The sequence below is a fragment of the Amphibalanus amphitrite genome, unplaced genomic scaffold (assembly GCF_019059575.1).
Source record: "Amphibalanus amphitrite isolate SeventyFive unplaced genomic scaffold, NRLGWU_Aamphi_draft 000838F_arrow, whole genome shotgun sequence".
In the NCBI taxonomy this organism is placed as follows: Eukaryota; Metazoa; Arthropoda; class Thecostraca; order Balanomorpha; family Balanidae; genus Amphibalanus; species Amphibalanus amphitrite.
This window is the reverse complement of record NW_024882332.1, coordinates 222,005-294,093: the sequence shown is the minus strand read 5'-3', so window position 1 is coordinate 294,093 and position 72,089 is coordinate 222,005. Positions and strand designations below refer to the sequence as shown.

General features: G+C 49.4%; 1 protein-coding gene and 2 long non-coding RNA genes across 3 annotated transcripts in view; all 3 read right to left on the bottom strand.

The window, feature by feature from the left end:
* LOC122366913 (GTP-binding protein REM 1-like) overlaps positions 1–2,608 on the bottom strand; it is a 5,441-nt gene extending 2,833 nt beyond the window's left edge. Inside the window, exon 1 of the mRNA XM_043339571.1 lies at positions 2,182–2,608. Coding sequence (XP_043195506.1) covers positions 2,182–2,477 — 296 coding nt within the window. The 5' untranslated portion in view covers positions 2,478–2,608. The remainder of the gene's footprint in view (positions 1–2,181) is intronic.
* Positions 2,609–46,338: 43,730 nt separating this feature from the next.
* On the bottom strand, positions 46,339–48,973 carry LOC122366911. The gene is made up of 2 exons (XR_006253968.1): positions 48,935–48,973; positions 46,339–46,696 (listed from the first exon to the last, which is right to left on the bottom strand). It is a non-coding gene; the product is annotated as an uncharacterized LOC122366911 (long non-coding RNA).
* A 1,459-nt stretch (positions 48,974–50,432) lies between these two features.
* LOC122366909 lies at positions 50,433–53,563 on the bottom strand. The gene is made up of 2 exons (XR_006253967.1): positions 53,512–53,563; positions 50,433–51,273 (listed from the first exon to the last, which is right to left on the bottom strand). It is a non-coding gene; the product is annotated as an uncharacterized LOC122366909 (long non-coding RNA).
* Between the last annotated feature and the right edge of the window lie 18,526 nt (positions 53,564–72,089).

Below are 72,089 nucleotides of genomic sequence, written 5' to 3'. Positions count from 1 at the left end.
GTCCGGCCGTCGGTGGCGCCGCCCAGAATAGACCGGTGGTCGAGCGGCGCGGCTAAAATCGGCCCTTATTACGGCCGTAAATCGAGCTGCCGTCGCGGCGGCGCGCGCCACGCTGCGAGCGACAGGATGACGGTGCCGACGGGGGAGGAGGAAGGACGCGCCAGGTGTCGCCTGTCGCTGCCGACCACGGGGGCTCGGAAGAACAGCCCGCCCGGAGCGCCTGCCCCCGTCGAAAGGTCACCGCGAAATGCGCAGTAGACCGGCTGCTGAGACTGAGCGATATGGCGGCGCCGCGTCGTCAATTCTCACTGGAGTGTTACGTAAACAGGCGGCGCCACGCTTCCTGGTTTCACGATTTCACACTTCCTGTGTCTACCCGCGTTGCCAACAAGCTGATGTGTAGAGATCACGCAGCCTGGCGCCATTTCAATCTCTCCGATTTGCCGCCAGCTGGTGGAGGCGTTTGGCTTCCTCCCCGCCCGGACTGTCAGACCGTGTCTGGCAGCCTCACAGCCGCAGGTGTGACCTGTCGAGCATACAGACCCCCGGCAGTGTCGGCTGACACCTGTCTGCTAACGTCTCCGGGTTTAACGTCACCCTCAGCTGCTCGGCCCAACTGCAGCCTTCTCAGCTGCATGCCCCGCAGGATGCCGACATGGAGACACCTCAGCAGATCGGCCCGCCGGATTGGCGCCGGTCGATGAAGGGGGCCGTGCCGGTCGTGCTGGCCATACTGACCGAGCCCGATGCCCCCGGTCACCGCTGACCTTTAGCTGCGGCCGGATATGACTGGCGGTCCGAGCGCTGGCCGGAACCGCACCCCGCCGGGGGGGGGGGGGGGCGCCTCCAGCCCACCGTCACCTCCGCGGAACGCCCCACTGACGCCGGGGGTTCCCGTTCACGGAGCTGTTATCTAGAGTGGCATGTCCGAGCCGCACCGAGTGGCGTGTCGGGGCCTCGCTGAGCCCCTCTGCACGGCAGCCGACAGGTCCGCCCTAGTGACGCCACGACTGCTGCCAGGCAGACGTCGCTGCGGTACTGATGACGTACAGACCCGTCAGATGTGGGAGGAGATTTGTACACCGATGACTTTTATGGCTGCATGCTACGCCGGTTGTCCGGTAAAGGTCAGCTGTCGCTGAGCCCTTTATTGAATCTCCGGTTCTCAGGCAGCTCTCTAAGCCGGGTCTCTGATGCGGTATGACGTCTGTCACCGACCATCAAAGGCCCCGTCCAGCACTGGGCAGTGAGTCCGGTCCCGTGCTGGGCGGCGGGTTCCGTCCCGTGATGGCCAGCGGCCAGGGGCCGGTCAGGGCGGCCAAGTGGCGACGTCAAACCCCCGGGCTGTCCGTTACGCACGCACAGCCGCCTTCGCAGACCTCTTGACCTAGTTGGGATCGCGGTATGCACGCAGTCGCAGCGCCGTGCATGGTGGGTGTGCCGTGCAAAGTGCAAGGATGGCACCGGCCGACCTCGGGAGCCGCAGACAGGACGGCTGTGTCGCGGACAGGCCCATCGGTACGGGCCTTGTCGACACGGCGTAAGTTATGTGCATTGTGCGCCCTGCAGCATATCCGTCCCCGCAGCTGCGAGCGCTGCTAGCTGCTGAGATTCATCACTGGTGTTCCAGATTATCTACTTTCGCTGTAGCGAAAAAAGCGATGATTAATGCGCATTCCCGTCAGCTCAGAGTTCACGCTATCTCCAGTTGCCAAAATAGTGTGTTAGTGCGAAACGTTCAGAGCTGTTGGTGGTGAACGAGTGGCTTCAAAGCTCTCTAGCAGACAGCTGCGGCTCACACTGACAGCTTTCGCAAGCCCCTTCATTGGAAGTGCGTGACGCACGTAAATTTTGCAACAGTGAAGTGAACTTGGGTTTTGCAATAGCCAGCTGGCATCTAAGTCAGCTTTTGACATGTCATCGCATACGAAATACATCGGGCTTCAAGCGTAACCGTAACCGATCACAATCAGTACCAAGGACTTCCAGCATACCTATCTGGACTCCAGATTGAAACGGGAACACCTGTCTCTTATCTACCAAACAGTTTTATCAGCCTTATCAGCAGCGGTCACCAATGCATGTCCTTGTTTATCCCCCCCGCACACACACACACACACTCATGTCGAACGAAGCGGCCCCCTGCCCCTCCCACAAGGCGAGCCACCCGGGACTACTCACCTCTGCTCGGCAGCGATAGCGTTCACCAGCTCCTCCTTCTTGAGACTGGACTTGCGGCGCTCTCGGCGGAAGCTGTCGCCGCGGTTGACAATCCTTCCCCGCTTGGTGGACACAAAGTTTCTCAGACGCTCGGCGGGCTCGTCAAACTGGAGGCAGTCGCGGTCCACCTCAGTCTGCGGTACCGGACTGAAGTGCACCAGAGAGATCTTCCTCCGGCTGGCGATCGAGGAGGCCGGGCTGCGGCACGACTGTGACCGCTTCACCTCCTGGCAGCTGGAGCTCTCGCCGCAGGTCATGGCTGACGCTGCTGTCTGCTAGATGTCTGCTAGATGTCACTGGTCTATCCCACCGACACTGCTCGGCACACGGCGGCGCTGGTAGCGACTCACGCGGGACGGCCTGTTGCGGGCGGTCTGGTGGTTCTACTGGCGACTGGCGCCCGCACCGACCTATATAGCCTTCAGCGGCCGCCTACTATGCCCCTCCCCATGCGACGCGCGCCAACTGGTGTGACGTCACCGGCCGCCAGACGAAGCCGTCGTTGGCGGCGCGGCGGCGGCGGTGGGGCGGCGGTGGAGCGGTGGTCGACGATAGAGAGGAGGGGTGCCAGGCAGAGCAGACTCCACAACGATCGTGTGCGGATCACCGCACCTCCTATCACAATAATCCGACGAGGCCTTATTACCGATAATTGCTCCGTCGACTGAGAGCAGCGGCAGCGATTGGCCCATTGTCGCCCTCGGCAGGAGCCGGCCGCGGATTCGGTCGAGCGGTCTCTAACGAGCTCCATCGCCGCTGCTGTGAACGGCCCGCTGCAGTCTCCGACAGCGCGACCTCCGGGTCACTGGGCCGTCCAGTGAGCATCCGCCCGTCTCACTGCTTTTTTTTTTTTTGTCCTCCCGGCAAGCCAAGTGGCTATAGCCGGGGGAAGGGGAAAGTTACTAGCTGGCAATTGGCCAGGTCTTTCGTTTACGTTACGTTAATGCCGGCTATTTGATTCCGGCCCAAGAACTAAGAGAAAGGCAAAAGACTACGTTAAACCGGCTCATGTGGCGTCCGGTGGGTTGCAAGGCAAAGGGAAGGCCGAAAGGTGCCTGATGGGCGAGACAATAAATTTGGTTACTTACATAGAACTTGCTGCTGTGACTTGCTGCTGATTTGTGTGCTGTTGTTTGGTGTGTGTTGTTGTGGGGTGAACTTTACCAGGAAAAGTCCTAACTAGAAAAAACCTGGTGCCTAACCAAGAGGGCAAAAACCTGTGCTTTCAGCCAAAGTACACAGTAAAAAAGCCCTTTCTTTAATTACGTTATATTACGTTACGTTATATCGCTAATGTGTATGTGTGTTTGTGGCTGTGTCTCGAGTGGGCCTCAACCTTTAAGAGGGATCCCTGTCGAGAACAGCGAGCTTACACACATATATGTATACACTTGGAAAAGGCGGCGAGAACGAAAGCGAATGGAAGCAAAACGAAGCGGATGGAGACGACGATGGAAGATCATAAGGACATCTATATACTGTGTGCTGGGTTGCGATCATATGCTATTGATGAGATTCGAATCACTGAGGAAGGTAAAGAGAAGTTCAATTAGATCTGGATGATCATCACCCAGGAGTGTTGGGAGGTCCAGGCTGAGGTTGTGTGTGTTTGTGTAGTGAATGATGGGTTGACGGTATTGGTCGTAGTGTGGGCAGTTGAGAAGGAGGTGGGCAATGTTGAGTCGTGTTAGTGGTGTGCAATGTGGGCATGTGGGTGGGGGTTCGTGCTGGTAGATGTATCGGTGAGTGGTACTGGTGTGTCCAATTCTCAGCCTGGCCAATACCGTTTCTCTAAGACGATTACTTTGATTGGAAGAAGCAAATGATTTGATTTTTGGGTGAATCGGGTGTAGATGTTGATTTGGAAAACTATTCCAGTCGAATTGGCGAAGGTCGAGAAGAGCATTTTGGATATGATTAGCAATATCTTTGTGCGGACAACGAAGTGTGTTTCTTTCCGGTTTGTCTAGGCTATTTTTCGCTAGGAGATCCGCCCTTGTGTTACCGGGAATCCCCGCGTGTCCTGGTATCCACAACAGGCGGAATTCAAATCTTTTTTTCTGAATTGTAATTATATGTTTCTTGATAATGTATATTATATGATTGTCTTCTTTTTTCCTGCTTGAGATGGCACTGACTGCCGAAGCTGAGTCAGTGCAAATTACGCTTTTTTGGATGTGTTGTTTCTTGATATAGATAATAGCTAGCAGAATCGCTGATAGTTCAGCTGAAAAGACCGTGAAAAGATTATGTAGGCGAATGGAGTTTTCGTAGACTTTTGATGTAACACCAGCGCCTGTTCTGCCATTTGATAGTGATCCGTCAGTATAAAAGAAGGTATGATCGTTGTATTGATTTACATATTGTATGAAGAGTTGAGAGATTTCTTGTGAGGAGATATGCTTCTTATTTTCTGAGAAAAGATGATCTACGTTCTGGATGGGTGCCAACCAGAAAGAGGTTATAGGGGGGATAGGCAAAATGGACGGGAAAGAAATGTTGAAATGATTAAGAGCCTTCTCTACGCGATAACTGATCACTGGGAATCTCCTTTCAGGGTCACTTGGAGGAGACGAAGAATATCGATTTGTAAGTATTTGATTAGAGGGATTCGAGGGGTTCGCGCAGCAACGAAGATAAAAGCGGAGAAGAAGATATTTGCGGCGTCGATCAAGTGTAGGAATATTGACATCAATGTGAAGATTGTCAATATTGGAAGTTTTCATTGCACCGGTGATTATACGAAGAGCGGTGTTCTGAATCACTTGGAGAGAATCAATTTTTTTAGTGGCTATATCATCGTATAAGAAACCGTTGTAATCCAGGATAGGACGAATTAGGGAGGTGTATAGGCGGAGGAGGGTTCTCCGATCGGCTCCCCACTCCCTGCCGGCTATACATCTCATAATCGAAAGTCGTCTGGCGCATCTTTGTTGAATGTCTTCGAAGTGTTTACTAAAATTAAGCAAGGAATCAAGTGTGATACCTAGATATTTAAAGTGTGAAACGAATTGAAGGTTACGATTGTTGATTCTAAGGTTACGATGATTGGTTTTGGGGAGTCGTCTTGAAAAAATGACCGATTTTGATTTGTCTGATGAGAGGACGAGTCCCCATTGATTACACCATGTTTCTATTTTTTCAAGAACGAGTTGCATGATTGCTATGCCTTGATCAAGATCACGATGAGAAACCCAAAAGGCTACATCATCGGCGTAAAGAGAGTGTTGTATATTGCTAGGTGTGTTGTTGAAAAGGTCATTGATCATGATCAAAAAGAGAGTAGGAGAAATTACACTGCCCTGTGGGAGGCCATGATCTAGTGTAAAGAGTGGAGAATAGGTGTGGCCACAACGGACTCTGAATGTTCGATTAGCAAGGAAGTTCTGTATAAAGTTCGCCATGTGACCGCGAATACCGGTTCGATGAAGTTTAATCAGAAGAGCGGATTTATTGACTTTGTCGAAGGCGTTTTTAAAATCAAGGAAGACGGCGATCGTGTATTCCCTTCTTTGAAATCCTCTTTGAATTGTGTCAATTATGTGAATAACACTATCAGCAGTTGACCGACCAGGTCGGAATCCGTTTTGGTAAGTAGTAAGAAGATTGTTTGATTCAAGATACGCCCTAATTCGTCCGTTAACCATTCTTTCTGTTAGTTTAGAGGCACAACTGGTGAGAGATATAGGTCGATAGTTAGAAGGGTTTGAGGGAAGTTTAGAAGGTTTAAGGATAGGGATAATGGTGCTTTCGCTCCAGGAAGCAGGATACGAATTGTTTTCCCAAAGGCGATTTAGAGTTTCCAGGAGGGTTTGCTGTCCAGATTCAGGGAGATTTTTGAGAAAAGCGTAGGCAACCTGGTCTGGACCAACTGATGTGTTGCCACATCTGTTGAGTGCTGATTGTAGTTCATGTGCTGTGAAAGGTGCATTGTACATTTCTGTGTTGTTGGAGTGAAATGAAAGGGAAGCAAGTTGGGAATCGAGTGTTGTGGTTAGTTGTGGAGTATACTGTTGTACTGATGAAATGTTAGCATAATGTATGGCGAATTGTGTGGCTACTTCTAGTGGTGTGAGATAGTGGGTGTTGTTAATGTGTAGGTGTGGGATTTTATAATTTCGGGGTTGTTTGTTGGAGAAACATTTTATGAGAGACCATATTTGCGATAGGGGGGTAAAACGATTAAAGTTGTTCGAGAAAAGTTGCCAGCTCGATTGTTTTGCACTAAGAATAATTTTGCGGGAATGAGAACGAGCCTTACGCGCTTCCTCCTCATGTGCTGGGCATAGGCAGCGCCTAAAGGCGCGTAGTGCCCGCCTCCGGAGGGCGACCGCTCTCTGGCATTCACTGTTCCACCATGGAGCATTGTTATTGGGGCGGGGAGGGCCTGAAAGTGGGACTGATTTACGGGCGGCGTTAAGTATTATATCTAGAAAAGTGTTAATATCTCTAGGGGGAGTTTGGATGTTTACGTTAATATGGTTTTGATATTCAGCCCAATCGGCTTTGCGAAAGTTCCATCTGGGAAGAAAATTAAAGTTGGATTGTCCTGAAGGGACGTCAAGGGAATAATGAAGTGGGTAGTGATCGCTAAAGAGTGGGTCGTCCGCAGTATACTGTGTGAAGAGCAGTGCGGTGTTAGTGTCAGTGATGGCGAAGTCAATGACGGTGTGTGATGCGACGCCATTGTTGATGCGTGTACACGTGGGGACGCGATTTGTCAGTGGAATCAAATCAAGTGAGTCAATTACGTTAAACAGTTGTGTTCCGCGCGTGTCATTACATGCACAACCCCACGACTGGTGGTAGGCGTTGAAATCTCCCATCACAATGAATGGAGGGGAGATTTGGGAAAGCAATTCTGACATTTGAGAAGGATTGAAAGGAAAGGAACGGGAAAGGTAAATAGAGAGGATAGTCAGGTCACGTTGTGCAATTTTGACTTTGACTCCGACAACGTTAAGCGCTGTGCGGAGTGAGATTTGGTGATGCAAAAGATTATTGGAAATATAAAGCGCCGAGCCGCCTTGGCGCGGGTGAGCGTTTACGTTATTGGTATATAGAGAGTAGTTCCGGATATTGTAATTATAGTTTATAGAGTCTGAATCCAAAAATCTGGTTTCCTGGATTGCGGCTACCAACGGTTTGTTATGCAAGATATAGTTTTTGAATTCAGCCCAGTGGTGTATTAGCGAGCAAGTGTTCCATTGAAGGAAGAATTCAGGACGGTTGTGACTCATGTTTAAAGATTAAGGCTGCGCACCGCCGAGCGAGTCAGACGGCGGTCTGTCGAAGACGATCGCGACTGGGAGCGATTGTGAGACGCAGGACTCGTTTTCCACCATTCCGGCGCAGACTCTGGCCACTCGTCAGTGTCGCTTGTACCTGAAGCCGCTGACGGGTGCGGCGCGCCTGACTGGGGCCTGGGGAGCGGCGGTCCCACTGGGTGCCTAATGTTAGGGCTGGCCGGGCTTGAGGTCGCGGTCGAGAGGTCTGACTCGCTGTAGTGCTCAGTCTCTGGGGTGGAGGGAACGATTGTCCGGTCAAGCACCGGGGAGGCTTCCGTTGAGGCCTCGGAAAGGGAGTCGTTCTCCTCGCGATCCGGGGTCTCACCCGCTTTAGCAACCCGGGGCGCTGGGGTCGGTGGGAGTCCTGTGTGCGCGCTGGGGTCGGCCGCGGGGGACAGGGGCGTCTCGCTGGCTGTGGGCGCGCTGAGGGCCGACGCGGGCGTCTCGCAGTCGCTCGGGACCGCCGCAGGGGACGCAGGCGAGTCGGTAGTCAGTGGCGCGCTGAGGGCCGCCGCGAGGGGCGCTGGCGTCTCGCTGACCCAGCTCGGGAGGGCGAGCTCCATGCCCGGTCGCGCTCCGGTTCCGTTGTCTCGTTCGGGTGTGCGTGGATCGCGCTTCGCTGTCGAGCGGGACTCTGCTGCCCTGGGAAGGGCTTCAGAGGGGAGTGGCCACTCGGCGGGGTTCAACGGCCATTGAACGGGAGGGGCTTGGCGACTCGCGGCGCGGTGGGCATCACGACGCTCTTTTTGAACGGCCCGGTGCCAGTCCCTAGCATCGACACGTACTGGACAGTTAGAGTCCCACGCCGGATGGGCCTGTCGGCAGGAGGGGCAGGAGGGGGTCTCTGCCTGACAGTCGCCCGCCACATGGTTCGACCGGCCACAGCGGCCACACTTAGGTGAGCGGCGACGACATGAGCGCGCGGTGTGAGAGCCGACCTCCCAGCAATGGCTGCAAAGGGTCGGCGCTGGGATCCACGGGTTGACTGGGACCCTCAGGTAGCCGCAGGTGATGTGGTAAGGGAGAGCATCCCCGTAAAACCCCAGCTTTACGGTAGGGTTGGGGCCCCACTCCGCCGCGTTCCGGGAGCGCAGGCGTTCGACACGGCAGACCCCTTGGGACTGCAGCTCCTGGAGGAGTTCCTCGTTGGTCAGTGATGTAAGTGCGTCGCTGCGGACACAGCCCATGGTGATCCGCATGCGGCTGGCGAGAGATACTGTGATCGGGAGGCCACCCAGAGTTTTGGAGCGGAGGATGTTCATTGATTGGGTTTTGTCGGTGGTTTCGACGAGTAGAGTGCCTGTGTTGGTGGTTTTGGCTGAGTTGAGAGGGCCGCAGAGTGCATCGAGAGCCCGTTTTAGAGCGAATGGATTTGACTTTGAAAAATCGCCGTTGTCCTTTTTTATAAGGAGAAAGCAGGGGCCGTCGGGCGGCTCCTTGGGGGTGGGGAGCGCAGCTGGTGGCTCCCGCTCGCCGGGGTCGGTGGTCGGAGCCATGAGAACGTGAACGTGAGAAAAAGCGAAACTTGGTGCGGAGATGTGATAAGTAACAATTAAAAACCAGTAGCGGGCAGAACCGCAGAAAGCAAAATTAGTCCGATCCGGATAAAAAAATTGGGCAGGAGGGCCGGCGCTGCCGGTGACCTCGGAGGCCCCCAAACAACAACGAAAGATCAGAGAAAGAGGTGGGGGGTGTGGGACAGGATGTCCCTAGAAGAGAGGGAATGAAAGAAAATGAAAAAGATCCTAAATTACCTGCCTATTACGAGCACTTCTAGGCGGGGCTTTAGCGCCGCCGGTGTGTCACCCGTCTTAATAAAGACGGGTGCACACAGCCGGGGACCTAAAAGCTGAAAGCAACCGCTGAAATGTCGTAACCTATCACCTAATTGCCGCTGTGGCACGCCTGTCGTCTCACTGCTTCCTCTGATCTTATAAACGCCTCACTTGCTGCCACGGCGCAGAGCGAGCCGCATCAAGCAAGGCAGAGGACACGTGAAATATAGGTCCGCGTCCGCATGTCGACCTTTCAGTTCATGAGGCAGAAGATGTCTTTATGTGTGTTATAAAGTTTAACAACGCAACTTTCCAGCCCTTGAACTTTGGATTTATCATTGTTCTAAAATACGTTTAATTTCGTTTTCTAAAAGACCAAAAGTTTTTCATATAATAATGCTGAAATGGGATCGAAAGGGGGTATATAACTAGCCAGCTTGGCTTCGAACCTTGTGAATCACTCTTCACCAACCGATCAGAAGTTTCTTGGAAGCCACATCTGAGACTATCTAATAAAGTTTTAGATGGACGACCCGAACGGCCGGACACGGTCTCATCTCACGTCGGTCAGTTCACCCGCAGGTTAGGAGACGTCGTTGCTGTTGACTTTCCACCGCAACCTGGGGCTATCAGTGGTCGCTCAAGCGAGTCGGAGTTGAAACTACGGTACAAGGCGGGACGGCTCAGCTGCTCACCTGTAGTACGAAGGGTTGCTAAGGCGATCCGGAGAGATGGGATAGGAGAGCTTTCCCGAGAACATTCGTTATTGGTGTCTGCATCGTGATGGGTATGATGCTGCATTTTACAAACCCCATGAAACATCATGCAAATAATGTGACCATGTATCTCATCCCCTGTTCCGCTTTGTCAGTGACACTTGGCAACCACAGTGTTCGTACCAGGATCTTCGAGTGGACGCGAGTTGTCTGCCAGGGATTCAGCCGAGCACGGGCTATTAATCTCAAACTGCTGTGACAACAGTGCGAACTTCCCTTGGCTCTGACTCGGAACTGACCGCGAGTCACAGCCGGACACGTCATTTTGTTTCACGCAGCGTCACACCAACGTCACGCCGAGTCACACAGCATCACACGGGCGTTACAAGATGGCACGGCTTTCATCGCCTCAGTTACATGAACGACTAGAGCTCTGACTCAAAATGTTCTGTTCCTAGCATTTCCTGTCGTCGGGTGCTTGACACTGACCGTCTTGGCGACTAACAAAATGGCTGTCAGTTTTTCAGTTCTAATGTAATTATGTCCCATCCGCATTTTCCCGATGATCCTGACCTACACAGTGGAAACCTTACATGAACCGTGGACACTGGACATGTTGCAGTACCTAGGTCTCTCAGCGAGACAACCGCCGATCCAACATACACTTGAACTAACTTCACTTGAGGTGGAAGTGATAGAAAGAGTGAACTCGGTATGGGTTCCAACTGACCTCCTTTACGAAAGGGAAAAACAGCACAACCTGACCCCTTCACAGAAAATTCGCCTTGACTGGGCCAACAGCCCAACACCTTCGCAGAGGAGCTGACAGCCGACGACCGATGACATGTTTATCTCTAAGGAAAGCGGTTGCCGCCCGCCGGGTGACTGATTCTTCTCGTCTTAGTGTTCCTTGGAGTCGCCCATTGTGCGGAGTTCTGGGAGCACCTCGGCCACACCCTGGGCCATATCTCTCGACAGCACCCGCGGCTCTACGAGAGGGGAGGGAGGGGACGACACGGTGACACCAGACCACCGCGAGGAAAGCCCAGTTCCTGTGCCAGAACCGACCGAGCCCTGTCGGCGCCGCTAGGCGGTCTCTTGGCCGGCGGCCGACCCCGTCCCTCCCCTCCCTCCGAACAGGCCCCTCCCCAGTTCGGAGGAGGGTGGTGACCGACCCGAGACCGCACCTGTGGGTTCACCGACCGCCAATATTGCCCGGAAGGAGACCCAGCGGGAGGCTAATTCAGGTCCAACGCACACGCATACAAACGGACGCACCGGTAAAACATCAACGGTCATGGGTGCCTCAGCTAATGGCTGAGCCAGTTTTATGTAAGCTTAGAACACCAAACACAACGATGCTCTAATTCGCAGAGTTGGCGTAGGAGATAAATCTCAGATGCCAGACCACCAGAGCAGTGCAGTGACAGTCGTGGCTGATAACACCGGCATGATATCATGTAGAATGCGATGTTACATCCTTGCACGCAAAAAATGCAGCATACCGGTAAAAGGAATTTTGTAGTGGCTTCACCACTTTCGCCTCTACTAGTGAACCCAGTGCTGATGCAATTAGTTACCAAGTGGCCGAATATTCCTTCAACGCAATATCCGGTGAATGCTTCGCTTGCTCAAACTCTTTTTTTTTTTATTGAATATCTTTTATAACTTACTTCAGCTGCAATTCGGTGAACGTTTTGATATATGTTTCGGGGCATTTGCAGCCGGAAAACTTCTTCCCACATGAAGAACGTGAACTGAGTGACTGAGTGAGCGTTTTCCCACTCCCAGTACATACATGGTTCTGTCTAGGACGAACGCTGTTCCCAGAAGCTTCCCCTACTGCGCGCTCGGTAGCCGTAGGGCATTTGCTAAATAGCCGCGAACTCTCAGTACCCTGCAGCTGTGAATACCAGTCAGAAGCTATTCGGGACGCAGTGTTCCGAGTAACACCGGCGCTGAACAGCCACAGACACAGCTGCTCTGGGCCGTTCTCGACCGAACGGTTGTGTGATCGAACAAACAAACATGGGCCAAAAACGGCTCCCTGTAGCAGCCGGCGCGCAGGCCGGCATGGACTGCGCTCACAAATGATGCAATCTAGAACAGACAACGGCTCGTTGATGGGACCGAAAGAACACCATGGCTGTGCTGTGGCTCACAGAGACGGTCATAGAGTCGGGCTAACGGAACGCGGCTTCAACCAGGACAGGCGGGTAGCGGCGGCCCTAGGCGCTCGTTGCATCAGCCAGCGTCGCGCTGTGTGCACCGTGACGTCACCCAATGTGCGCGGCACGGCCTCGACCCTGTCTGGGCGGGTGCCCGCAGCCGCCGGGTGTACGCACCCGCGCACAGCCCACCGGTTTGTTACCAGGCAGACAGGTCTGGCGGCCGGTCACCCTCACACACAGGGAGCAGCAGACCGGGCTGCTGGCGGGCCGTGCAGCGACCATTTCCGTCCGTGGAGTGACTGACCGACAATGAACCCGCCGGAACCCCCGGCAGGGCGGACGATGGGCTGCGGGCCACTGCCGGACGGCCCCGCTGACACGGGCGCCGGCTGGGGTCGGTCTTTGTGGTGACGCAGCGGGCGGTGCGACTCGTGGCGGAGACTTCTTTATGCGCCGTCTTATAGGGATCAAAATAGGTGACCTAGACACTGCACCGCAGGGTGTGGTTAAATGGCCAGCCATTGAACCGTCGCCTCATTTTCAACCTTTGATGAATGTTTATTCGAACTTTAGAGACGGCCGAATACGGAATAGTGCAGCCTAACTGCCTTTAGCGGCAAAAATCAAATTGTGTCGTATGTTAGGAGCCATTTTAACCACATTGAGACCAACAAATGTGTCAGTGGATGCATCGTCTTCAATCCTTATCTAATTATGTTGATATATTTTGAAAATCATGCTGAATCGGCACTTATCCCTTCTGTCCGTCATGCCCATCCCATCCCTTCGCCGAGTTACTTTCTCACCCGTTTAAAAGTGTCCCGTCGCGTGACCGGCAGGGGTCCATTCACATCGTCAATTACCTTACCTACTCGGACCGTCCCTCTGCACTAATGACGGCTAAATATCGCCTATCGACTTCGAGGTGTGGTCTGGCGGAGTGCCGGCTGGCCAGCGGCGGCGGTCGGGTGCCCTCCTGTCAGTACGTGCTCCAGACCAGCCCGGTCTCCGCCCCTGTCGGGTCACTGACTTTACCGTCTCTGTTTGCCCGGACTGTGCAGAGAGACAGCCGGGGGTCCCGTCTGGAGGCCAGAGAAGCCCCGGGAGGATTCACTCTCTGTGATTAAACCCCTGCGCTCATAAAGCAGCGCTGAAAGGGAGCGCAGAAGGACGATGACCCGATGTGGGCGTCACGGGGTCCTGCACTTCTGTATATCTCACAATTCACCCCCGCGGCGGCTGACGGGCGGCCACCGCAGCAGCCGCGCTGCTCCGTCACTGTGACAGGTGTAAATGAGCTGTCACGATGACAGGTGTGACTGCTGAGTAGGCGGATGTGCCGGACGGTGACAGGTGCTCAACTGTATAGGTCAAGAGATGTGGGAGTTACCAAGGCAATATTGCGGCACTTGTGCTGCACTTTAGTGGCCCTAATTGGTTTCTGCCACTCAGATGGGGCGCTCCCCTGCTCTTCGGACAGTGCGGGGATATCCGAACGGCCACTCACGATATCGCATATCATGGAGGCATCTTTCGGCTTTTATTTTTCAGAATTATCTAACTTTTCGATGAATGAGTAGGCGATGTCTCTTGGTCGTTTTTATGAACTCGTCCCTCGTTACTTTACATGTGTTTCAGAAAATACGAAACACGTGCGAAACTTTGACTATATTGACAACTAATGGCTATATGACTATATGCAGGTGAACTGCGCTCAAACATGACTGGCTGATAAATGGCTAGGTTATTGACAATCGACGTAATTTGTCAATCGGAAAACTCATTTAAACCGTATAAGCTCCTGCATCACTGCAACAAAGTCTCAACGCATTTTTATCACAAAGCTGCTCAAACATTTTTCTATCAATATCAAATTGAACACACTTACGACCAAACCGCGTTAGGAATTAGAATTCAACCACGTTGGGTTTGGTTCATTTCTTAATAAATGCTAAGGGTGTATATGGAAAATAAGCCGTGCTTATTACGCTTGACGACAACGGCTAGTGGTTTGAAATAAGTGATTTGATTTTAAATGAATAAAATGATTTGAAAAAGTGCAGGTGACCTAAGCCGTCCAAGAAGTCATTTATCGTTCTGATCTTATAAAAGATCTGTGGCATATATGTAATGTAAAATCAACAGCACCACTCACAGCTGCAATTCAATTTGTCAATAAAATATCATTTCCGCTGCAATTTGAGAAAAATGAGTGGGCAAGAAATGATGAAGGTTTGCGTAGAAATTGATTCACTAGCGACTTTTGCTTGGTTGCAAAACGAGATAAGCGCTTCTGAACTATGTAGTGCATCATCCCTTTTAGTGGTTTCGTCCTTGAAACTGAAAAAACCTTGATTCAATGTTTCACTTATGTGGTGATAAATTGCGGTCAAACATATCAATACCACTCAGCACTCTCAGTCAGTGGTGATTAAAATGGTTCGTCCAAGGATGCTCCTCTGAAATAAGCCGGATCTCCGTTCACGAGGTCAATTGAGTGCCGTCGAGGCTACCTCTCAGTCAATATATCTCTATCTGTCGCTGAATCTGAACAGCTATATGAGCTGATTGTCGTTGCAGCGGCGGTAGCGCAGTTTTACCAGACCCTTCTATGTGTGCAGGACATGAGTACCGACACGGGAATGTGCGCCCCATACCGCTACCCCGGCCTTGGTGTCTGCAGCTTCAGACGTGATGCAACGCCTAGAACACCATCGTTAATAATAGACCCAGTGTAGCAGGCCGGTCGAAGGAGACTCACCAGCGGTAGTTGAAAACTTCAAACAGCATCCTGCAACTCATGAGTCCACAAAACTGAATGCCCTCCAGACTGGACCGTCTGGCGCGGGTTAACCTCCGACGCCAGACGGCTGTCGTGCAGACTATTTCCTGGACATGTTCTGCCGTGTCAGCGATGAATGGGGAAGGGTGCAATAAGCCTTGTTGCAAGACTTCCTGTGTCTTTCGAACCGGTTGACTGAACTATTGCTGACCTCCAAAGTCAGCAATAGCTAGACTAAATGAAGGTAGCATGGCAAGAGAGAGTGAAGGTTGTGTGAGTTTTATTCTAAAAATAATGGAAGGGTATTTTATAACTTTTGCCAGGTAAAATGACGAGCCCAGGAATATTTCCATCATTGGTCAATGGCCATTCTTCTGTTTCTCTAAGGCGAGCACCGTTCTAAAAATACACCATCCTATGATCGACGGATGAAGATGCATCAAATATTATGCTCCACTCATCTGATGCAACGAGTAACTGCCCAGATGCCACTATAAACGTTTTCCCCGTCCTGGTCCTGCCACGGTACCTGGCGAGTGATTTGTGGGCGCCTCTGTCATCTGTCTGTGGCAGGTTGGGCTCACTCAGGGGCGCACGGGCTCAGTGTATCGGGCTGACGCAACTCACACGTGTTCGGTACGGGTGAGGGAGGTCCTCGGCCGCGTCTCACCTGGTGAAACCACCGGACACTGGGGGCGGAACGAGGCCCACAGAGCTGATGACACACGGCGCGGTAAGAGTGATATTGCAGCGGGGTATAGGAAGGGTCTGCGTGAGATATGGGCGCTGTGAAAGCTAAATTTTCAAGATGTTAGCGGCGTGTGGTTCTGTGCTCGCTCAGCTGGAAAGTTGTGAGCATCCGGGTAAGAAGCATTTGTGTTTTGCACAAACTTTGAGCAAATTCAATTTCACACTTCATATGGGCATCGAGAGGCTAAATCTTACGATATGTAACGTAAGTGACATCGATAAGCGATATTTGTCTTGAAAAAGAAAAGTGAATAACGACATGACATTTTATAGTTAGCTTTCGATGATGTAGCTTGTTGAGTGCTGACTGGCACAAAACTAACCGAAATCATTTTAACCCAATTACACGTTAAAATGTCGACTATTATGGTTGTTATACGCGCAGGCCAAGGACCTCGCAACATGAGTAAACGGGAATATTATTCCATCTTCCTGCAAAGAACACTTAGCTCCCAATAATGGAGCGTCGGCGGCACTTTATGAAGCATCCGGATCACAATGGCATATTGTCGCCGTTATTAAATTCCTCATTCACAGTCTCTTGACCCCACTATTCAGTCGGGCACCCTAGGCAACTCGTCCTGGCTGCGGTTGACATGCAACATAACTGTCGCTATGGAGATGGAAGCCGTGAGCAAGCCTAGAACCTATTTCCCAGAAGGATGACCCGCAGTGTGGGGAGAAGCCAACAAAGCTGGTGAACTCAGCTGTTCGGAGAGATTTGAACGATGATTTCCGACTGCTCAGACTTGTTAGCCGTCAGCAGAGGTCCTACGCGACTCTCAGAATCCTCTGTGACCACTCACGCGGGACGGTAGCCGGGGTGGCACTAGTCGTAGCCGTAGGGCTTCTGAGTACCCATGAATGTCCAGCTCCACTCATCTCCAGATGTTGAGGGCAGAGGGGCAGTCCTCCCTCCAGTGGGGAGTACCGGGCGTCCAGCCGAGGCGCCGGAATGATGACCGCCTCAGTTGACACAGACGAACCATGGACAGTCAGACGGTCAGATCTGACCGAAATAAAGGGAAACAGAGCCAACGCCTCGCTGAGACTGCAGGCCACGACTATCAGCTTTGCTGCGGGGGCACACGCAGCTGCCGACCGCTCGGTCTTAGAGAGAAGATTGGGGAATATTCGACATCCTTTTTTATGTCGTGGAAGCTTTCTTTACGTCTATATCATCTTCAATTTACAGATCACCTGGGTGATTTTTCCGCAATTGCACTGGTCCGTCCAATTATATCAAATAGGCTAGTGAGGCATAATATGGAAGTACCGACGACGACGTTGTTTATGTAACTCACCTCTGCAGGTCATTCCAGCAGCTTCGCGTTGCCCATGCCCTCGTGTCTATTGTTAGAAGGGATAAGATCGCCAAGCGCAATCTCATGCTCGCGCATACTGCGCCTACGACGGGACACGAGGGGATAAATTTACACTCTACAGTCAGGCCCGTGTGGGAGGCAGCCGACACTATACTCCCGGGTGGAGAAAGCGGCACAGAGCCTCCCATCGGCCTCGCTGTGCGTGTGACGCACTTCGTACGCACACCCCCCAGGCGTAGTCAGTGGGTCGTAACGGTCCACGGTACCGTTTTCCAATAATTACCGCGGCTTCGTTCCGATGCGAGGCTACGGCCGCCTTACGCAAGTGAAAATGAAACTCGGAGAGTATGTAATAGGCACCTCAGTGCCTTTTCCCTCAATTATTCTTACGTAATTGGTAATGAACATATTTCCTTTTGACATTCATGTATTTTACAAAAAAAGCGATTAATTGTATATTTTGATACCAAAGTCGAGCTTTAGCAATGCATTATGCACATCTTACTAAATCCTGTCTAAGAATTATATCAAGCAATTTTATGTCAAGACCAGACACATTTGCCAGCAGACGTATTGACAAAAAGTAGCCAAGTATACATACTCACAAATGTATATTCTTTCGTATAGTGAATAAAAAAAGAAAATCGGCCGGTAACTTTTTGAGTTATCGGTGTGTAAACGCAAAAAAAAACTGTTTGAATATTACATGTCGCTGTATAAAGAGCAATGAGTAATACTCCCAAGGGCCATGACCCAGCGCTGGGGAAGCCCGATGAGCCAGCCGCATCTGTATGAGAGAGGGATCAGGGATGTATAATCCACGCACGTGTGTGGTATAGGGGAGGGGGCCAATAAGCCCCGCATTGTGCCTGCTCCCTCAGCCATGATTTGGAGAATTTTGTCACTCATCGAAGGTATTGGCGTCAGCCATGTTGGACGGTTTGACTGTACATACGACTGAACACGTCCACGGGCACGGCCACATCGCTTTAGACCAGAAAGGCTTAATCTGTCACCTTAGGTAGGGCTCTACAATTCTACATTCTATATTCTGCACGTTTCATGTATACCGGGGCCATCATTCGGAACGAGGTTCTATTACAGCGCTCAATCAAAGAGTATGGCTCTATGCATACTCTGCGACAGCCACGGTCATTGAATTTCCGTATCAATCAGTCATCAGACCTCCATGATCCGTCTCTCATCAGAGGAGTCTCTGACCTCTCCGTCAAATGTCAAGAGGGTCGGAGTTCTGAAGAACAGAGTGAGGCTGGTCGAACTTCTGAATGGATGGACGGGTTCTCTGACTGGAGGGCCCCTGCGGTTTCTCTGCCGGGAGGACCTCGTGCACACGCGTTAGCGGCGTGAGATGAATTTAATGAGCACCCGTGCACAGGCAGTCCCTCCGGGGTAGGTCAACAGTTGCACGTGAATTATTCACATAGCCGTGACGTAGGCAGGGGGATTCCTGTTGCATTTTGTGGGACTGCTAGGGTAAAAACCCTCACCTTGGAGAAGCTGATTCACCTGAATTAAATGGGAACTTTTTAGATGTTTTTAACGTCATGTGTTAGTTTACGCGTGCATCGAACACTGTCACATTAGCTACCGCACCTAAGGATAGATATATTGACAAATGACTATCTAGTGATAATTTATTAATCACTCTTCTTCTATTGTCCTGTGTGCTTAGAAAGGACATCATGGTCGTTTTGGCATAGAAGCTGCTCGTGAGGACGAGGAAGCTGTTTGTTGTTCTTAGAGTACCCTCCGTCGGTTTTGGCATGGAGTGTAGAGGTGACGTTAGCCACTTCGGGGATGTGTTTATCCGTGACATGTGTTTGTCTGTCAGAGCTGTGTTTGTTCCTGATGTGTTTATCTCTGGCCTTTGACACACCGCTCTCGCAGTCGAGCGTCTGTCTGACTTCTGACCCGTCATGGAAGATAATTCGCGGGTTCAGCTTCCACGCTCGTAGCAGTTAAAGGACATGTGTATGCGTGCATATAATTCGGTGCGCCAGACAGAATCCACACGCAATGCGGAAGACCCATCGGCTTCGGCGATAACTGTGTAGGGAGAGGGACATAAGTGCTGTTGTATGTTACATACATCTCAGATCAGAGCCTACAGCTGAACTGGCACCTGTAAGCGATGCGGAAAGTGGGGCAGGCGGGGCACACATTCACAAGCCAAAGTTGGATTTAGTGACGTCAAAAACAAGCCGCATCCATGGTTACTCTATCGCTTCCATGACGCGCTCCTAGAAGCACGGCTTAGAGAAGCATCCCTGACCCGACCTTTTCGAAATATCAAACCGCTCAATAGTTGCGGTATATTTTTAACAGTGCAGCTCCTGAAGCGCTTATGTTGAGTTCCTAAGCGGAGCTATATCTACACTAATAGCCACAGGACCGATCCAGGCATTACCATCACGACTCTGAGTTCTGCTGACGTCGAGCTAAATTCCGAATATGATTGCCGAGTCCGCCCACACACCATCATCCGGTGACCTGCGCGGTATAACCACAGCCACTGCATCTGTATCGATCGAACCCACATACCCAGCTCCGGGGCGGCGCCGGACAACCTCCCTGTGTGTGACGTCACCCACCCAGTGACGTCACATCCGCCCCTGTGTAGGTATGACGTCACACCCGGGCGAGGTGGCGGAAGCACGTGGTGGACCACGCGTTACGTTAGCGGCGGACAGTGTCTGCGGTGTGGTTCGCTGCCATGTGTCGGCTATTGTTGGACGAACGGGACCTGTCTGGCGCCGGTGAGACGGCGGCGCACGTTCCCTGCCGTGTGGCCCTGTGACGTTTGGGTGGGGAGGTGGGAGGGGGCATTGCGCCACAGCTCAGGGACTGAACTGAGCCGGCCACGTGATGGGACGGACAGACGAATGTCACCTGGCCGCTTCCGTCACACGCAGTTGGGGCAGTCACACGCAGTTGGGTCGGTCACACGAGGCTGGGTCGGTCACACTAGGCTGAGTCAGTCACACGAGGCTGGGTCGGTCGCACGAGGCTGAGTCAGTCATGGGACTGATGGAGAAAATTCGTGGACTGTGAAACTGAGTTGAGGACAGACGTTTGTAGTTTATGTTCGAAGGCTAGCTCGAGATAGTTTGGACAGTCAGTTGCAACCATTACCAAAGCCTGGAGGTTTAGATGGACTGCGCACCAGTCGTTCTGACTTCTGAAGCTGCACTGTACCGGCCTTGAATTGGACTGCACCGTGCGCAGTACGCATCAATGGTCCGGAACTGGTTGCCTAGATTTTGGATGCAGTCTGTGACAGCCTGTGTCATATGCGCTGATGTGAGCAATGATTGAACCCTTACACCGTGCGTGCACTGCAAACGCACAGCAGAATCGCTGCATCGACTAAGAAACTAAGAAATTCGGAATGCTGTAAAGTCGTTCAAGTCTCGATAGCATTTGTGGTGAATCTTTTGTGTAGGTATATACTCGCCAAATCTAAACCTATTGATGCTGATTTCAGTCCAAATAGGCACTGCAGACGGCCATGGGGTGTTCGTCGGTGCAGAATCGTACCCAGTGTGTCGTATAAACAGCCTGTGACGGGTCGCTCAGCCATCCAGTGTCGGACAGGGGCGGACAATGCCGGTTGAAGCTGTCCTACACGGTGATTCTGTCGGCTAACCAGATTTCAGAGCACTGTGTTGTAACCAGATTAACTGATTGACTAACTGTGTTGTAACTGTGCTGTAAACAGATTTCAGATCACTGCATGCCGAGTGTTGGTGTCCGAACTGCACGGAGCGCTGACATTCTGACGTCTGTGACCTGTTCTGGTTAGACGGCCCGCGTGTCTATATACGGAGTCCGGTTGGCGATGACGTCTGTCACTTGGAGAGCACTGTGCGTCCAGCAGAGCTGTGCGTTAGTTGCGTGTCTCTCCGCGTGCACGAACTCCTCTGACGTCATTCAGACTCAGCTGACGTACGACCGCTGTCCAGTGCAGTCTGCCTATCTCGACTATCTGACAGTGTGTATGATCGACCAGTCGGTCTGGCGAAAGAAGGGAGCTTGTGGAATCACGCGACGAATCTGAGCCGGAAGCTCTGATATCGATTAGAGCCACTTGTAACGTGCAATCCTCACCGCAATATTGAAAGTGCACTTGAGACAGTGGGTGTACGAGACAGTGCAAACTACTGAAAAGTCCAACCGTCCGTGTGCCATTCTACTGAAGCGATTCCATTGCGGCGCCACTCTATTCGAAATCGGGATACATTGCACGCGACACGTGCCTGTGTCGGGAATTCCTCGGAGTTTCTCGATGGCGTCGGACGGAATGGCCGGCGGTGTTTGCCGTGTGACGACACCGTACATACATACGGGGCTCCCGGTCAGAAGAACCGTCTGCAGGCGACGGCTTCCGGCTGGGGTGGAGAAGGTCCGGCCCACACAGGATATCCCATAGCACCTCCCCTGTATGGAACCGAGCCCCGAGGGTATTCGCGATTCCCAAATATCTGACAGGAGGATGGGCAGACTTTACATGTTCGCATTGTATTCGCACTGTATTCGCAATCCGAAGTGGTCCTTCGGCAAAACTGCGGTGAACCTGTACTACAGGACCCTGTTTCGATCGATCAGGCTGCATGATTGCTGGCAGTGCAGTGTCTGCAGTGTCAGAGTGGGCCTATTATTGGGTCTTGTGTAGGTATTGTGGAAAATAATATTTGTTGCGTTATCAAGACACAATAATGCAAATATTGCACTCTGTTTTACAACTCTGCAAGCTACCTTCCTCCCCATAAAATACTTCAATTCAGTTTCAGAATTATAAATCAAAATGAAGCTGGCAAATCGTTCTAAATAGCCCCATCGCAAACAAAGAGCGCCTACGTGAGGAAGACAAAACAGCTTCTTATCTTAGCTTTGAAAGTCCCGCAAATTTAAAACCTGTCATAAGAGGCTATAAGTACATTTTCCAGTACCAGCTATATAAGAAACTTATTTCTATATCGTTTTTCATCCAATCATCTCTTAATTGCAACATTAGCTCGTAAAGTTTGCCGTACTGAGCACGTTTGAACTACGCAGATGGCAGAATTATCGCATGCAAACCTGTTATTAGACATGAACTTGAACATAAGCTGCGTCACTCGAAGCTCCGGAATAAGCCACGGTGCAGTTGAAGCGTGTCGTCCAGCGGCGTTTTTATTTGTCGGTGAGTCTTCCCTGGCGCCTGAGCGACGTCATATCCAAGTTTGCGATAGCAAGGTGTCGAATGTTGGCATTCAATGGCGTGCGTCTTCGCCGCCAAAAACAAGTTGGACAATGGGATGTCGTGCATGTGTGCCCGCACCACTGAATATAATTAGGTGCAGTGCACTACTGAACAGAAATGTCCGAACTGCTGGGAATGGACAATGGGCATGGTGGTCTCATCTATAAGAAAAAGTTATCGTATCCTTGACCACAGAATAGACCTAACACAGCCCAGCTTTGAGGGCACAGCCGGCAGATTCACAGCCTCCCCTCTCACAGGTGTGGTGTATGTAAGCGTCTGCCAGGACCGGCACCTCCCGTGTCAGCTGAGACACGTGACGTCATTGGATACTGACAGGTGACGTCACTGGATTCTGACAGTGATGCAGCGCAGGCCGACCGGTGCGGTCCGAGTCTCACCGGTGAGAACCTGCTCGAGCTGATCTATGGTCTGACATCACAGTGGTGATGAACCTATTCAGTGGAAAACAGACCCGTGAGCGTCCGTGTGAGTCAAAGACGCTTGTTACTTCGCGGAGCATCCATAAAGGTTTTTATTTTTTTTATCATTTTTTTCCTCAGATATGGATGAACCTAGAGGCCTTCGTGAACGGCATGTATCACTTTCAGAAAAGTAAATTTCAACAAAACATTTCAGGAAAATTAGTGCACTTTTTAAGTTTAAGTAATTCATTCACCTTTCAACTTATTTGAAATGATGCACTTGGCTCATTTGCCGCAACCAGCCGCATTCAATATCCACCCTCGACGGAGGGACAGTCATCCAGATAATAAGATAATATCGCGGCGGTGTTTGGCGCTGGACTGCTGGTGCCAGATGCAAAACAACCACAGACCGGCGAGTGATGTAGCACCGTGTGCTGGCACTCGGGACGACAGGTGATATTTAGAGGCGAGAAGACCCACCAGATGTAAGGGAAAGGTGACACGCAGCAGAGAAACGTCAAGTGATCATGTTGCTCTCAGTGATAACGAGCATCGAAACACGCGCTGAAACCAGCATGTCTATCGGCACTGAGTTCTAAAAAGTCAAATCATTATATTTTTGTGTGTCATTATGACTCTGATGGCTCTGATGACATGGATGCGGCAAAAAAAAAATTGCAGAATAATGTATCGTTGTTCTTTGAGGGTATGTGTACGTACAAGTGACGCGTTGCAATTTTACGGATGTCTGCGCACTTGTCTCCTGTTGCTAAGAAGCCTCGGAGCTGAATAAGATACGTCTGCATATTTTCCCACCTTCCCATCCCTTTGAAAACTCCAGGGTGCTTATCGGTCCGTGGATTTAACAGTAAGCTATGAACCCAAATCAAAGCCAAGTCCAAGAAACAACTTGTTGTGAAGCCTGCTGCTACAATCTTGTTACTTGTACAGTGCAATACAAAGTGCTGCGACTAAGCGGAAGAGAAGCTTCATCCGCGCCGTCTAGACAGTCCTTCCTTGTACTATCCTCGTCTGAGAGAACCACCCCTCTCCCATTCCTGCCACTTCAGAGAGGGCCGCACGCGCCTGACTTCAGAGAGGGTCGGCCACTCGTCTGATGTGCCGCCGTGTGCGCGTGTAGAACAGGGGGAACATGAGCAGCTCTCAGTAGACGAACTGCGGTCTGTTCAGAGGCGCCGCGGCGGCTTGCAGAGGCCGTTCGGCGGTCACGTTACTCATGGGTCCCGCCAGTTGGCCAGACGTCTGTCTGAAAAGCGGGTCAGTCCATGAGCTGGTCCATCCAGCGGGCTATGATCTAACGTCGGCTGGGTGGCCGCAAGTGTCTGGATGGAGCAGCGGGACAGAGGACAGCTGCGGGAATGCCAAGATAAGGGGCATGCAGACAAAGGGCGGGTTAGGGGAGCTTTGACTCATTTCTAATGAAAAGAGGATCACCTGCATAAAAGGTGTGCGTTACTAGCTCCAAACTAAATGCTAAGAAGTGCCCAGTGATTGAGGAGGAAGCGGTGAGTAGGTAGCTCTGAGCTCATCAGATAAGGTAGCAATCCAAGGTGGTTGCAGTCATCATGATCGATAACTTCAGCACAACTGTATTCTGGGAGCAAGCAGCAAGACTTTCAGTCATCAAGGCCCTATCAGCTCTTCTATTTAGCTACCGATCTCACAAATAATAAGAATATCTAAGATACGATTGATGTGTAGGTAGTGGTATGGCGTCAAAATCCTTCGATGGCCTACTGTTGCGCATCCGACCGCGATAGTTAACCACTTACATAGGCAGTTTCGCGAAGATATCTGTATTCTGCACACACATGGACGCTAATAGCCCCTTGCGGGTAAATGTCGTTATGTAACGGAAGCGTTGAATTACGTAAGATGTAAATTAGTATTCTTTTCTGGAAATCTTTAGGCTGTGACATATATTTTACAATCAAAGCACGAGCTCCTCTTTGATCGCGGTAATGAGGTAAGCGGCCCACTGGCGCCATATGGCTGCAGACTGGGCAGAAATTAGACACGTTATATGCATCATTTTAAGCGTTGAGCATTCAGCCGGAGCATTGCTGTGTCAGTCAGGTCTGTATCAAGTTGTATAGGCAGACATTAGTATAGACTCAGCACCATCCGACAGGCTGCTGCATCCCCAACTGGTAATCTGTTACAACACAAGTCAGTGGCTGTTACACAGGTATCGGACTATATGTATATGGCCTTGTATCGGACAATGTCAGCTGATGTTGGTAAGACCGCATTATATGCATCTATTCCCACGTGACAGTTACAGCATCGCAGCAATGACGTCAGCAGTGTATCCCAATGGCCACCCTGAACCTGAATAAACTCAGTTGACATGGCAGTTGATCTGTGCGTATTCCATTATGCAGGCTCTATCTCAAGCCATGCCTCGCTCAGACCCACCGGAACCGTGACGTCATTACACACCGTTCATTGGTCCCCGAGGGAAGCCGTTATCGGTGACGTCATGTGATACGTCATGCGGAACTCCAGTACCGGGCCAAAATAGGCAGATAGCGCTCGGTGTGTATGCTATAGAGATTGCCTACGCGGAAGTGACAGCTCTGGCGGGTCGTCAGAATCACCCCCCAATACAGGTAGGGGAGAGTGGGGTAATTTGGCCGGTGGTGTAAATTGGCCGCCCCCACCTGTACCCTGTCTAATAAAAGTGAGTGAAATAGCTCTAGTCTCTATTCATTTGTCATGGGTAGAAATAACTGGAGGACAAATGTCAAAACTTTGCCCCTCGTAGTTTTATTCAAAATTAATAAAACGTTAATTTCATTAGAAAATGGTAACTTTTACTTCTGTTTACAAAGTTGTATAACATGTAGTATTTGGGCTAAAAACGAATTCAGACATCATAGCGCCATTCTTGGGGGTGTTCAGCGGTTCCAAGAGCAATTTTATCTAATTCCGTATAACCGTGATGACTTTATAGACAAAAAAATTCAGAATGACAATATGGGGTAATTTGGCCGGGACTAGCGGGGCAACTTGGCCGGTGCGCTCATGGTCTATATGCTGGGACGGCCGAGTTTTCATGGTCAATTGTACCATAAATGACATGATTCATGACCAACTTTGACTACTTTGATGCCTTACTTCCGACTGGTCAACTGTAAGAACATGTGACGTCATCAAAGGTTACCAAACGTTTTTTGCTAATAAATCCTTACATAAAAATGGTACAGCCGCACAAATGGTCTCATTCTGTTCAGCTCGCCAAGGCGCATCGAATGATATGCATGATGACCTTGAAATCACGTGACCTTGAGATCAAGCGACCATATGCAACGTGACCTGAGGTCATCCTTTGACCTTGACTTCTCAAGGTCAACACATATATCTTTCGATGCGGACTGACGAGAGAATTACGATGGTACTCGAAGTTTTGGCCTAGCTTGATTACTTCAAAAGTTATTCGTAAAAAACTGTCTTCGCATCTAGAGCCGCTAATTTGGCTATTTTGACCCCTGTGACCCCTGAGTCAACCTCCAAAATGCGGCAAATGCGTCATAGTACACACGTCATTGCTGAATCTGAAGCTGACTCGCAATATAACAAAAAATCCCGACCGCAAGCTAACACCGGCCAAATTGCCCCACACCCCCGGCCAAATAACCCTGCTAGTGGGGCAATTTGGCCGCCTTGCAGACCTTTGTAATGCGTCACAATTTCAATATAAGTAATTACTCTATCATTTCAAGTTCACTGTCCAGTAAAGTAAAATGAATACGACACCTGCCAGCGTTGAGAAGATGCAGAAATGTGTCGTCAATTTTAAGTTATATCGTTTTCTAAAAAAAGCGGCCAAATTACCCCACTCTCTCCTACCTCAGCTGGGACGACGCTGTCGATAAGCGTATCGTCAGGAAACTCCCCGTGTGCGCAGCCGATGCTGTTTTCAGTCGTGCTGACATCATGGCATGACCACCTCACTAACACATTGGCCGTTTTCACGACGGAATAGCAGGCATCTATTTGATCCCCATTTAATCCTTTGGTTCCTCAGGAATTTTAGTAGTTCTTTTTAGTAGGTTCCCCAGCTTTCGAATGAATGGTGCGTTAGTTTGCTATTTTTCTATTAAATATCACATCGATTTACTTTATCTAAGGATTTATCACTAATATCAACATAAAGCGTAAGCACAATTATAAAATTATGAAATTATTAAATACTAGTACAATAGTTAAAAAAAGATACTGAGTTGCCAGGCTACAAAGAATATATTCATCTATGGCGCACGACAGACATTTAGAAAGCAGCGCCCTGTTTTATTGCACGCTGCTAGCCGCTTCCATTGGGTTTTGCAGGCCGACGTCATTGGTCGTTACACGTATGATGTCACGCGACTTGTGACCTGTCACGGCTCTTTAATGATCTCCACTAAATGAATGCAACAATGGCCTTTTAAGTTGATCTCTGTGGCCATCTGTCTATTGAGCGACCAATATGAAAGTTGGGTGAATTTACCGGGGTTACATGACTATGAGCAAGCAAATGTGTATCAGGAATGGATTTAGGTGGAGAATTGCGCTGGACCATGAGTGCTCGAACGCTCCCAATTCCACGCCGGTTTGGCTTTGGAGCCGAGACAGACGATGCGGGTCAAGGTCACCGCTGGGGTAACGGTGGATTGGCTGCGCCCGAGCACCCGTAACGCGGCACAATTCTCCATCTATGGATTTTCCTATTCGCTCAGCATTGTGATAGGCGTTCGTAATAGCATTTATTCTGCTCATGTACCTATCCCCGGTTATTTAAAAGAAGTTTTTGTGGGGGAATATCACGGCTTTAGGTACTCGCATGGGCGGCGCCACCGGGGGGGACGGGGGGGACAGGTCCCCCGCTATCGAAAGTTAGGGGGGTACAGTACCCCCCTATCGGCGAGGCCCGTTCAATAGTTGATAATAATGCATTATAGAGCTATCCGTCGCATTTAATGCATCGTTGGTTAATCAAGGCAGGTTCTGAATAAATATTGCTGTTGGGATGCATCGCAGGGGGTCCTGGCCATCTGCAAAAGGTGTGGAGCTGTGATGCCTGTAGTTATAAGGTGATCGGCAGGGCCTCGGGGATCGTGCCCCCTTTTTGGGGCGCCAGGCAGGGTTATTACTTATTACCTCCCCACCCCACTGCCAGACCCCATTGCCGATAAAACCAAGTTCACTGAAATTCCATAGATTTCCGTTACTATATGAAAATTTTCCATTCCTAATTAGTCAAATTCAAGCATGGCAGTTCTACCACAGGAACCATTTGAAATCTATGCCATTTAACCCCAGCACTTGTGGGGAGAAGTGTTCGGATAGATCACAGGCAGGACCAAAAAAGCACGCAGTAGCCCAAGACCTTATAATTGGATATAGCATCGGCTCCCTCTCGTCAAGGGGTTCGATAGCACTCGTTTTTTTCTGCAAAACTAAGTTCGGTCGGCGGCCGAACGGCTGGGGGTCTAATCGAGCCCCCCATCCCTCCTCTTCTTACGTCAGCGGCTGTGAAAATGCCATTACCAGCTGTTGAAACATGGCAGTTGCTTTTGCATGAGTGCACGAAAGGGTTTTAGGTACGTGATACGTGAAAGGTTCTACATGAAAATTGAGATACACCAGCTTATCAAATTGTGCTCACTGTGGTGCGCTCGGCTTTACCTTGACTAGTCTTTGAATTCTGGGGTGAAACAGACCAGTCAAGAAACCTGTTCCATAAGGAGAGCCACTAATGCTAAAGGGATGTGGGATGATGTTTCCAGAGACCTTCATTACCTCCCAAAGGGAGTGCCCCGCCATTTGCCAATCCCTGCTGTAGTTGTTACGATTGGAGGGTGAATATGAGAACGATGCAGGTCGCGCCAGCTCGATCATGACGAACACAATGGTGCCGACATCACAGCTCTACTGCCATTTTTGACGAAGTTAATCAACAAGCACCGGAATCCTACCCTGGGGCATTTCACCTGCAGAGGTCGCCGGACCTGAGACCCTTTCACTCATTTTTTTCAACGGTGCATGCGCTCGTTTTTCCCGCAAAGCTCTTGGCAAGTAAAATCAATCAGAAAGTGTGATCAAATAACGGCTGGTGACCTTCCATGACCTAGCATGGCCTTTTGAGTGACCACCGATGACATGACCACTGACGGCTAGCCATTAGCTGCACCCTGCCCGTTGCATATGGATCAGGTGGTGATGTCATGATTCTGAAATTATATTGCAATTTTGGCGCACTTGTCAGAGCAGAAGACATTCCCACTTTTCCTCCATGACTATATGATGGTGAAGCCCTGAAGCTGACCAGACGTAAGATCGAAAATTTGAAAGTACGAAACGTAAGAGTAGCTGGCACTGCTACTCATACCTAAGCAATTCGCAGCTTGTAGGAAACCAGCTTTGAGTTGGCAAGACTGCAAATTTTAATTTAGAGGCAAGGATGCTTGAAAAGGTGATCGATCTTAGGTGTCCTAGGATAAGTTTGGAAACGGGATGCACTATTCGATGTGTTTTGGGCCTTGCCAAGTTTCGCGGCGTTACGTGCCTCGTTTTTTTTTTTGCATACACGATCAGTATCTACTTTTGGGATTTTCGATTTTCGGTCCCCGTCCCCCCCTATCGAAAACCCGTGGCGCCGCCCCTGGGTACTCGGTGGCCCTATTCACGACTTTCAAAGAATGCTCCGATAACTAAACACCGCACAGACCTACTGCATTAGTGAATCTGACAGAAGGTCTGTGGAATTACATCCCCCCTCACCACACCCCTAAAAACTCATCCAGTGTCCAAAACCACTTTTATCGACTCGCCAAAAAAAAAAAAACACACACACATACACACACAAAGCATGGGGCATGTCAGCTCTCAGTTCATTTATCATTGTCTTTACCATGGTTCAATTGCATTGCGCGATTTAAAGCACGTGAGTGCCTATATAGTATATATGTAGAAAATAATATCTACAACAAAACATCCAAAATTACAAAGGCTACAATGCTTAAAAAGTAGGTTCATCAAGGAAGCCCATTTTTACTTGCGTTGTGTTGCCAACCATGCGATTCCAACGCGGGCTATTCGCAACGTCTGTTAAGGCACGTTAACAACTGACAAGCCGCCACCGCTGCCACTTATTCATAGATGGTTGATATCGCAGCTTGGGCGTCAGCAGCGCGGCCCACAACGCGTCGGCGCCAGCGCACGCAGCTGTTGGCACTCGGCAGCCGGTGTTGCGACTTAACGGCCGGCCGGCCCCATGAAGGAGAAGCTCTTGGTGAAGCTTTGTGATCGCCTCATAGCCGCCTTGGATGTCATCTTTCTTGGCAGATACATCCGTTCAGATGGTACGGTGCAGTCTGGATAAAGGACGAAGTCCAACGCCGCTAACCCCGCGACCGCCACCCCACAACGTGGCCGCAGACCGAACGGGCGTGAGGGCCGTAAGGGCCACCCCGCCATCCGGTAGGTGGCTGAGCAGCCGGACGCAGCGGCGCCTGGGCGGCGGCCGCGCTGAGATGAAGTCCCAAACCGCCATGTCGCCATCACCGCCATCACCATTGCTGCAGCTGTTCCCAACCGCCTCAATCGCCGCCGTTTTGCCAGCAGTCGCGCCGCGGAATGGCAGAAGCTCCAGAGTAGCCTCCAGCGCCCCTCTCCGCACGTGTGCAGGTGCACTGCGGCCGCCGGGTCCGACGTCCAGGCAGAACATGATATTTCCATGCTGCTCCGACGGTGGGCTGGTCTTGTTTGGGCGTTCCTCCACTGTGACGTCGGTCACGCCTGCCCCGGCCAGGGCGCAGAGGCCGACGTGTCACCATCCGGTTGCGGTCCTCAGTCGGGTCGCAACGTGTACCTCTTCCGCAGCGTGGAGCGCGCTCCCGCTGGGCAGCGATACAGCCAAAAGTAGCATGCGGGCGGCCAGCGCTGCGCCGGACAGCGGACCCATGCCGGGGGTATGCCGGTCTCGGCCATTAGCGGGGTCGTCGGGGCCGAGGCTGTACATACAGCTGGTGACCGCGTGAGCCGCCAATCGAAGCTCACGGCTTATAAGCTCGACGCGGGCATCACACGCCGTCCCGATGGGAGCTCCACGACGCCGCCGCGAACTCCAGCGCGGCTCGCAGCGCGAAGACCAGTACGGACGGCCGGGGCAAACGGCGTGCGGGAGTCGCAGGCGACGTTCTGCGGACAGAAAGGGTTGGGCATAAGCTGGTCGGCAGGACACTCTTGAGCCGAGCCTTTGATGTAATTACAGATGATCCAGAAGCATGCACAAAAATTCATGACACACTATTCTCATTTATGTATTTGCTACATATGATATGATATACTAGCTCATGATCAGTGACGCATTCTGGGCAATATGTTCTAAAGTGAAGTAACTGAAGTTACAGCTTAAAAGCTGAAAAAAAACAGCTTAAAAAAAACACACACACACACATTCGATAGCTTATGAGAATAACATGCCTTGTGTGCTTAATGCAGGAAAATATTTTTTTCACTTTTTTTAGAAACAGCAAAAGAGTTGTCAACAAGCCATGTCAACTATCTAAACAATCTTTATGGAAACTGCTCTAGCTAGCTTAAAGTTCCACAACGTTTCCGGAGCACCGTACCCAAACTCAGTTCATGTTACAAGAAAAAACAGTAATAATGCCTCCTAATTTTGAATGAAATATAGGTATGATTAATTTGATTTGGAAAGCAACAAATTTCCGCACATCATTTTAGCAAAATTACTATTTTCTTCAGCCATCAGGTTACACAAAACTATAGTAAACTTTATGATCTAGTTTACACAAAACCAAAGCCCTGATTTTAACAAATGAAGATTAAATTTAAACAATTTTAAAAAATGTATCGTGGAGAAAATGAAAAGTGTAGATTTGTAAAGCCGGGATATTTCACGGATTAGGCACTTAAAGAAATATCTTCACCTTTCTTTGAGCCACCAGCCTTCACCCAAGTTTTACACGAATGTAGTGAAGCAGACAATGTGGCAACTCAAAATTGTGATGGTTTGAGATAATTATGACGGTAAAAGAAAAAGCAACACAAGGTTCCTTACCCTCGTTTTTTCACATGGGTTCAGATGAGGCTTCAACTGTTGCCGACCTGAGGAGCTATAGGGACTTGAGCTTTCCAAAACTCAATTTCTAAGGGCACTGAGCAGTGTTTGGCTTTCACACGAATGCGATAGTAAGTTATATGAAGTTGACAAAGCAAGCAAAGCAAAGCATGATGCCCCGCGCGTCCGCCCGCGACCACGCCCCGCTTCCGACTCCCGACCGCCGCGTGACCCGAGGCGCCCGGCGGTCACGTGACCTACCGGCCGGGACTGCAAACTACCTTCACCACCATTCTTGTATGACGTCATATCCTACTGAGGTGCTGATTGGTGGGAATTATATACCTGAAGGTAATTATCTGCCGTAGTTATTTTTGTTTCATTGTTTTGCGTGTTTTCTTATATGAAATGTAATTTTAAAAAAATTGCCATATTTTAATCACCATTAAAACATAACTGAATAGGTATAAAAGAGAACTCGATATATAGGTACTTTCCTTGTTTTTAAGAATTCCGGAATTAGATACCCGAGGGAGCAAAGAGGGAGCAAGTTGCCACGCTGATTTGATACCTCATAGTCGAAAGGTGGGCTACTAGAACCAAAAATTGCTGTGTTTGTAAATAAATAAGTGATTTGAGGGCAAAAAATGCCCGGATTTAAACTTCTAAAATTATTTTGAACATAAAATATTTCAGTTTGAGGGATGTTAAGGCCTCAAAGGGTAGGTACTTTTTAGGTATCAAATAAGTTCCTCTGCGAAAGTTCCGTCGTGAAAACGGCCATTATGATGTACCTAAATTCATTGCCCTCGCTTCAAATGCAAACTAACAGAACATGCTCGCGTTCCAAATGCAGACGAATGTTACGTAACTCAACTCGGCGCAATCCAGTCCAATGTGATCACTGTTCCTGGCAACGGGCCCATCGCCTGTTCATGATGTCTGAGGCATCGCCATGTGAGAGTCACGTGCCTCTGTGACGTCACGAATTGTGTCACTGAGGAATGCGGTGTCCCTGCCGAGTTGTGTCGTCACTCTCCGGGGTCCAGCCGGCCGGGGGCACCATGTGACCTCATCTGATGCCGTGTTGAACGGAGCGAATTCCATGATGTCACTCGAGAGGCCGGAGAAGGGTGCATCATGCCGCTGGCGGCTGCGGTATACTATACTGTTTGGAGGTAAAGGGGGAGATGGAATAGTTCTGGAGCCGATACAGACAGCAGCGAGCTGTCGATGACGGTTTGTGTGGCAGATCAGCTATCGATGACGGGTGGGATGACATGTGAGCCCCGATGACGACTGAGGTGTTAGGGTCCATCTGAGCCCCCAGCTGGCGGCAGCAGCAGCTGCTGTCAGCCCAGCAGCTGGCGGTGAGACTGACCAGCCGCTGACAGCTGAGTCAGCAGAGCTGGCTCAGCCCAAACATCAACTGAGAACAGCGTGCCGTCGTCATGGCGCCAGCCGTCTGGAGAAGGCCCACACAGACCGCAGCTCTACTGCCTATTGATCTGGAATACAAGGCGCACTGCAGATTTCCACAATCCGTCATCAGACTAGATTTACTCCAACAGTGACTGACCGTCTGCTGTTCGAATTAGCTCATGCTTTCATTTCAAATTCGGTATCAACTAGATTTATCTCACAAGATCTAGCTGGCACTCACATCAGAAAAAGAAGTTGCGTAGGGCTGGGATGAAACGCTCAGAAAAAGCAGTGTGTGATCAGGGTTGATGAAGAGACTCCGGCCGAAGTTCAAAGCTCGCAATGTTGGACTCCCAGGGGGTTCGACTGAGCTGATTGGACGTGGGGACTGAGGTAGTGTGTATTAGAGACACTCGGAGACGGAGTGTATTTCTGGACGCTGTTTGTTGGTGACCCCAAGGTACTAACTTTCAGCGGTCAATGGAGTGACGCAAATGATGCAGTAAAGGTCACCAGGCCAGTCATTGATTGACAAAGCCACCGGCTGGTGGTAGAGGGACCTAAGAGACTTTGGATCGCCATCTCTGAGCTAAATGTCGGAGCCTGTCTCGTCCCCTGGACATGTGACCAAGGGTCGGTTTCCCTACACTTGGCGAGTGATTTTGTCACCATACAGAGTAGACAGCGGCAAGTGACTGACAGCATGTATGATATGCTGCAGACTGCGGCTGGCAGCGGGCTGTCAACCCGTGCTGTTAGCGTCTAATAAACACAACCACCGTGGAGGAGAGATAAAAACTGGGTCATGAGCACACCCATGCTTGCAAGCCATCAGCGTCACAAGAAGACGTCCTGACTAGAGAACAGCCCTTGCGCCTCAATCGTCGTGTCTGACTCTCCGCTGAATAATCCCGTCGGCCGTCTGCACCCTCAGTCACCGACACAAACTGTCCGACGACGGCTGAGGGGGCGGCACCAGTCGGCACCCTCCCCCCCTCCCGACCGGTCATCGGGACCGGGCGCTGAGTCAGCCGGTGACGTCAGAGGTGACGTCACAGCCGGCCCGCGGCAGAGCTGACTGGTTGACCGAGTCGAGCGGACGGTCTAGACCAGTGGTCGGCAGGTCATTCGGGGTCGTGCCCCCTTTTTGGGCGCCAGGCAGGGCCATTACCCCCACCTACCAGACCCCATTGCTGACACAACTAAGTTTACTGAAATTCCATACCGTCCTGGAACTCTTTGGGTATTTGTGCATTTCCAATGCATCAAATTTAAAACATGACACTTCCTCCACAAAACATTTAATACCTTTATCCCAGTAGCGTCGGTACACCTTCAATTAACGGGGAGGGGGGGGGGCACTGCTGACTTTTGGTCCCATTCTTTCCATGCAACGCCCATAGGGCTAATGTTAAAATGCAAAAATCAAAGGGTGCACGGTGCCCCGGTGCCCTCCCCGTTCCGCCGCCTATGCTATATCCCATTTAACCCTTGTACGTATCAGGGCGGCGGGTGGTTTTTCGTTAAAAGCTCACGTAAAAGGCATTGGATCACGACCAAATTGTACCCTCGAGCCCATCATTTTTTTTTTTTTACCAGCCCGGAAAATATCATGACCTGAGACCAGTTTTACCAACAGAAAAATAACCGCCTGCCGGAATTTTTGCATCAAGACCGCTTCACATACAGCATCTGCGATGCTGGGCTCCGCATCGCGGGACCGCAGGTTGTTTGAGCAAGCACCTCTGTAACGCCGCAAAAACGCCCGCCGCCAAACGAGAGGATGACCCTTGCACGTGCAGATCAGAATGAGTGTGCTACGAACTGACATGCACTGCACTCTACTAACCGGTCTCTAGCGGTGTGCCAAATTTGAGTGCAATCGGCCCGGCCGTTTTCGAGATATTGAAGCGACACCCTGCACGTGCGCACGTGCTACCTGGGTCCCAATTGACTTGTGCACGGCACTCTATTCGCCGGTCTCTAGCGGTGTACCGAATTTAATCTGAATCGGTCCAGCCGTTTCCAAGATCTTGAAGCGACCCCCACACGTGCGCACGTGCAGCTGCACCCCAACCGTGGCACATGAAAATACATACTAACTGACTTGTGCACGGCACCCTACTAACCAGTCTCTAGCGGTATGCCAAATTTGAGTGCAATCGGTCCAGCCGTTCTTGAGATCTGGAAGCGTCAGCCTGCACGTGCGCACGTGCCAAATGGGTTCCATCTGAATTGTGCACGGCACCCTACTCGCCGATCCCTAACGGTGTGCCAACTTTGATCACAATCGGCCCAGCCGTTCTCGAGATCTGGAATCGTCACCCTGCCCGTGCGCACGTGCAGCTGCACCCCAACCGTGACACATGGAAATGCATTGCCCGGCGGTTGTCTACATCAATGCCAAGTATCAGCGCAATCGGCAAACTAACTACAGAGTAATTAGACTTGTTACCAAACTGACGCCTCTTCGTTTTGCACGTGGCACGTGCATAAGGGGTCACCCATACGTATCGAGAGTAGCACACTACGTGTGAGAAAAGAAGAAGCTATCACACACAAAAGACCGCGAATGAATTGGTCAAGCAGTTGTGGAGCTATAACCTTTGCAAAGGCTCCCCCGCAACGGTCGACTGCTAATATTTAGCAATAATCAGTGTCGCATCCGCACACGGGAGGCATCCCAGTCATCTGTTCGTATACTCTAATGTGGTTGGGTTCAAGTCACAGTCGAGCCCTGCTTTTTGACAACTTTTCTTGAAAACGGCAAACCGTGCAGTGACGTTCTGTACATCGTGGGGAAGAGCATCGAAAGTTGCATATTGTATGAACTTTTCACTGTTATATATCTGCAACGTAAGAACTTATTAAGCAACAAAGACGCTCCCCTTGACCTTCCATGTTAAAATTTGTCCTTTTTAAACAAGCTTTTAAAGAAAAAACGATTTTGCACAGCTTAACGAAGCACAACAGCATATACTATGCTCCTTTCTCAACAACTCTCGAAAGTTTGGACGAAATCGTGACACATAATTTTGTACAGTGCGCGAATGAAAATATCTCTGCAAAACTGTCCATTCACTTAACATGGAACACAGCAAAATTCCAACTTTGACCTCGTGCAAAGAAACGTTCCGAGATTCTGACGGGTATATGGCGCACACTGGCGTGTACCGGAACGTGTTTGCCATAAAATGCTGGGATGAAAACCACCCCTTTCTTGGCTCGTTTGTCCGCCATTCCCGATGGCGCAAAAAGTGCCCCAAACCCCCATTGACTTAACATGGGCGAAAATTGAAACGCACGTGCCACGCGCAAAAGAATTCTGAGCGAGTAGCGACCGGTGCCATCAGCTAGCTCGCCTTCGAAAGTCTATACCCTGAGATTTTTACGAAAATCGTTGCAGAAGTTTTGGCTGGTATCAAGTTGTACTGATTCGCGGCCAGACATGCAAAACATAGCCCGGAGAACGACCGCTCCGGTTGTTTTTCAATAGAAAAACACAATTCTAACGAATAGTGTTTGTCTTTTCAAACAACCTGCGGTTACCCCACCCAAAATGTCTCGATTCGCTGCCAGACTTGCAAAACATAGCCCGGAGAACGACCGCTCCGGTTGTTTTTCAATAGAAAAACACAATTCTAACGAATAGTGTTTGTCTTTTCAAACAACCTGCGGTTACCAGCATCTGCGATGCTGGGCTCCGCATCGCGGGACCGCAGGTTGTTTGAGCAAGCACCTTTGTAAACGCAGCAAAAACGCCCGCCGCCAAACAAGAGGATGAGCCTTGCACGTGCAGACCGGAGTCGGTGTGCTACGGACTGACGTGCACGGCACCCTATTCGCCGGTCTATAGCGGTGTGCCAAATTTGAGTGCAATCGACCCGGCCGTTTTCGAGATCTGGAAGCGTCACCCTGCACGTGCGCACGTGCAGCCTGGGCCCCAATTGACTTGTGCACGGCACTCTATTCGCCGGTTTCTAGCGATGTACCAAATTTAATCTGAATCGGCCCAGCCGTTTCCAAGATCCGGAAACGACCCCTACAGGTGCGCACGTGCAGCTGCACCCCAACCGTGGCACATGAAAATACATGCTAACTGACTTGTGCACGGCACACTACTACCCAGTCTCTAGCGGTATGCCAATTTTGAGCACAGTCGGCCCAGCCGTTCTTGAGATCTGGAAGCGTCAGCCTGCACGTGCGCACGTGCAAAATGTGTCCCATCTGAGTTGTGCACGGCACCCTACTCGCCGATCCCTAACGGTGTGCCAAGTTTGATCACAATCGGCCCAGCCGTTCTCGAGATCTGGAAGCGTCACCCTGCCCGTGCGCACGTGCAGCGGCACCCCAACCGTGACACATGGAAATGCATTGCCCGGTGGGTGTCTACATCCATGCCAAGTCTCAGTGCAATCGGCAAACTAACTACAGAGTTATTAGACTTGTTACCTAACTGACACCTCTTCGTTTTGCACGTGGCACGTGCACTAGGGGTCACCCATACGCATCGAGAACAGCACACTACGTGTAAGAAGGGAAGAAGCTATCGCACACAAAAGACCGCGAGTGAATCGGTCCAGTGGTTGCAGAGATATAAGGTTTGTAAAGGCACCCCACAGGCGGCCTACTGCTAATATTTAGCAATAATCAGTGTCGCATCCGCACACGGGAGGTATCGCCGTCACCTGTTCGTATACTCTAATGTGGTTGGGTTCAAGTCACAGTCGAGCCCTGCTTTTTTACAGCTTTTCTTAAAAACGGCACATCGTGCAGTGACGTTCTATACATTGTTGGAAAGAGCATCGAAAGTTGTATATTATATTAACTTTTCACCTATATATCTTACTAAAGATAAAAGTTATAGAGGAATAAAGACGCTCCCATTGACTTTCCATGTTAAAAATTTTAAATTTCAAATTAACTTTAAAAGAAAAAATGAGTTTTGCCACCTTAACGAAGCATACCAGCAAGTACTATGCTCTTTCCTCTACAAGATACAAGAGTTTGGGCGAAATCTATCTCTAAAATTTTGTACAAAGATCGAATGAAAATGTCTCTGCAAAGTCTCGACATCGCCGTCCATTGACTTAACATGGGACACAGCAAAATTCCAACTTTGACCTCGTGCAAAGACACGTTCCGAGATTCTGAGGGGTATACAGCGCACACTAGCGTGTACCCAAACGTGTTTGCCATAAAATGCTGGGAAGAAAACCACCTCTTCCTTGGCTCGTTTTCCCGCTATTGGCGATCGCGCAAAAAGTGTCCAAAACCCCGTTCACTTAACACGGGGAAAATGGAATCGCACGTGCCACGTGCCACGAGGTTTTAAGCGAGTAGCGACCGATGCCATAAGGTAGATCGCCTCCGGGAGCCTATACACTGAACTTTTTACGAAGATTGTACATTTCGTCTAGGCCCCAATCAAGATGTCTCGATTCGCTGCCAGACTTGCAAAACATAGCCCGGAGAACGACCGCTCCGGTTGTTTTTCAATAGAAAAACACAATTCTAACGAATAGTGTTTGTCTTTTCAAACAACCTGCGGTTACCGGCATCTGCGATGCCGGGCTCCGCATCGCGGGACCGCAGGTTGTTTGTGCAAGCACCTTTGGAAACGCAGCAAAAACGCCCGCCGCCAAACGAGAGGATGAGCCTTGCACGTGCAGACCGGAGTCGGTGTGCTACGGACTGACGTGCACGGCACCCTATTCGCCGGTCTATAGCGGTGTGCCAAATTTGAGTGCAATCGACCCGGCCGTTTTCGAGATCTGGAAGCGTGACCCTGCACGTGCGCACGTGCAGCCTGGGCCCTAATTGACTTGTGCACGGCACTCTATTCGCCGGTTTCTAGCGATGTACCAAATTTAATCTGAATCGGCCCAGCCGTTTCCAAGATCGGGAAACGACCCCTACACGTGCGCACGTGCAGCTGCACCCCAACCGCGGCACATGAAAATACATACTTACTGACTTGTGCACGGCACCCTACTAACTAGTCTCTAGTGGTATGCCAAATTTGAGCACAGTCGGTCCAACCGTTCTTGAGATATGGAAGCGTCAGCCTGCACGTGCGCACGTGCAAACTGGGTCCCATCTGACTTGTGCACGGCACCCTACTCGCCGAGCCCTAACGGTGTGCCAACTTTGATCACAATCGGCCCAGTCGTTCTCGAGATCTGGAAGCGTCACCCTGCCCGTGCGCACGTGCAGCGGCACCCCAACCGTGACACATGGAAATGCATTGCGCGGCGGGTGCCTACAACCATGCCAAGTATCAGCGCAATCGGCAAACTAACTACAGAGTTATTAGACTTGTTACTGAACTGACTTCTTTTCGTTTTGCACGTGGCACGTGCATTAGGGGTCACCCATACGCATCGAGAGTAGCACACTACGTGTAAGAAAGGAAGGAGCTATCCCACACAAAAGACCGCGAGTGAATCGGTCCAGTGGTTGCAGAGATATAAGGTTTGTACAGGCACCCCACAGGCGGCCTACTGCTAATATTTAGCAATAATCAGTGTCGCATCCGCACACGGGAGGTATCGCCGTCACCTATTCGTATACTCTAATGTGGTTGGGTTCAAGTCACAGTCGAGCCCTGCTTTTTTACAACTTTTCTTAAAAACGGCACATCGTGCAGTGACGTTCTATACATTATTGGAAAGAGCATCGAAAGTTGTATGTTTTATTAACTTTTCACTTTGATATATCTGTAACGTAAAAAGTTATTAAGCAACAAAGACGCTCCCATTGACTTTCCATGTTAAAAATTTTCATTTTCAAACGAACTTTATTAGAAAAAACGATTTCTGCCAGCTTAACGAAGCATAACGGCATGTACTATGCTCTTTCCTTTACAAGATATAAGAGTTTGGGCGAAATCTATCTCTAAAATTTTGTACAAAGATCGAATGAAAATGTCTCTGCAAAGTCTCGACATCGCCGTCCATTGACTTAACATGGGACACAGCAAAATTCCAACTTTGACCTCGTGCAAAGACACGTTCCGAGATTCTGAGGGGTATACAGCGCACACTAGCGTGTACCCAAACGTGTTTGCCATAAAATGCTGGGAAGAAAACCACCTCTTCCTTGGCTCGTTTTCCCGCTATTGGCGATCGCGCAAAAAGTGTCCAAAACCCCGTTCACTTAACACGGGGAAAATGGAATCGCACGTGCCACGTGCCACGAGGTTTTAAGCGAGTAGCGACCGATGCCATAAGGTAGATCGCCTCCGGGAGCCTATACACTGAACTTTTTACGAAGATTGTACATTTCGTCTAGGCCCCAATCAAGATGTCTCGATTCGCTGCCAGACTTGCAAAACATAGCCCGGAGAACGACCGCTCCGGTTGTTTTTCAATAGAAAAACACAATTCTAACGAATAGTGTTTGTCTTTTCAAACAACCTGCGGTTACCAGCATCTGCGATGCTGGGCTCCGCATCGCGGGACCGCAGGTTGTTTGAGCAAGCACCTTTGTAAACGCAGCAAAAACGCCCGCCGCCAAACGAGAGGATGAGCCTTGCACGTGCAGACCGGAGTCGGTGTGTTACAAACTGACGTGCACGGCACCCTACTCGCTGATCTATAGCGGTGTGCCAAATTTGAGTGTAATCGGCTCGGCCATTTTCGAGATCTGGAAGCGTCACCCTGCACGTGCGCACGTGCAAGCTGTGTCCAATTGCATTGTGCATGGGACCCTATTCGCCGGTCCCTAGCGGTGTACCAAATTCGAGCTCAATCGGCCCAGCCGTTTTCAAGATCTTGAAACGACCCCTCCACGTGCGCACGTGCAGTTGCATCTCAACCGTGACACATGGAAATACATACTAACTGACTTGTGCACGGCACCCTACTGATCGATCTCTAGATGTTTGCCGAATTTGAGTGCAATCGGTCCAGCCGTTCTTGAGATCTGGAAGCGTCACCCTGCACGTGCGCACGTGCAAGATGGGTCCAAACTGACTTGCGCACGGCACCCTACTAATCGGTCTCTAGCGGTGTACCAAATTTGAACTCAATCGGCCCGGCCGTTCTCGAGATCTGGAAGCGTCACCCTGCACGTGCGCACGTGCAGTTGCACCCCAATCGTGGCACATGGAAATACATACTAAATGACTGCAACCTACTGATCGGTATCAAGCGTTATGCCAAATTTGAACACAATCGGTCCAGCCGTTCTCGAGATCTGGAAGCGTCACCCTGCACGTGCGCACGTGCAGTTGCACCCCTACCAAGACACATGGAAATGCATCGCCTGGAAAGTGTCTACCTCCATGCCAAGTTTTAGCGCAATCGGCCCAGTAATTACCGCGAGCTATTGCGCTTATTACAAAACAGGCACCTCTTGGCTTTGCACGTGGAACGTGCGTTAGGGGTCACCCATATGCATCGAGAGTAGCACACTATGTGAAAGAAGGGAAAAAGCTACCCCACACAAAAAAACCGCACGTGTATCAGCCCAGTGGTTGCCGAGATATAAGTCGTACAAAAACGTCCCCACGGCGGCCGGCCGCTATTTAGCAGTAAAATCGTGTCGCATCCTTCTATTAGAGGTATCCCCGTCACCTGTTCGTATACTGTCTGAGCAAAGGCCATACGTTACGGTCCAAACTCCATAGTGAGGCGGACATACGAATTTACGAGAGTTTAGCGACGAAATGATTCACTTAATTGTTAAGTAATGGGTACCATTAGGTAGACCATAAATTTTATCTAGCATCTCACCGTAGATGCAGTAAAAAGTGCTTTACTTTTCAATGTATATAAAGACTTGCTCAGCTCAATCAGTTCACTCTGTATTGGCTCAAGCCGTATCATGCGAACGCAATACAAACTAGAGCACCGACAGCGCAGCGCTCCCCAACTCACTGCTCGCCCAGTCCACCCGGGCCGCCGCCACGACGGCCCCCCGCAAGTAGGCATCCCGCACTGCACCGACAGCCGCGGGCGACCAGCTGACCGGCCAGCTGACCGGCCAGCAGCCGGCGGGCGGCAAGCCGCGGATGGCCGACCCGCCGGCGCGGCGAGGGAGGGGAGGGACGCAGCTGAAAGACCCGACTACATATATATCAAAGAAACATTATATGTAATCATCGATGACGCGACATAAATCTGCTTTATTGGGGTTAGCGGTGTAGTCTGTGATGCCATCACAATGAAAATAGCCTAGTTTTGTAGAGCATCAAATTCTGATTCCATAACGACTCTCGCTAGTCCATTTTCAAAAAAATAAGCCTTTTATTGCGATGCAAAGTCCCGAAATGGTGCCGACGGCGGCCGGTCCCCCGATGGTACCATACCATAGATGTAAACAGGTTAGTTCACATTCCCGCCGCTATGCGGGCGGCGGCGGCGCCACCTGTCCTCGTGTCCGCCTGACACCGTAACGATATAGGTCTGAGCTCAAATCTCGGTAATGTCGTGCTTTTTTACTATATTTCTCAAAAACGGCACCACGTGCAATAAAGTTGTATATATCATTGGAAAGAGCATCAAAAGTTGTATAACCTATCAACTTTTCACATAAATATATCTCAACTGTAAAAAGTTATTAAGCAGCAAAGACGCTCCCATTCACTTTCCATGTTAAAATTTTTCATTTTTGAACGAGCCTAAAAAGAACAAACGAATTTGCACAGCTTAAAGAAGCATAACAACATGTTCTATGGTCTTTTCTCAACAAGTCCTGAAAGTTTAAACAAAATCGTATCATATAATTTTGTACAATGAGCGAATGAAAAAGTCTCTGCAAAAACGCCCATTGACTTAACATGGGGAGCGAAAAAAGTTCAACTTTGACCTCGTGCAAAGACACGTTACGAAGTTCTGAGGGGTATACGGCGCACACTAGCGTGTACCCAAACGTGTTTGCCATAAAATGCTGGGAAGAAAACCACCTCTTCCTTGGCTCGTTTTCCCGCTATTCGCGATTGCGCAAAAAGTGTCCCAAACCCCCATTGACTTACTATGGGAAAAATGGAATCGCACGTGCCACGTGCCACGAGGTTTTAAGCGAGTAGCGACCGGTGCCATCAGGTAGATCGCCCCCGAGAGCCCATACACTGAACTTTTTACGAAAATCGCAATGCACGTTTAGGCCCCACCCAAAATGTCTCGATTCGCGGCCAGACTTGCAAAACATAGCCCGGAGACGGACCGCTCCGGTTGTTTTTCAATAGAAAAACACAATTCTAACGAATAGTGTTTGTCTTTTCAAACAACCTGCGGTTACCAGCATCTGCGATGCTGGGCTCCGCATCGCGGGACCGCAGGTTGTTTGAGCAAGCACCTTTGTAAACGCAGCAAAAACGCCCGCCCCCAAACGAGAGGATGAGCCTTGCACGTGCAGACCGGAGTCGGTGTGCTACAAACTGACGTGCACGGCACCCTACTCGCTGATCTATAGCGGTGTGCCAAATTTGAGTGTAATCGGCTCGGCCATTTTCGAGATCTGGAAGCGTCACCCTGCACGTGCGCACGTGCAAGCTGTGTCCAATTGCATTGTGCATGGGACCCTATTCGCCGGTCTCTAGCGGTGTACCAAATTCGAGCTCAATCGGCCCAGCCGTTTTCAAGATCTTGAAACGACCCCTCCACGTGCGCACGTGCAGTTGCATCTCAACCGTGACACATGGAATTACATACTAACTGACTTGTGCACGGCACCCTACTGATCGATCTCTAGATGTTTGCCGAATTTGAGTGCAATCGGTCCAGCCGTTCTTGAGATCTGGAAGCGTCACCCTGCACGTGCGCACGTGCAAGATGGGTCCAAACTGACTTGCGCACGGCATCCTACTAATCGGTCTCTAGCGGTGTACCAAATTTGAACTCAATCGGCCCGGCCGTTCTCGAGATCTGGAAGCGTCACCCTGCACGTGCGCACGTGCAGTTGCACCCCAATCGTGGCACATGGAAATACATACTAAATGACTGCAACCTACTGATCGGTATCAAGCGTTATGCCAAATTTGAACACAATCGGTCCAGCCGTTCTCGAGATCTGGAAGCGTCGCCCTGCACGTGCGCACGTGCAGTTGCACCCCTACCAAGACACATGGAAATGCATCGCCTGGAAAGTGTCTACCTCCATGCCAAGTTTTAGCGCAATCGGCCCAGTAATTACCGCGAGCTATTGCGCTTATTACAAAACAGGCACCTCTTGGCTTTGCACGTGGAACGTGCGTTAGGGGTCACCCATATGCATCGAGAGTAGCACACTATGTGAAAGAAGGGAAAAAGCTACCCCACACAAAAAACCGCACGTGTATCAGCCCAGTGGTTGCCGAGATATAAGTCGTACAAAAACGTCCCCACGGCGGCCGGCCGCTATTTAGCAGTAAAATCGTGTCGCATCCTTCTATGGGAGGTATTCCCGTCACCTGTTCGTATACTGTCTGAGCAAAGGCCATACGTTACGGTCCAAATTCCATAGTGAGGCGGACATACGAATTTACGAGAGTTTAGCGACGAAATGATTCACTTAATTGTTAAGTAATAAGTATCATTAGGTAGACCATAAATTTTATCTAGCATCTCACCGTAGATGCAGTAAAAAGTGCTTTACTTTTCAATGTATATAAAGACTTGCTCAGCTCAATTAGTGCACTCTGTATTGGCTCAAGCCGTATCATGCGAGCGCAATACAAACTAGAGCACCAGACAGCGCAGCGCTCCCCAACTCACTGCTCGCCCAGTCCACCCGGGCCGCCGCCACGACGGCCCCCCGCAAGTAGGCATCCCGCACTGCACCGACAGCCGCGGGCGACCAGCTGACCGGCCAGCTGACCGGCCAGCAGCCGGCGGGCGGCAAGCCGCGGATGGCCGACCCGCCGGCGCGGCGAGGGAGGGGAGGGACGCAGCTGAAAGACCCGACTACATATATATCAAAGAAACATTATATGTAATCATCCATGACGCGACATAAATCTGCTTTATTGGGTTTAGCGGTGTAGTCTGTGATGCCATCACAATGAAAATAGCCTAGTTTTGTAGAGCATCAAATTCTGATTCCATAACGACTCTCGCTAGTCCATTTTCAATTGTAAATAAGCCTTTTATTGCGATGCAAAGTCCCGAAATGGTGCCGACGGCGGCCGGTCCCCGATGGTACCATACCATAGATGGTAAACAGGTTAGTTCACATTCCCGCCGCTATGCGGGCGGCGGCGGCGCCACCTGTCCTCGTGTCCGCCTGACACCGTAACGATATAGGTCTGAGCTCAAATCTCGGTAATGTCGTGCTTTTTTACTATATTTCTCAAAAACGGCACCACGTGCAATAAAGTTGTATATATCATTGGAAAGAGCATCAAAAGTTGTATAACCTATCAACTTTTCACATAAATATATCTCAACTGTAAAAAGTTATTAAGCATCAAAGACGCTCCCATTGACTTTCAAAGTTAAAATTTTTCATTTTTAAACGAGCTTCAAAAGAGCAAACGAATTCTGACAGCTTAACGAAGCATAACACCATGTTCTATGGTCTTTTCTCAACAAGTCCTGAAAGTTTAAACAAAATCGTATCATATAATTTTGTACAATGAGCGAATGAAAAAGTCTCTGCAAAAACGCCCATTGACTTAACATGGGGAGCGAAAAAAATTCAACTTTGACCTCGTGCAAAGACACGTTACGAAGTTCTGAGGGGTATACGGCGCACACCAGCGTGTACCCAAACGTGTTTGCCATAAAATGCTGGGAAGAAAACCACCTCTTCCTTGGCTCGTTTTTCCGCTATTCCCGATCGCGCAAAAAGTGTCCAAAACCCCGTTGACTTAACATGGGGAAAATGGAATCGCACGTGCCACGTGCCACGAGGTTTTAAGCGAGTAGCGACCGGTGCCAACAGGTAGATCGCCTGCGGGAGCCCATACACTGAAATTTTTAAGAAAATCGAGCCACAAGTTTAGGCCTGACCCAAGTTGCCCCAATTCGCGGCCAGACATGCAAAACATAGCCCGGAGAAGGACCGCTCCGGTTGTTTTTCAATAGAAAAACACAATTCTAACGAATAGTGTTTGTCTTTTCAAACAACCTGCGGTTATGGACGAGCGTCTGCACAAAGTAGGCGCACAGAGTTACTCCTTAGCCCAGCGGGCAGCAGCAAATGAATTACAACCAAAGGAAGAATATGCATTAGTCTATTAAGGCTCATCGCACCATGACGAGGCACAGCTAGGATAACGCGATTCGCCTGCGTCCTCCAGGCGAGAAGCACCTCGAGTAGGCTGCCGTGTCTTGACCAACTGCCGCATCCGTCGTCCGCGCCGCAGGCCTCCCAGTAGTGCCTCGGAGTAGTGCCTCCATCGCATCGGCCGTCGACCGGCGTGGGGCCCGGATGTGACTAGTGCAGCTCCGTGGGGTGCCCTGCCGCGCTCTGCCGAGTGTGCAGAGAGCAGGTAGACTGGTGGCGGTGAAGAAAACAAGCAGTTATCTTCTTTCGGGATCTGTAAAGAAGCATTCTACTAAAAACTACATCCAAAACGTTTTCCATATTTTTTTTTTACAGAACACAATGCAGTAGCCAAAATAGATATGAAGTATGTGAAGACAACAGTCTACTGCCATTAGATAACTGATCCTGATGGACAAATACATTAGATACTAGTAAATCATAAGGTGGTTCAAAGGCACACTTTGCAGCTCCAGTAAAAAATCACTGTTTTTCATACTTCATACTGTAAGGGGAAAGGGTGGGGTGGGGATGCAGCCAAGAGTGCATCATATGGGGTTGTAGTGGTCGGACCATCTGGAGCAATAGCCTGTTTTTGCCGTTTTTAATGTTAACCCTATGGCGCACATGAGCACGCGCCACGGGCGCACCCCCGGCCGAATCGTGCCCAAAAGCTAATACGACCTGTTGAATTACATGACCCACGAGTCGTGAAAATTTCACCCTCGTGCGTCAATCGACGGCGCCGCAATATCCGTTTTGGGGCATCACGCCGCCTATAAGCCTCGCAAAAGCGTCCGCACGGCCGGCCGGCCGGCCGGCCGGCCGCTCATACTCAGAAATTTCCGTTAATCTAAGGAAAGACTTCGCTCGCTTCGCTCGCTCCGTAACAAAAGTGACACCTCTCCGTTTTACACGTGTCACGTGCAGTGGAGGTCACCCGCAAGCATTGTCCATAGTAAATACTTGTAAGAAGAGTATACGCTACCCCACACAAAAAACCGCAAGTGTAACAGTGTCCGTCCCCCTCCCCGGCGCCGTTTTCCTCCAGGGGAGGCGCCCCAGCCGCCGTACTGGGGCGTAGCGGAGTCCGTGCTTTTAGCACAGCAAAATATCCACCCAGGCTAGATTAACGTCACGACAACCTAGGATTAAGAGTGGCTAGACTTCAGACTTCATGCAGACTTAACATTGAAGTATTATATATGCAACTAAATGACACACATGGTGTTTGTTCTAACCTTCTCAACAGAAAGTGAACGTGTCAGGACAGCACCCCTTGGTGACCATTATATTCAAGGGGTGCAGGAACTGATTCCCCAGGGGTGAAGCGATAGAAGCAAAAACATGAGTCACTAGTTCCCTCCTGTGTCTTCCCTCCTGCAGAAAAAAAAATACATGTGTGATGCCCAATGTGACTGATAACTGCATATTATAAAGCTGGAAATATTGTACAAAGTTGTGACAACACAAGCAAACTATGCATGTCACTGCTCTTGTATAACTTTTCTATTTTTATTGCTATATGAGACCTCACAAGACACAAAAATATGCATGGTTAGAAAGTGGGTAACAATACATTTCAAATGAACTAAGCAGATTATTTCTAAGCTCCTTTAAGTCCCAATTTCTGCTATATTTCGCTTGTTGTCACTTCATATTTTGAACTCAAGGTGCCTTGTGGATTTACCTCAGGTATGTAGGTAAATCCACAAGGATTTATGGGCTTTACCACAGTTGAGTAGCTGCTCCCTCAATTTAAGTTTCTCGTTAAATTTCATTGAGGCGTTGCAAGATGGGCTGAAGCCGAATCCTCTTCCCTGTTTAGCTGATGCTCATAATACCTGAACATTTTTAATTCCAATTTTTATAGCTGTTAACAATTGGTAAAGGCCCATGTACCTAGACAACAATGACTTTACAGAAGAAACCCCTGGCTGTGTTTCATGGGCGCGCTGCCAGCCGCTGCCAGCGCATTCCGCGTGAGCTAGCGTCAACCTCCGGTAGTGTTGGAGGTATAGGCTTGTTGATGTCTCTATGGAAGCCAAAAGCGGCTGGCAGAGTGCTGTGATATGCTGTGATACACCACCCTTATTTTTGCACAATAATGCTGTGATAACTGTTCCTGCAAAAAATATAAGGTGAAGTGAAGTAAAATCAGGTCAAACATTAATATATACCCGAAAATAGCAGTGTTTGGAGTACCTATATTCACATTACCAATAATATAAAATCAGGTCAAACATTAATATATACCAGAAAATAGCAGTGTTTGCCGTTTGGAGTACCTATATTCACATTACCAATAATATGATACACAACAGGCCATAGAAAACCAGTGAATCAGAATGTTGAATTGTACCCCAATTTCAATATCAATATGGCACTTGGCAATAACAGTTAAACACACCGTTTTTGATGTTAAATCAACAGAGAAAACTCCTGAACATAAAAAATGATCAGAATGTATAATAAGGATAACAGTATAAATAAAAATCGACGACATCAGCACCTATCATCGCCGTTCCACATTCACCACTCCCCATTCCACGCACAGATTGTTTACTCCTTGGTTTACCCCGTGTTCGCAGTCTCCCTGACGACGGAGATTCTTTACGCCCACCGACCAATCACGTTCAAGATCAGCGGGGCTTGGCCGCAGTTCTCGAACGCTATTTGCCAGATTAAGCAGGACCTTCGTCGTCAGTAAACTGTGAACACGGCGTTACATATTTCGCTATGGTAACAAAAGCGCCAGAATTGACTACCAGAATTGGATCCGAAGGTCAAATGGGTCACGTGACTGACAAGTTCAGATGGACAACACCAGGAAAACGGAACAACGTGCAATAACGTTCTATATATCATTGGAAAGAGCATCAAAAGTTGTATAAAATATCAACTTTTGACTTAAACATATCTTAAACGTAAAAAGTTATTAAGCATCAAAGACGCTCCCATTGACTTTCAAAGTTAAAATTTTTCATTTTTAAACGAGCTTCAAAAGAGCAAACGAATTCTGACAGCTTAACGAAGCATAACACCATGTTCTATGGTCTTTTCTCAACAAGTCCTGAAAGTTTAAACAAAATCGTATCATATAATTTTGTACAATGAGCGAATGAAAAAGTCTCTGCAAAAACGCCCATTGACTTAACATGGGGAGCGAAAAAAATTCAACTTTGACCTCGTGCAAAGACACGTTACGAAGTTCTGAGGGGTATACGGCGCACACCAGCGTGTACCCAAACGTGTTTGCCATAAAATGCTGGGAAGAAAACCACCTCTTCCTTGGCTCGTTTTTCCGCTATTCCCGATCGCGCAAAAAGTGTCCAAAACCCCGTTGACTTAACATGGGGAAAATGGAATCGCACGTGCCACGTGCCACGAGGTTTTAAGCGAGTAGCGACCGGTGCCAACAGGTAGATCGCCTGCGGGAGCCCATACACTGAAATTTTTAAGAAAATCGAGCCACAAGTTTAGGCCTGACCCAAGTTGCCCCAATTCGCGGCCAGACATGCAAAACATAGCCCGGAGAAGGACCGCTCCGGTTGTTTTTCAATAGAAAAACACAATTCTAACGAATAGTGTTTGTCTTTTCAAACAACCTGCGGTTACACTATAGCCGGGGATAACAGCAGCAATTGAAATTTCATTTGGCAAATAAGTGACGATGAGGCACAACTGCAAATAATCTTTTTCTTGACCGCCTTCCATCAGCAACGTGCTATAGTACCATAATTGCCAGAAGAAAACCGCTCATTTGCAGCCTCATTTTATAGACATCTGTTGAAGGAAATATATTTTCTTTTAACCTTTAACAAGTCCGCAAACTTTGCTTGGCATGAGCGACCATAGTATCTTATTCAGTATTTACGGTACGAAGATTTGATAACGGAATGTGACGTTTCCACATCATGCTTGATGGTTGAAGTTTGCACCGTTAACAACTACCAAGTCAAGTCGCAGCCCCAGTCATCTGGCACGTCTCTGTCATCGAATAAAGCCAATGAACAAGAAAGTTATTATTTTCCAGCATAAATGAAAATATATAACACTGCTACAGGCGGTACGCGGATGTCATGCACATTACACACAACGATTCAATCGAATAAAAACTGGATTAACCATAAATCAGCACTGGATTAACCATAAATAATAACAGTACAGCACCAAACACTTGAGATGCACATTATAGTACTTTAGAATGCACAGAGGAGTAATGAGACTAAAAGTTTTAACACGCCCTATCTTAAAAAAATATTGAACGAGATATTTCCACAGTGCAAAAACAAAACCGAAATCCGACAAAAAACCGATTCCAGGTTCAATGTCCACAGATTTAAAAACAAAACTTTCAAGTGCCCCCATGGTAAAAAAAAAATGACCAAAGACGGAATTGTAACAAAGAATAAATAAAGATATGTGCGGCAAACGAAGGGCGGCACTGGACGAGCGTCTGCACAAAGTAGGCGCACAGAGTTACTCCTTAGCCCAGCGGGCAGCAGCAAATGAATTACAACCAAAGGAAGAATATGCATTAGTCTATTAAGGCTCATCGCACCATGACGAGGCACAGCTAGGATAACGCGATTCGCCTGCGTCCTCCAGGCGAGAAGCACCTCGAGTAGGCTGCCGTGTCTTGACCAACTGCCGCATCCGTCGTCCGCGCCGCAGGCCTCCCAGTAGTGCCTCGGAGTAGTGCCTCCATCGCATCGGCCGTCGACCGGCGTGGGGCCCGGATGTGACTAGTGCAGCTCCGTGGGGTGCCCTGCCGCGCTCTGCCGAGTGTGCAGAGAGCAGGTAGACTGGTGGCGGTGAAGAAAACAAGCAGTTATCTTCTTTCGGGATCTGTAAAGAAGCATTCTACTAAAAACTACATCCAAAACGTTTTCCATATTTTTTTTTTACAGAACACAATGCAGTAGCCAAAATAGATATGAAGTATGTGAAGACAACAGTCTACTGCCATTAGATAACTGATCCTGATGGACAAATACATTAGATACTAGTAAATCATAAGGTGGTTCAAAGGCACACTTTGCAGCTCCAGTAAAAAATCACTGTTTTTCATACTTCATACTGTAAGGGGAAAGGGTGGGGTGGGGATGCAGCCAAGAGTGCATCATATGGGGTTGTAGTGGTCGGACCATCTGGAGCAATAGCCTGTTTTTGCCGTTTTTAATGTTAACCCTATGGCGCACATGAGCACGCGCCACGGGCGCACCCCCGGCCGAATCGTGCCCAAAAGCTAATACGACCTGTTGAATTACATGACCCACGAGTCGTGAAAATTTCACCCTCGTGCGTCAATCGACGGCGCCGCAATATCCGTTTTGGGGCATCACGCCGCCTATAAGCCTCGCAAAAGCGTCCGCACGGCCGGCCGGCCGGCCGGCCGGCCGCTCATACTCAGAAATTTCCGTTAATCTAAGGAAAGACTTCGCTCGCTTCGCTCGCTCCGTAACAAAAGTGACACCTCTCCGTTTTACACGTGTCACGTGCAGTGGAGGTCACCCGCAAGCATTGTCCATAGTAAATACTTGTAAGAAGAGTATACGCTACCCCACACAAAAAAACGCAAGTGTAACAGTGTCCGTCCCCCTCCCCGGCGCCGTTTTCCTCCAGGGGAGGCGCCCCAGCCGCCGTACTGGGGCGTAGCGGAGTCCGTGCTTTTAGCACAGCAAAATATCCACCCAGGCTAGATTAACGTCACGACAACCTAGGATTAAGAGTGGCTAGACTTCAGACTTCATGCAGACTTAACATTGAAGTATTATATATGCAACTAAATGACACACATGGTGTTTGTTCTAACCTTCTCAACAGAAAGTGAACGTGTCAGGACAGCACCCCTTGGTGACCATTATATTCAAGGGGTGCAGGAACTGATTCCCCAGGGGTGAAGCGATAGAAGCAAAAACATGAGTCACTAGTTCCCTCCTGTGTCTTCCCTCCTGCAGAAAAAAAAATACATGTGTGATGCCCAATGTGACTGATAACTGCATATTATAAAGCTGGAAATATTGTACAAAGTTGTGACAACACAAGCAAACTATGCATGTCACTGCTCTTGTATAACTTTTCTATTTTTATTGCTATATGAGACCTCACAAGACACAAAAATATGCATGGTTAGAAAGTGGGTAACAATACATTTCAAATGAACTAAGCAGATTATTTCTAAGCTCCTTTAAGTCCCAATTTCTGCTATATTTCGCTTGTTGTCACTTCATATTTTGAACTCAAGGTGCCTTGTGGATTTACCTCAGGTATGTAGGTAAATCCACAAGGATTTATGGGCTTTACCACAGTTGAGTAGCTGCTCCCTCAATTTAAGTTTCTCGTTAAATTTCATTGAGGCGTTGCAAGATGGGCTGAAGCCGAATCCTCTTCCCTGTTTAGCTGATGCTCATAATACCTGAACATTTTTAATTCCAATTTTTATAGCTGTTAACAATTGGTAAAGGCCCATGTACCTAGACAACAATGACTTTACAGAAGAAACCCCTGGCTGTGTTTCATGGGCGCGCTGCCAGCCGCTGCCAGCGCATTCCGCGTGAGCTAGCGTCAACCTCCGGTAGTGTTGGAGGTATAGGCTTGTTGATGTCTCTATGGAAGCCAAAAGCGGCTGGCAGAGTGCTGTGATATGCTGTGATACACCACCCTTATTTTTGCACAATAATGCTGTGATAACTGTTCCTGCAAAAAATATAAGGTGAAGTGAAGTAAAATCAGGTCAAACATTAATATATACCCGAAAATAGCAGTGTTTGGAGTACCTATATTCACATTACCAATAATATAAAATCAGGTCAAACATTAATATATACCAGAAAATAGCAGTGTTTGCCGTTTGGAGTACCTATATTCACATTACCAATAATATGATACACAACAGGCCATAGAAAACCAGTGAATCAGAATGTTGAATTGTACCCCAATTTCAATATCAATATGGCACTTGGCAATAACAGTTAAACACACCGTTTTTGATGTTAAATCAACAGAGAAAACTCCTGAACATAAAAAATGATCAGAATGTATAATAAGGATAACAGTATAAATAAAAATCGACGACATCAGCACCTATCATCGCCGTTCCACATTCACCACTCCCCATTCCACGCACAGATTGTTTACTCCTTGGTTTACCCCGTGTTCGCAGTCTCCCTGACGACGGAGATTCTTTACGCCCACCGACCAATCACGTTCAAGATCAGCGGGGCTTGGCCGCAGTTCTCGAACGCTATTTGCCAGATTAAGCAGGACCTTCGTCGTCAGTAAACTGTGAACACGGCGTTACATATTTCGCTATGGTAACAAAAGCGCCAGAATTGACTACCAGAATTGGATCCGAAGGTCAAATGGGTCACGTGACTGACAAGTTCAGATGGACAACACCAGGAAAACGGAACAACGTGCAATAACGTTCTATATATCATTGGAAAGAGCATCAAAAGTTGTATAAAATATCAACTTTTGACTTAAACATATCTTAAACGTAAAAAGTTATTAAGCATCAAAGACGCTCCCATTGACTTTCAAAGTTAAAATTTTTCATTTTTAAACGAGCTTCAAAAGAGCAAACGAATTCTGACAGCTTAACGAAGCATAACACCATGTTCTATGGTCTTTTCTCAACAAGTCCTGAAAGTTTAAACAAAATCGTATCATATAATTTTGTACAATGAGCGAATGAAAAAGTCTCTGCAAAAACGCCCATTGACTTAACATGGGGAGCGAAAAAAATTCAACTTTGACCTCGTGCAAAGACACGTTACGAAGTTCTGAGGGGTATACGGCGCACACCAGCGTGTACCCAAACGTGTTTGCCATAAAATGCTGGGAAGAAAACCACCTCTTCCTTGGCTCGTTTTTCCGCTATTCCCGATCGCGCAAAAAGTGTCCAAAACCCCGTTGACTTAACATGGGGAAAATGGAATCGCACGTGCCACGTGCCACGAGGTTTTAAGCGAGTAGCGACCGGTGCCAACAGGTAGATCGCCTGCGGGAGCCCATACACTGAAATTTTTAAGAAAATCGAGCCACAAGTTTAGGCCTGACCCAAGTTGCCCCAATTCGCGGCCAGACATGCAAAACATAGCCCGGAGAAGGACCGCTCCGGTTGTTTTTCAATAGAAAAACACAATTCTAACGAATAGTGTTTGTCTTTTCAAACAACCTGCGGTTACCCAATTCGCGGCCAGACATGCAAAACATAGCCCGGAGAAGGACCGCTCCGGTTGTTTTTCAATAGAAAAACACAATTCTAACGAATAGTGTTTGTCTTTTCAAACAACCTGCGGTTACCAGCATCTGCGATGCTGGGCTCCGCATCGCGGGACCGCAGGTTGTTTGAGCAAGCACCTTTGTAAACGCAGCAAAAACGCCCGCCGCCAAACGAGAGGATGAGCCTTGCACGTGCAGACCGGAGTCGGTGTGTTACAAACTGACGTGCACGGCACCCTACTCGCTGATCTATAGCGGTGTGCCAAATTTGAGTGTAATCGGCTCGGCCATTTTCGAGATCTGGAAGCGTCACCCTGCACGTGCGCACGTGCAAGCTGTGTCCAATTGCATTGTGCATGGGACCCTATTCGCCGGTCCCTAGCGGTGTACCAAATTCGAGCTCAATCGGCCCAGCCGTTTTCAAGATCTTGAAACGACCCCTCCACGTGCGCACGTGCAGTTGCATCTCAACCGTGACACATGGAAATACATACTAACTGACTTGTGCACGGCACCCTACTGATCGATCTCTAGATGTTTGCCGAATTTGAGTGCAATCGGTCCAGCCGTTCTTGAGATCTGGAAGCGTCACCCTGCACGTGCGCACGTGCAAGATGGGTCCAAACTGACTTGCGCACGGCACCCTACTAATCGGTCTCTAGCGGTGTACCAAATTTGAACTCAATCGGCCCGGCCGTTCTCGAGATCTGGAAGCGTCACCCTGCACGTGCGCACGTGCAGTTGCACCCCAATCGTGGCACATGGAAATACATACTAAATGACTGCAACCTACTGATCGGTATCAAGCGTTATGCCAAATTTGAACACAATCGGTCCAGCCGTTCTCGAGATCTGGAAGCGTCACCCTGCACGTGCGCACGTGCAGTTGCACCCCTACCAAGACACATGGAAATGCATCGCCTGGAAAGTGTCTACCTCCATGCCAAGTTTTAGCGCAATCGGCCCAGTAATTACCGCGAGCTATTGCGCTTATTACAAAACAGGCACCTCTTGGCTTTGCACGTGGAACGTGCGTTAGGGGTCACCCATATGCATCGAGAGTAGCACACTATGTGAAAGAAGGGAAAAAGCTACCCCACACAAAAAAACCGCACGTGTATCAGCCCAGTGGTTGCCGAGATATAAGTCGTACAAAAACGTCCCCACGGCGGCCGGCCGCTATTTAGCAGTAAAATCGTGTCGCATCCTTCTATTAGAGGTATCCCCGTCACCTGTTCGTATACTGTCTGAGCAAAGGCCATACGTTACGGTCCAAACTCCATAGTGAGGCGGACATACGAATTTACGAGAGTTTAGCGACGAAATGATTCACTTAATTGTTAAGTAATGGGTACCATTAGGTAGACCATAAATTTTATCTAGCATCTCACCGTAGATGCAGTAAAAAGTGCTTTACTTTTCAATGTATATAAAGACTTGCTCAGCTCAATCAGTTCACTCTGTATTGGCTCAAGCCGTATCATGCGAACGCAATACAAACTAGAGCACCGACAGCGCAGCGCTCCCCAACTCACTGCTCGCCCAGTCCACCCGGGCCGCCGCCACGACGGCCCCCCGCAAGTAGGCATCCCGCACTGCACCGACAGCCGCGGGCGACCAGCTGACCGGCCAGCTGACCGGCCAGCAGCCGGCGGGCGGCAAGCCGCGGATGGCCGACCCGCCGGCGCGGCGAGGGAGGGGAGGGACGCAGCTGAAAGACCCGACTACATATATATCAAAGAAACATTATATGTAATCATCGATGACGCGACATAAATCTGCTTTATTGGGGTTAGCGGTGTAGTCTGTGATGCCATCACAATGAAAATAGCCTAGTTTTGTAGAGCATCAAATTCTGATTCCATAACGACTCTCGCTAGTCCATTTTCAAAAAAATAAGCCTTTTATTGCGATGCAAAGTCCCGAAATGGTGCCGACGGCGGCCGGTCCCCCGATGGTACCATACCATAGATGTAAACAGGTTAGTTCACATTCCCGCCGCTATGCGGGCGGCGGCGGCGCCACCTGTCCTCGTGTCCGCCTGACACCGTAACGATATAGGTCTGAGCTCAAATCTCGGTAATGTCGTGCTTTTTTACTATATTTCTCAAAAACGGCACCACGTGCAATAAAGTTGTATATATCATTGGAAAGAGCATCAAAAGTTGTATAACCTATCAACTTTTCACATAAATATATCTCAACTGTAAAAAGTTATTAAGCAGCAAAGACGCTCCCATTCACTTTCCATGTTAAAATTTTTCATTTTTGAACGAGCCTAAAAAGAACAAACGAATTTGCACAGCTTAAAGAAGCATAACAACATGTTCTATGGTCTTTTCTCAACAAGTCCTGAAAGTTTAAACAAAATCGTATCATATAATTTTGTACAATGAGCGAATGAAAAAGTCTCTGCAAAAACGCCCATTGACTTAACATGGGGAGCGAAAAAAGTTCAACTTTGACCTCGTGCAAAGACACGTTACGAAGTTCTGAGGGGTATACGGCGCACACTAGCGTGTACCCAAACGTGTTTGCCATAAAATGCTGGGAAGAAAACCACCTCTTCCTTGGCTCGTTTTCCCGCTATTCGCGATTGCGCAAAAAGTGTCCCAAACCCCCATTGACTTACTATGGGAAAAATGGAATCGCACGTGCCACGTGCCACGAGGTTTTAAGCGAGTAGCGACCGGTGCCATCAGGTAGATCGCCCCCGAGAGCCCATACACTGAACTTTTTACGAAAATCGCAATGCACGTTTAGGCCCCACCCAAAATGTCTCGATTCGCGGCCAGACTTGCAAAACATAGCCCGGAGACGGACCGCTCCGGTTGTTTTTCAATAGAAAAACACAATTCTAACGAATAGTGTTTGTCTTTTCAAACAACCTGCGGTTAAGCCATCAGGTAGATCGCCCCCGTGAGCCCATACCCTGAAATTTTTACGAAAATCGCAATGCACGTTTAGGCCCCGGTCAAGTTGCCCCAATTCGCGGCCAGACTTGCAAAACATAGCCCGGAGACGGACCGCTCCGGTTGTTTTTCAATAGAAAAACACAATTCTAACGAATAGTGTTTGTCTTTTCAAACAACCTGCGGTTAAAGCACCTTTGTAAACGCAGCAAAAACGCCCGCCGCCAAACGAGAGGATGAGCCTTGCACGTGCAGACCGGAGTCGGTGTGCTACAAACTGACGTGCACGGCACCCTACTCGCTGATCTATAGCGGTGTGCCAAATTTGAGTGTAATCGGCTCGGCCATTTTCGAGATCTGGAAGCGTCACCCTGCACGTGCGCACGTGCAAGCTGTGTCCAATTGCATTGTGCATGGGACCCTATTCGCCGGTCTCTAGCGGTGTACCAAATTCGAGCTCAATCGGCCCAGCCGTTTTCAAGATCTTGAAACGACCCCTCCACGTGCGCACGTGCAGTTGCATCTCAACCGTGACACATGGAAATACATACTAACTGACTTGTGCACGGCACCCTACTGATCGATCTCTAGATGTTTGCCGAATTTGAGTGCAATCGGTCATGCCGTTCTTGAGATCTGGAAGCGTCACCCTGCACGGGCGCACGTGCAAGATGGGTCCAAACTGACTTGCGCACGGCAGTCGGCACCCTACTAATCGGTCTCTAGCGGTGTACCAAATTTGAACTCAATCGGCCCGGCCGTTCTCGAGATCTGGAAGCGTCACCCTGCACGTGCGCACGTGCAGTTGCACCCCAATCGTGGCACATGGAAATACATACTAAATGACTGCAACCTACTGATCGGTATCAAGCGTTATGCCAAATTTGAACACAATCGGTCCAGCCGTTCTCGAGATCTGGAAGCGTCACCCTGCACGTGCGCACGTGCAGTTGCACCCCTACCAAGACACATGGAAATGCATCGCCTGGAAAGTGTCTACCTCCATGCCAAGTTTTAGCGCAATCGGCCCAGTAATTACCGCGAGCTATTGCGCTTATTACAAAACAGGCACCTCTTGGCTTTGCACGTGGAACGTGCGTTAGGGGTCACCCATATGCATCGAGAGTAGCACACTATGTGAAAGAAGGGAAAAAGCTACCCCACACAAAAAACCGCACGTGTATCAGCCCAGTGGTTGCCGAGATATAAGTCGTACAAAAACGTCCCCACGGCGGCCGGCCGCTATTTAGCAGTAAAATCGTGTCGCATCCTTCTATGGGAGGTATCCCCGTCACCTGTTCGTATACTGTCTGAGCAAAGGCCATACGTTACGGTCCAAACTCCATAGTGAGGCGGACATACGAATTTACGAGAATTTAGCGACGAAATGATTCACTTAATTGTTAAGTAATGGGTACCATTAGACCATAAATTTTATCTAGCATCTCACCGTAGATGCAGTAAAAAGTGCTTTACTTTTCAATGTATATAAAGACTTGCTCAGCTCAATCAGTTCACTCTGTATTGGCTCAAGCCGTATCATGCGAACGCAATACAAACTAGAGCACCGACAGCGCAGCGCTGCCCAACTCACTGCTCGCCCAGTCCACCCGGGCCGCCGCCACGACGGCCCCCCGCAAGTAGGCATCCCGCACTGCACCGACAGCCGCGGGCGACCAGCTGACCGGCCAGCTGACCGGCCAGCAGCCGGCGGGCGGCAAGCCGCGGATGGCCGACCCGCCGGCGCGGCGAGGGAGGGGAGGGACGCAGCTGAAAGACCCGACTACATATATATCAAAGAAACATTATATGTAATCATCGATGACGCGACATAAATCTGCTTTATTGGGTTTAGCGGTGTAGTCTGTGATGCCATCACAATGAAAATAGCCTAGTTTTGTAGAGCATCAAATTCTGATTCCATAACGACTCTCGCTAGTCCATTTTCAATTGTAAATAAGCCTTTTATTGCGATGCAAAGTCCCGAAATGGTGCCGACGGCGGCCGGTCCCCCGATGGTACCATACCATAGATCAGAGGGCTGTTCACGGGCCCTGTGTGCGGTCGGACCGCACACAGCCTCCAAGCTCCGCCCACTGCGTCCCTACGTCAGCCTTCCGTCACCGCACACAGCGATCGCTGTGGCCGGTCGGGACTGGCCACAGCGGACCGTCCACCGCACGCAGCCGTGACGTCAGAACCGCCTACCCATCCCCTACCCCCACGCCTGCTGGACGCACCGCACACAGCGCACGCAGCAGTGTGCGGTGCCCGTGAACACCCCTCTGGTAAACAGGTTAGTTCACATTCCCGCCGCTATGCGGGCGGCGGCGGCGCCACCTGTCCTCGTGTCCGCCTGACACCGTAACGATATAGGTCTGAGCTCAAATCTCGGTAATGTCGTGCTTTTTTACTATATTTCTCAAAAACGGCACCACGTGCAATAAAGTTGTATATATCATTGGAAAGAGCATCAAAAGTTGTATAACCTATCAACTTTTCACTTAAATATATCTCAACTGTAAAAAGTTATTAAGCAGCAAAGACGCTCCCATTCACTTTCCATGTTAAAATTTTTCATTTTTAAACGAGCCTAAAAAGAACAAACGAATTTGCACAGCTTAAAGAAGCATAACAACATGTTCTATGGTCTTTTCTCAACAAGTCCTGAAAGTTTAAACAAAATCGTATCATATAATTTTGTACAATGAGCGAATGAAAAAGTCTCTGCAAAAACGCCCATTGACTTAACATGGGGAGCGAAAAAAGTTCAACTTTGACCTCGTGCAAAGACACGTTACGAAGTTCTGAGGGGTATACGGCGCACACCAGCGTGTACCCAAACGTGTTTGCCATAAAATGCTGGGAAGAAAACCACCTCTTCCTTGGCTCGTTTTTCCGCTATTCCCGATCGCGCAAAAAGTGTCCAAAACCCCGTTGACTTAACATGGGGAAAATGGAATCGCACGTGCCACGTGCCACGAGGTTTTAAGCGAGTAGCGACCGGTGCCAACAGGTAGATCGCCTGCGGGAGCCCATACACTGAAATTTTTAAGAAAATCGAGCCACAAGTTTAGGCCTGACCCAAGTTGCCCCAATTCGCGGCCAGACATGCAAAACATAGCCCGGAGAAGGACCGCTCCGGTTGTTTTTCAATAGAAAAACACAATTCTAACGAATAGTGTTTGTCTTTTCAAACAACCTGCGGTTACCAGCATCTGCGATGCTGGGCTCCGCATCGCGGGACCGCAGGTTGTTTGAGCAAGCACCTTTGTAAACGCAGCAAAAACGCCCGCCGCCAAACGAGAGGATGAGCCTTGCACGTGCAGACCGGAGTCGGTGTGATACGGACTGACGTGCACGGCACCGTATTCGCCGGTCTATAGCGGTGTGCCAAATTTGAGTGCAATCGGCACGGCCATTTTCGAGATCCAGAAGCGACACCCTGCACGTGCGCACGTGCAGCCTGGGTCCCAATTGACTTGTGCACGGCACTCTATTCGCCGGTCTCTAGCGGTGTACCGAATTAAATCTGAATCGGCCCAGCCGTTTCCAAGATCTGGAAGCGACCCCTATACGTGCGCACGTGCAGCTGCACCCCAACCGTGGCACATGAAAATACATACTAACTGACTTGTGCACGGCACCCTTCTAACCAGTCTCTAGCGGTATGCCAAATTTGAACACAATCGGTCCAGCTGTTCTTCACATCTGAAAGCGTCAGCCTGCACGTGCGCACGTGCATAACGGGTCCCATCTGACTTGTGCATGGCACCCTACTAACCAGCCTCTAGCGGTGTGCCAAGTTTGATCACAATCGGCCCAGCCGTTCTCGAGATCTGGAAGCGTCACCCTGCCCGTGCGCACGTGCAGCGGCACCCCAACCGAGACACATGGAAATACATTGTCCGGCGGGTGCCAACATCCATGCCAAGTACCAGCGCAATCGGCAAAATAACAACAGAGTTATAAGACTTGCCACCGAACTGACACCTCTTCGTTTTGCACGTGGCACGTGCATTAGGGGTCACCCATACGCATCGAGAATAGCGCACTACGTTTAAGAAAGGAAGAGGCTATCCCTCACAAAAGACCGCAAGTGAATCGGTCAAGCGGTTGTGGAGATGTAAGCTTTGCAAAGGCGCCCCCACGGCGGCCGACTGCTAATAATTAGCAATAATCAGTGTCGCGTCCGCACATGGGAGGTGTCCCCTTCACCTGTTCGTATACTCTAATGTGGTTGGGTTCAAGTCACAGTCGAGCCCTGATTTTTTACAGCTTTTCTTGAAAACGGCACATCGTGCAGTGACGTGCTATACATCGTTGGAAAGAGCATCGAAAGTCGTATAATATATCAAATTTTCACCTATATATATTACTAACGATAAAAGGTATAGAGGAATAAAGACGCACCCATTGACTTTCCATGTTAAAAGTTTTCATTTTCAAACGAACTTTATTAGAAAAAACGATTTCTGCCAGCTTAACGAAGCATACCAGCATGTACTATGCTCCTTTCTCTACAAGATATAAGAGTTTGGGCGAAATCTATCTCTAAAATTTTGTACAAAGATCGAATGAAAATGTCTCTGCAAAGTCTCGACATCGCCGTCCATTGACTTAACATGGGACACAGCAAAATTCCAACTTTGATCTCGTGCAAAGACACGTTCCGAGATTCTGAGGGGTATACAGCGCACACTGGCGTGTACCCAAACGTGTTTGCCATAAAATGCTGGGAAGAAAACCACCTCCTTCTTGGCTCGTTTTCTCGCCATTGGCGATCGCGCAAAAAGTGTCCAAAACCCCGTTGACTTAACATGGGGAAAATGGAATCGCACGTGCCACGTGCCACGAGGTTTTAAGCGAGTAGCGACCGGTGCCATGAGGTAGATCGCCTCCGGGAGCCCATACACTGAACTTTTTACGAAGATTGTACATTTCGTCTAGGCCCCACCCAAAATGTCTCGATTCGCTGCCAGACTTGCAAAACATAGCCCGGAGAACGACCGCTTCGGTTGTTTTTCAATAGAAAAACACAATTCTAACGAATAGTGTTTGTCTTTTCAAACAACCTGCGGTTAAACTACTTCGTAAACGGTCAAATGGTTGCTAAATTCGAATTCAGCTAAAAAAACTAGCCTAGAAACGTATAAAACTCGAAAAAGTGAACCGAGGTCACCAAAGGTCAGTGACCTGACCTAACCTTCAGATGACCTTGACACCCACCCTAATAGACACCCCCTAGGAAGCAACATCATATCACATGTTTGGACGTTTGAAACCACGAAAAGCTTGCAATCGCGCGGCTAATGCGAGCCGACATAGGACGCAGAATCGCGATTCCGGCCAAATATGGTCTCGGAAAAGAGGTCACAGGTCAAAGGTCATTTGGGTCAGGGTCATGAAATTTTTAGGGTAGGTGTAAAATTGATCAATGCGAGGGTACTGAAAGTTTCGTCGCGATCGGCCGCTTTTTACGCGAGTTATTCGCGAAAAACCCCGGGGGGATTGCATCAACCCTCCCCTGTGCCGGCGAGGGTTAAGGTCTCATGTCAACTAGTGACCTCTGAGGTCACGTCAATTGACCCAAGATACGGGTTTGGTTTTTGCTAAATGACTTCGCAAAAATGGCCACAGAGCCGCGATTTCTGGATCATCGTGCTTACCTTGCTAAGGCGCGTCGAATGATATACTTTTTGTTTGGTTGAGGTCAACCTAAGGTTGACCTGACCTGCCCTTGACCTCGGTTCAAGGGCAGGTCAGAGCCCCTCATGTCATGAGGTTGGTCGAATGAGGTCATATCGCATATCAAGTTTCAGCACTTTCTCGCCGGCGTGATTCGAGCTATCACGAAAAAACCATATGGGAGGGGGCGGGTGCTGCCCCCTCTGCCGGCGAGGGTAAATCAATATTGACGCAATGCTGACGTCACGGTCGCCGTCGACGTCACCATTCAAATCAGAGTCATTGACTTGTGCCGACTATCAAGTTTAATATTGATGCTTCAACGGATCTGATCTTATCAGCCGAAAACACATTACATTCCTTTTTACTCGCTAGATGGCAGAAGCGTCAAACGCCTGAATGTATGCTGTGCCGCAATGCCGGCTCTATTGTATATAACCGCCTAAATGAATGGCGGAGTAATGAGGGATCCGGGAAAACCACTATCTCTTTAGAACTGATGAGTGATGACTCGCACGAAACTGAATCTTTTGAAGACGATTACCGAGTGTGTTAAATGCGTCTGGCATTTTAGCCAAACATTTACTCGCTAGATGACGCAGAAGTGTCAAACGCCTGAAAGCATGTTGCGCCGCAGTGCCACCTCTTCCGTATGTAGCCGCATGAATGAAGATTTAAGCGCAATTGGCTCAGCCGTTGTCGCCAATGTGTACCTACATAGAGGTCCAACCATGCCGCTGAATTGATCTATCATACAAAGCTTCATAACAATGCGCGTAGTAATTTTCTTAACAAACGCAAAAAAAAACTAATAGATGTGGCTAAAAACGCCCCCGCCCCACTCGGGCGGAGGTTAATATGTTTTGGTAGCAAACTCATTGATTGTTTCCTGGTCTAGTCTTCTATTTCGATTCGCGGCCAAGCATGCAAAACATAGCCCGGTGAAGGATTGTTCCGGCTGTTTTTTCAATAGAAAAACACAATTCTAACGAATAGTGTTTGTCTAATGAAGAAACAGCCTGCGATTACCCATCGCCAAACGAGAGGATGAGCCTTGCACGTGCAGACCGGAATGGGTGTGCTACGAAATGACGTGCACTGCACTCTGCTAACCGGTCTCTAGCGGTGTGCCAAATTTGAGTGCAATCGACCCGGCCGTTTTCGAGATCTGGAAGCGACACCCTGCACGTGCGCACGTGCAAAATGGTCCCATCTGACTTTTGCACGGCACCCTATTCGCCGGTCTCTAGCGGTGTACCAAATTTGAGCTCAATCGGCCCGGCCGTTCTCGAGATCTGAAAGTGTCACCCTGCACGTGCGCACGTGCAGCTGCATTCCAACCGTGACCCATGAAAATACATACTAACTGACTTGCGCACGGCACCCTACTGATCGGTCTCTAAAGGTGTGCCAAATTTGAATGCAATCGGCCCGACCGTTCCTGAGATCTGGAAGCGTCACCCTGCACGTGCGCACGTGCAACCTGGGACCCAACTGATCTGTGCAAGGCACCCTACTACGCGGTCTCTGACGGTGTGCCAAATTTGAACTCAATCGGCCCGGCCGGTCACGAGATCTGGAAGCGTCACCCTGCACGTGCGCACGTGCAGCGGCACCCCTACCGTGGCACATGAAAATGGATCGCCTGGTAGGTGACTACCTGCATGCCAAGTTTCAGCGCAATTGGCCCAGTAATTACCGAGTTATTGCACTTATTACAAAACTGACACCTGTCCGTATTACACGTGTCACGTGCAGTAGGGGTCACTCGCATGCATCGTCCATAGTAAAATACTTCTAAGAAGGGTATACGCTACCCCACACAAAAAACCGCAAGTGTATTGGTCCAGTGGCTGCGGAGATATAAGTCGTACAAAAACGTCCCCACGGCGGCCGGCTGCTAATGTTTAGTATTAAATCGCATCCTTCAATGGGAGGTATCCCTGTCACCTGTTCGTATACTGTCTGAGCCAAGACCATATATAGGTCTGAGCTCAAATCTCGGTAAAGTCGTGCTTTTTTACCAAATTCCTCAAAAACGGCACAACGTGCAATAACTTTCTATATATCATTAGAAAGAGCATCAAAAGTTGTATAACCTATCAACTTTTCACTTAAATATATCTCAACTGTAAAAAGTTATTAAGCAGCAAAGACGCTCCCATTGACTTTCCATGTTAAAATTTTTCATTTTTAAACGAGCCTAAAAAGAACAAACGAATTTGCACAGCTTAAAGAAGCATAACAACATGTTCTATGGTCTTTTTTCAACAAGTCCTGGAAGTTTAAACAAAATCGTATCATATAATTTTGTACAATGAGCGAATGAAAAAGTCTCTGCAAAAACGCCCATTGACTTAACATGGGGAGCGAAAAAAGTTCAACTTTGACCTCGTGCAAAGACACGTTACGAAGTTCTGAGGGGTATACGGCGCACACTAGCGTGTACCCAAACGTGTTTGCCATAAAATGCTGGGAAGAAAACCACCTCTTCCTTGGCTCGTTTTCCCGTCATTCGCGATCGCGCAAAAAGTGTCCAAAACCCCGTTGACTTAACATGGGGAAAATGGAATCGCACGTGCCACGTGCCACGAGGTTTTAAGCGAGTAGCGACCGGTGCCATAAGGTAGATCGCCTGCGGGAGCCCATACCCTGAAATTTTTACGAAGATTGAGGGATTCGTTTAGGAGAGGCTCAACTTGTCTCGATTCGCTGCCAGACTTGCAAAACATAGCCCGGAGAAGGACCGCTCCGGTTGTTTTTCAATAGAAAAACACAATTCTAACGAATAGTGTTTGTCTTTTCAAACAACCTGCGGTTACCAGCATCTGCGATGCTGGGCTCCGCATCGCGGGACCGCAGGTTGTTTGAGCAAGCACCTTTGTAAACGCAGCAAAAACGCCCGCCGCCAAACGAGAGGATGAGCCTTGCACGTGCAGACCGGAGTCGGTGTGTTACAAACTGACGTGCACGGCACCCTACTCGCTGATCTATAGCGGTGTGCCAAATTTGAGTGTAATCGGCTCGGCCATTTTCGAGATCTGGAAGCGTCACCCTGCACGTGCGCACGTGCAAGCTGTGTCCAATTGCATTGTGCATGGGACCCTATTCGCCGGTCCCTAGCGGTGTACCAAATTCGAGCTCAATCGGCCCAGCCGTTTTCAAGATCTTGAAACGACCCCTCCACGTGCGCACGTGCAGTTGCATCTCAACCGTGACACATGGAAATACATACTAACTGACTTGTGCACGGCACCCTACTGATCGATCTCTAGATGTTTGCCGAATTTGAGTGCAATCGGTCCAGCCGTTCTTGAGATCTGGAAGCGTCACCCTGCACGTGCGCACGTGCAAGATGGGTCCAAACTGACTTGCGCACGGCACCCTACTAATCGGTCTCTAGCGGTGTACCAAATTTGAACTCAATCGGCCCGGCCGTTCTCGAGATCTGGAAGCGTCACCCTGCACGTGCGCACGTGCAGTTGCACCCCAATCGTGGCACATGGAAATACATACTAAATGACTGCAACCTACTGATCGGTATCAAGCGTTATGCCAAATTTGAACACAATCGGTCCAGCCGTTCTCGAGATCTGGAAGCGTCACCCTGCACGTGCGCACGTGCAGTTGCACCCCTACCAAGACACATGGAAATGCATCGCCTGGAAAGTGTCTACCTCCATGCCAAGTTTTAGCGCAATCGGCCCAGTAATTACCGCGAGCTATTGCGCTTATTACAAAACAGGCACCTCTTGGCTTTGCACGTGGAACGTGCGTTAGGGGTCACCCATATGCATCGAGAGTAGCACACTATGTGAAAGAAGGGAAAAAGCTACCCCACACAAAAAAACCGCACGTGTATCAGCCCAGTGGTTGCCGAGATATAAGTCGTACAAAAACGTCCCCACGGCGGCCGGCCGCTATTTAGCAGTAAAATCGTGTCGCATCCTTCTATTAGAGGTATCCCCGTCACCTGTTCGTATACTGTCTGAGCAAAGGCCATACGTTACGGTCCAAACTCCATAGTGAGGCGGACATACGAATTTACGAGAGTTTAGCGACGAAATGATTCACTTAATTGTTAAGTAATGGGTACCATTAGGTAGACCATAAATTTTATCTAGCATCTCACCGTAGATGCAGTAAAAAGTGCTTTACTTTTCAATGTATATAAAGACTTGCTCAGCTCAATCAGTTCACTCTGTATTGGCTCAAGCCGTATCATGCGAACGCAATACAAACTAGAGCACCGACAGCGCAGCGCTCCCCAACTCACTGCTCGCCCAGTCCACCCGGGCCGCCGCCACGACGGCCCCCCGCAAGTAGGCATCCCGCACTGCACCGACAGCCGCGGGCGACCAGCTGACCGGCCAGCTGACCGGCCAGCAGCCGGCGGGCGGCAAGCCGCGGATGGCCGACCCGCCGGCGCGGCGAGGGAGGGGAGGGACGCAGCTGAAAGACCCGACTACATATATATCAAAGAAACATTATATGTAATCATCGATGACGCGACATAAATCTGCTTTATTGGGGTTAGCGGTGTAGTCTGTGATGCCATCACAATGAAAATAGCCTAGTTTTGTAGAGCATCAAATTCTGATTCCATAACGACTCTCGCTAGTCCATTTTCAAAAAAATAAGCCTTTTATTGCGATGCAAAGTCCCGAAATGGTGCCGACGGCGGCCGGTCCCCCGATGGTACCATACCATAGATGTAAACAGGTTAGTTCACATTCCCGCCGCTATGCGGGCGGCGGCGGCGCCACCTGTCCTCGTGTCCGCCTGACACCGTAACGATATAGGTCTGAGCTCAAATCTCGGTAATGTCGTGCTTTTTTACTATATTTCTCAAAAACGGCACCACGTGCAATAAAGTTGTATATATCATTGGAAAGAGCATCAAAAGTTGTATAACCTATCAACTTTTCACATAAATATATCTCAACTGTAAAAAGTTATTAAGCAGCAAAGACGCTCCCATTCACTTTCCATGTTAAAATTTTTCATTTTTGAACGAGCCTAAAAAGAACAAACGAATTTGCACAGCTTAAAGAAGCATAACAACATGTTCTATGGTCTTTTCTCAACAAGTCCTGAAAGTTTAAACAAAATCGTATCATATAATTTTGTACAATGAGCGAATGAAAAAGTCTCTGCAAAAACGCCCATTGACTTAACATGGGGAGCGAAAAAAGTTCAACTTTGACCTCGTGCAAAGACACGTTACGAAGTTCTGAGGGGTATACGGCGCACACTAGCGTGTACCCAAACGTGTTTGCCATAAAATGCTGGGAAGAAAACCACCTCTTCCTTGGCTCGTTTTCCCGCTATTCGCGATTGCGCAAAAAGTGTCCCAAACCCCCATTGACTTACTATGGGAAAAATGGAATCGCACGTGCCACGTGCCACGAGGTTTTAAGCGAGTAGCGACCGGTGCCATCAGGTAGATCGCCCCCGAGAGCCCATACACTGAACTTTTTACGAAAATCGCAATGCACGTTTAGGCCCCACCCAAAATGTCTCGATTCGCGGCCAGACTTGCAAAACATAGCCCGGAGACGGACCGCTCCGGTTGTTTTTCAATAGAAAAACACAATTCTAACGAATAGTGTTTGTCTTTTCAAACAACCTGCGGTTAAGCCATCAGGTAGATCGCCCCCGTGAGCCCATACCCTGAAATTTTTACGAAAATCGCAATGCACGTTTAGGCCCCGGTCAAGTTGCCCCAATTCGCGGCCAGACTTGCAAAACATAGCCCGGAGACGGACCGCTCCGGTTGTTTTTCAATAGAAAAACACAATTCTAACGAATAGTGTTTGTCTTTTCAAACAACCTGCGGTTAAAGCACCTTTGTAAACGCAGCAAAAACGCCCGCCGCCAAACGAGAGGATGAGCCTTGCACGTGCAGACCGGAGTCGGTGTGCTACAAACTGACGTGCACGGCACCCTACTCGCTGATCTATAGCGGTGTGCCAAATTTGAGTGTAATCGGCTCGGCCATTTTCGAGATCTGGAAGCGTCACCCTGCACGTGCGCACGTGCAAGCTGTGTCCAATTGCATTGTGCATGGGACCCTATTCGCCGGTCTCTAGCGGTGTACCAAATTCGAGCTCAATCGGCCCAGCCGTTTTCAAGATCTTGAAACGACCCCTCCACGTGCGCACGTGCAGTTGCATCTCAACCGTGACACATGGAAATACATACTAACTGACTTGTGCACGGCACCCTACTGATCGATCTCTAGATGTTTGCCGAATTTGAGTGCAATCGGTCATGCCGTTCTTGAGATCTGGAAGCGTCACCCTGCACGGGCGCACGTGCAAGATGGGTCCAAACTGACTTGCGCACGGCAGTCGGCACCCTACTAATCGGTCTCTAGCGGTGTACCAAATTTGAACTCAATCGGCCCGGCCGTTCTCGAGATCTGGAAGCGTCACCCTGCACGTGCGCACGTGCAGTTGCACCCCAATCGTGGCACATGGAAATACATACTAAATGACTGCAACCTACTGATCGGTATCAAGCGTTATGCCAAATTTGAACACAATCGGTCCAGCCGTTCTCGAGATCTGGAAGCGTCACCCTGCACGTGCGCACGTGCAGTTGCACCCCTACCAAGACACATGGAAATGCATCGCCTGGAAAGTGTCTACCTCCATGCCAAGTTTTAGCGCAATCGGCCCAGTAATTACCGCGAGCTATTGCGCTTATTACAAAACAGGCACCTCTTGGCTTTGCACGTGGAACGTGCGTTAGGGGTCACCCATATGCATCGAGAGTAGCACACTATGTGAAAGAAGGGAAAAAGCTACCCCACACAAAAAACCGCACGTGTATCAGCCCAGTGGTTGCCGAGATATAAGTCGTACAAAAACGTCCCCACGGCGGCCGGCCGCTATTTAGCAGTAAAATCGTGTCGCATCCTTCTATGGGAGGTATCCCCGTCACCTGTTCGTATACTGTCTGAGCAAAGGCCATACGTTACGGTCCAAACTCCATAGTGAGGCGGACATACGAATTTACGAGAATTTAGCGACGAAATGATTCACTTAATTGTTAAGTAATGGGTACCATTAGACCATAAATTTTATCTAGCATCTCACCGTAGATGCAGTAAAAAGTGCTTTACTTTTCAATGTATATAAAGACTTGCTCAGCTCAATCAGTTCACTCTGTATTGGCTCAAGCCGTATCATGCGAACGCAATACAAACTAGAGCACCGACAGCGCAGCGCTGCCCAACTCACTGCTCGCCCAGTCCACCCGGGCCGCCGCCACGACGGCCCCCCGCAAGTAGGCATCCCGCACTGCACCGACAGCCGCGGGCGACCAGCTGACCGGCCAGCTGACCGGCCAGCAGCCGGCGGGCGGCAAGCCGCGGATGGCCGACCCGCCGGCGCGGCGAGGGAGGGGAGGGACGCAGCTGAAAGACCCGACTACATATATATCAAAGAAACATTATATGTAATCATCGATGACGCGACATAAATCTGCTTTATTGGGTTTAGCGGTGTAGTCTGTGATGCCATCACAATGAAAATAGCCTAGTTTTGTAGAGCATCAAATTCTGATTCCATAACGACTCTCGCTAGTCCATTTTCAATTGTAAATAAGCCTTTTATTGCGATGCAAAGTCCCGAAATGGTGCCGACGGCGGCCGGTCCCCCGATGGTACCATACCATAGATCAGAGGGCTGTTCACGGGCCCTGTGTGCGGTCGGACCGCACACAGCCTCCAAGCTCCGCCCACTGCGTCCCTACGTCAGCCTTCCGTCACCGCACACAGCGATCGCTGTGGCCGGTCGGGACTGGCCACAGCGGACCGTCCACCGCACGCAGCCGTGACGTCAGAACCGCCTACCCATCCCCTACCCCCACGCCTGCTGGACGCACCGCACACAGCGCACGCAGCAGTGTGCGGTGCCCGTGAACACCCCTCTGGTAAACAGGTTAGTTCACATTCCCGCCGCTATGCGGGCGGCGGCGGCGCCACCTGTCCTCGTGTCCGCCTGACACCGTAACGATATAGGTCTGAGCTCAAATCTCGGTAATGTCGTGCTTTTTTACTATATTTCTCAAAAACGGCACCACGTGCAATAAAGTTGTATATATCATTGGAAAGAGCATCAAAAGTTGTATAACCTATCAACTTTTCACTTAAATATATCTCAACTGTAAAAAGTTATTAAGCAGCAAAGACGCTCCCATTCACTTTCCATGTTAAAATTTTTCATTTTTAAACGAGCCTAAAAAGAACAAACGAATTTGCACAGCTTAAAGAAGCATAACAACATGTTCTATGGTCTTTTCTCAACAAGTCCTGAAAGTTTAAACAAAATCGTATCATATAATTTTGTACAATGAGCGAATGAAAAAGTCTCTGCAAAAACGCCCATTGACTTAACATGGGGAGCGAAAAAAGTTCAACTTTGACCTCGTGCAAAGACACGTTACGAAGTTCTGAGGGGTATACGGCGCACACCAGCGTGTACCCAAACGTGTTTGCCATAAAATGCTGGGAAGAAAACCACCTCTTCCTTGGCTCGTTTTTCCGCTATTCCCGATCGCGCAAAAAGTGTCCAAAACCCCGTTGACTTAACATGGGGAAAATGGAATCGCACGTGCCACGTGCCACGAGGTTTTAAGCGAGTAGCGACCGGTGCCAACAGGTAGATCGCCTGCGGGAGCCCATACACTGAAATTTTTAAGAAAATCGAGCCACAAGTTTAGGCCTGACCCAAGTTGCCCCAATTCGCGGCCAGACATGCAAAACATAGCCCGGAGAAGGACCGCTCCGGTTGTTTTTCAATAGAAAAACACAATTCTAACGAATAG